Source organism: Rhopalosiphum maidis, chromosome 2 (genome assembly GCF_003676215.2).
Source record: "Rhopalosiphum maidis isolate BTI-1 chromosome 2, ASM367621v3, whole genome shotgun sequence".
NCBI lineage: Eukaryota > Metazoa > Arthropoda > Insecta > Hemiptera > Aphididae > Rhopalosiphum > Rhopalosiphum maidis.
The window spans coordinates 79,368,198-79,440,286 of record NC_040878.1 but is presented as its reverse complement, the minus strand read 5'-3'; the positions used below and the strand labels follow the sequence as shown (position 1 = coordinate 79,440,286).

The 72,089-nt window shown below is 27.3% G+C and overlaps 11 protein-coding genes and 1 pseudogene across 12 annotated transcripts; 6 read left to right on the top strand and 6 right to left on the bottom strand.

Annotated features, from left to right (window-relative positions):
* Nucleotides 1-32,393: 32,393 nt before the first annotated feature.
* Nucleotides 32,394-35,878, bottom strand: LOC113552551 (annotated as a pseudogene).
* Nucleotides 35,879-36,111: 233 nt separating this feature from the next.
* LOC113555111 lies at nt 36,112-39,529 on the top strand. Of its 2 annotated transcripts, none has more exons than XM_026959443.1 (6): nt 36,112-36,156; nt 36,223-36,270; nt 36,455-36,517; nt 38,576-38,632; nt 38,815-38,853; nt 39,066-39,529. In XM_026959443.1, the coding sequence occupies exons 1-6, from the start codon at nt 36,141-36,143 to the stop codon at nt 39,131-39,133; spliced, it is 291 nt and encodes a 96-aa protein (XP_026815244.1). In that variant the 5' UTR covers nt 36,112-36,140; the 3' UTR covers nt 39,134-39,529. The 2 variants fall into 2 exon arrangements, with proteins under 2 accessions (XP_026815244.1, XP_026815243.1); XM_026959442.1 differs by having other exon boundaries at nt 39,054-39,529.
* A 12,491-nt stretch (nt 39,530-52,020) lies between these two features.
* Nucleotides 52,021-52,709, bottom strand: LOC113555099 (histone H1A, sperm-like). The gene has a single exon (XM_026959430.1). It carries the CDS (start codon nt 52,672-52,674, stop codon nt 52,051-52,053), a length of 624 nt encoding a protein of 207 aa, XP_026815231.1. The 5' UTR covers nt 52,675-52,709; the 3' UTR covers nt 52,021-52,050.
* Nucleotides 52,710-54,909: 2,200 nt separating this feature from the next.
* On the bottom strand, nt 54,910-55,493 carry LOC113555103 (histone H3). The gene has a single exon (XM_026959434.1). The coding sequence runs from the start codon at nt 55,469-55,471 to the stop codon at nt 55,061-55,063; it is 411 nt and encodes a 136-aa protein (XP_026815235.1). The 5' UTR covers nt 55,472-55,493; the 3' UTR covers nt 54,910-55,060.
* A 223-nt stretch (nt 55,494-55,716) lies between these two features.
* On the top strand, nt 55,717-56,342 carry LOC113555108 (histone H4). The gene has a single exon (XM_026959438.1). The coding sequence runs from the start codon at nt 55,768-55,770 to the stop codon at nt 56,077-56,079; it is 312 nt and encodes a 103-aa protein (XP_026815239.1). The 5' UTR covers nt 55,717-55,767; the 3' UTR covers nt 56,080-56,342.
* A 608-nt stretch (nt 56,343-56,950) lies between these two features.
* LOC113555101 (histone H2A-like) lies at nt 56,951-57,783 on the bottom strand. Its single transcript, XM_026959432.1, has one exon. The coding sequence runs from the start codon at nt 57,762-57,764 to the stop codon at nt 57,312-57,314; it is 453 nt and encodes a 150-aa protein (XP_026815233.1). The 5' UTR covers nt 57,765-57,783; the 3' UTR covers nt 56,951-57,311.
* A 280-nt stretch (nt 57,784-58,063) lies between these two features.
* On the top strand, nt 58,064-58,525 carry LOC113555105 (histone H2B). Its single transcript, XM_026959436.1, has one exon. The coding sequence runs from the start codon at nt 58,102-58,104 to the stop codon at nt 58,480-58,482; it is 381 nt and encodes a 126-aa protein (XP_026815237.1). The 5' UTR covers nt 58,064-58,101; the 3' UTR covers nt 58,483-58,525.
* A 5,889-nt stretch (nt 58,526-64,414) lies between these two features.
* On the bottom strand, nt 64,415-64,876 carry LOC113555107 (histone H2B). Its single transcript, XM_026959437.1, has one exon. It carries the CDS (start codon nt 64,836-64,838, stop codon nt 64,458-64,460), a length of 381 nt encoding a protein of 126 aa, XP_026815238.1. The 5' UTR covers nt 64,839-64,876; the 3' UTR covers nt 64,415-64,457.
* A 280-nt stretch (nt 64,877-65,156) lies between these two features.
* LOC113555100 (histone H2A-like) lies at nt 65,157-65,989 on the top strand. Its single transcript, XM_026959431.1, has one exon. The coding sequence runs from the start codon at nt 65,176-65,178 to the stop codon at nt 65,626-65,628; it is 453 nt and encodes a 150-aa protein (XP_026815232.1). The 5' UTR covers nt 65,157-65,175; the 3' UTR covers nt 65,629-65,989.
* A 608-nt stretch (nt 65,990-66,597) lies between these two features.
* On the bottom strand, nt 66,598-67,223 carry LOC113555109 (histone H4). The gene has a single exon (XM_026959439.1). The coding sequence runs from the start codon at nt 67,170-67,172 to the stop codon at nt 66,861-66,863; it is 312 nt and encodes a 103-aa protein (XP_026815240.1). The 5' UTR covers nt 67,173-67,223; the 3' UTR covers nt 66,598-66,860.
* Nucleotides 67,224-67,446: 223 nt separating this feature from the next.
* On the top strand, nt 67,447-68,030 carry LOC113555102 (histone H3). Its single transcript, XM_026959433.1, has one exon. The coding sequence runs from the start codon at nt 67,469-67,471 to the stop codon at nt 67,877-67,879; it is 411 nt and encodes a 136-aa protein (XP_026815234.1). The 5' UTR covers nt 67,447-67,468; the 3' UTR covers nt 67,880-68,030.
* Nucleotides 68,031-70,230: 2,200 nt separating this feature from the next.
* Nucleotides 70,231-71,121, top strand: LOC113553929 (histone H1A, sperm-like). The gene has a single exon (XM_026957525.1). It carries the CDS (start codon nt 70,266-70,268, stop codon nt 70,887-70,889), a length of 624 nt encoding a protein of 207 aa, XP_026813326.1. The 5' UTR covers nt 70,231-70,265; the 3' UTR covers nt 70,890-71,121.
* The last annotated feature ends 968 nt before the right edge of the window (nt 71,122-72,089 follow it).

Below are 72,089 nucleotides of genomic sequence, written 5' to 3'. Positions count from 1 at the left end.
TCAAAAAATATTCCAGGTAATTTATTTTTTATACATCACTTAACTAAAGATTGAAGTTTAAAATATATTCCATATATTACCAATAAACATCTTTTCATAATTCATAATATTGAAATAAGACTTATGTAATACAGTAAATTCCCGTTACAATGAATACAACGAAAAATCCCGTAATAACAAAAGTCATACAATTCTCCTGCCGGAAAGCAGAGCTTATTCGAATTTTCGTTAAAACTAAATTTCCGTTATAACGAAAAAAAAATTCGGTCCCTTGGAGTTCGTTGTAACACTTGTAACGGGATTTCACTGTATTTTATAATTTTTTAATTCGGTACTATTCAGTGAGATATTTAGAAAATTTTCAACCTACTGGAGGAAAAATAAATTTCTCCCTTTCATTACAACCACAAAATACATAACTTGACCAAGAATTATATTATATTTAATAATATTTTTGTGTTTATTTAGATATTTTATCAAATTATATGAATAAGAAATAGGAAATTTGTTAAATATATAGACTATGCACACTTTTTATACTTTTCGAAGATTTCATCATAAAATTACACTTTTTTTTTTTTAAGCTTTGATAAAAATCAGCATATATTTACAATAGAATCTCGACCATCATCAATAAATATTTATATTTTTATGTTTTGAAAATAATACTTTTGTTAAACATAATGATTGTGTTTAAATCCATAAATAATTAATATTTTACAATTTTAATTTAAAATAATTAAAATAAAAAACAATTTTGTTTTAGGTGTAACAGCACATTACTAGAATTATCTCCAAAAATGTGTAGATAACTTACGAAAACGTATGTATTGGATTTTTACTAATAATTATTAAAAAAAATAATATTTATTTATTTTCAGTTAATTAATAATAATAAAACGATTCAATATTATTTCAAACTTTTACATAATATCAGTTTCTAATTCCAAGTCATTGGACGGATTTGATAAGAATAATATTACACATAGTCACTGAAAGACTTCGTATCACTCACCATACCGACCAACCTGTATTGTATTATAATATGGTGTATACTAATGTAATGTGGCTCAATGGTTAGAGGTTAAAAACAGGGCAAATATTAGTGTTGGCCAACGATATATTTTTAATAATCGATATCGTTTTCATTTTTCTGATATTATATCGGTATATTGAAAAAATATTGATAACGATTTCAATTGCCATGTATTTAATATTTATAATTGTATGTACCTATATTAATTACTAATTTTTAATAATAATTTAATATTAAATTTATTATAATATATTACCTTAAATGTAAGTAAATGATCTTAATTTCTAATCATGAGGAGAATTTGTTTCAAATATTTCAATTTTCAATATCTTCTTAATTGTGTAATATTGAATTAGAAATAAATCTACTTCATTTTGTATTTTTGATTCAAAATTAATTCATTCAACTCGTTTTCAAGTTGTTTCCAAGCAGTTTCTTTATATTATTTCGATGAAAATTTCGTCTTGAAATTAAGCATCTAATATAGATACTTTTGACAATATAATACCCATAATTTCTCTACGTATGTCTTTTTCACTAACTTTTAACGTATTAAAAATACTTTTAATCAACCTGTGTGCAATTGATGCAGTAATACAAGGTATATTATTAAATAATAATATATAAACAATATAACTTTTCAATTATAATGTTTTACGAATTAAAAGTTACAAAAAAAAAAAAAAATACCAAATATATTGTTATTTTATCAAATGCCGTAAAAAATAATGTGACATTCGATAAACTCTCTTTTATATAGGCAGACAAATATATGAGTAGTCTTGTATTAAATTTATTGTCAATATCATAAATCTAAACGTTTATAAAAAGTATTATAACATATTGCAATTTACTTGAAGCTTTTCAACGATAATACCAGAATTGTTGGTTTTCACATTGATGACAAACCACGACCAAAAGATCGTTCAACACGTCAAAGATTGACGAAAATATTGTTCATTAAATTACATTAGAATAAAAACAAATAAAATGTATTTCCATAAGTATAATAATTCAACATTTATTTCCATACTTTACTTTATTAACATTAATAAAAATATAACTGATAAGGAAATGATTAGATGCATAATGTTATTGGTAAGGTGTCAAATTATTTTGAAATGACAAACATGGATGCATTTTATACGCACGACGAAATGCGTGGAATAACTATAAGTACTACTTTTTATAGTAAAAAACTAATGTTTAATAAAATATTATCAAAATTGCATTGTTTATATAAAGTAAATGCAACTTAATTATAAACACAGTATTATTATTACAATAGTATAATTTATAGTTACGTTTACACAAATATTTTTACTAATTCATTATCATTATCTATTTCAGAGTACCCTAGTAAGCTAATTTCACTTGGTAATGTATATTGGGGCGCATTTAAATTCCACTGATTGCGAACATTTAAAACCTTTTTTCATGTAAATTTCATTGGTTTGTTTTTTTTTACCTGATAAAAATGTAAATTCCACTGGTACGTCATTTTTATGTTCATTTATATATTCGGGATTTGCTCTTTTACATTTCAGATAAATTAATTTATAGTATAGGTATGATATAAAATTATTAAGCTTGCAATAACAATGAAACAATAGTAATCAATAATAGTAATAAGTTACAATAGGTAATAGGTACATAATTGATGTACAGATTTCTTATTTATACATATTATATTTAAAATTTAGATACATATTATAATATAATTTTTTACATTAATTTAAATAATATATAATAATTAATAATAGTCTTTAGCTATAGTAGTTGAAAAAGAATTAAAATTAAATTGTATAGAATTGTAGTTTCGGTTAACGCTTCGTGGTTATGTAACGTTCGTTGAGAAGTTGTTTTTCGATTATTTCCAAAATTAATCATTTTTACAACGGTGGAACACTTTTTGATTTCACAACACCTCTTTTCTTCACCAGACTTTAAAATCATTTGTTTATAAAACTTGAAAATAGGTTTAATCCGTGGATTTTACCATAGGTGATGTTAATATTATATTGTATTCAGGTCAAAATACGTACAGGTGGAATTAATATGTTTTAAATTTAACTCAAAAAATCGACTATCAATAAATCGGTGGAAATTACAATCACTCGTTTATAATAACCTAACCTAATCTAACCTAAAGTACGTGAAATGTATCATTAATTTGTTGAAATAGTATAATAGTATATAATATTGATTATTAGTCTCTAAAACGTTCTTAATACATTTTTAAAATCTAAATAAATGTATGTATCAATATCACATTTATCGCTTAAAGTTAATTGATGGATCTACCCATTACTTATTTTATTTATTTAAATATAATTTTTATCATATAAATATATATGCTTTAAAATATATCCTAAAGAAAATCATACGTTTTATAAAATTCAATACATTCCTAACCAAATCAAAAAATCAAATTTTTTTCATATTTTTCTTGAATCTTAAAGACACCTATTGCTTTAATTTAAATTATTGTTTTTATTATTTTTGTTACTTATTAGATTCATTACTATTCAAATATTTGTATGTTTATAATAAAGTATAATAAATAATTAATTATAATGATATAATAATATATTATACAATCTATTTGCAAAATATGAATAAATAATAAACGCGTACTACATCATTATAAATGAATAAGTTATTGAGCTGCAGTTTTATATTAAATTTAATAACAAAATGTTATTTTTATTGTAAACAGATGAAAATACTATTTATTGAATTCATAATAATTTTGGAAATTTAAATTATACTAATTGATTTTTATTGCTACGTATTATTCATTATAATAAACACGTGTAAGGCTTATTCCTTAAAATTAAAAATTTCAGTAGGTACCCTACGTAAGTGATAAAAGTATAAATGTACAATATACAATAATTACCTATCTTCATAAATTTCACAAATGAACAGAATTTTAATTCCATATTCCAAAGCTGAATAATTTTCTAGGTATTTTGATACATAAAAATCGAATTTAGGGCAAGTAGTTTTGAGTTATACGTATTTAAAGTTTTGACAAACGGAGTAGTGAACAAACATTTTGTGGGGTAACGAAGTGGAATGGCATCTAAACTTTAAATATTTATAACTCATAAACTAGTTTTTAGATTAAAAAAAAGTTAGCCGTTGACTTAAAAAGTCGTATAAATAAAACAAGATTCAACAAATGGTGAGCACTTTTCAATAACGTCCAACAAACCGTTTTAAACAGTATTGCATGGTTTTTGACGGGTTTGTTGTAGTGGTGGCCGTTAATGTGAACTTAGCGGCGGTTTTGGAAAATTGCTCATAATTGTTTAACGACTGTCCAACACATTATAAAAAATTTTCCAACAATGCCCAACAAAGTCTAACAAAGTTGTTGGATAGGTTTAATTAAGTTCTGTTAAATAAGTGCCGCTAAGTTCACAAACATAATTTATCATATTTTGAAGTACGTACAACTAATTAAATATTTTTTGTATACTTCATAATTATTTAAATTTACCTATTCTGAGATATATTCACGATAATCCTCTAAAATATGTTCAATCTGCTGTAAATCTTAATAGTGAACATCGTAATAGTTATGATAAAATAAGAGAACAGTATCACGTATGATAAATGTTATATTTAACTATATTATTTTTTATGGAATAATTCCTTATAAGAATTATTCTATTGTATAATAATATGCTATAATATTATAGACATTAAAATGTGATCAAGGCTATGTAACATATAATATGTCAAGTTAATATTTGATTTGTTTCTGGAGTTAATTGAATTATTTTTAAAGTATAAATAATCAAGTGGTTCTAAACAATGAATCATATTATGCAATAGTTTGAAACATGATTATTAAAAGACAATTTCAAATCAAATTACACACTTAAATTGATGATGGTATTATTATGATTGAACCACAGTTTATAGAATGACTAAAATATAAAGCTATTTTTTTAATTAATAATATATTGTAGAACATTTGTGAATGTAGCATATCTTGTAGCACTGTTGGTAAAAATTATCTAAATCAACTTGAAATTTTTAATATAATCAATTGTTTTTAGTTTGGTGTTAACACAAAGTTATAATAGCATTTAGACTATTTAGAGTGTTTGAAAATGTCATTGATGAAAAAAGAATAGAAATGTTGATAAATGATCTCTTCAATAAAGACCAGATTTGAACCTGTCATTATAGTAATTTTATTTGAGTTTAGATGAAATATAGAATTTTCAATAGTTAATTTATCAAAGTTATTTCAAGTACTCAATGGCTTAAAAATAGCACTTAAAAATATTCTATAATTAAATAGATTATCACTATCAGTTCCAGTTAGTTCATTATATGAAACAAGGGCGTATTTGAGTTGAGTCCATGGGGGGGGGCAAAATTATTTTTTCTTCTATACAAACTAAAAATAATTTACTGTTGATTACCTTTATTTTTCATGTTTGATCTGATGGCGCCGTGGGAACTGCTTTCGCATTACTTATATATATATATTATAGAAAAAAAAATACGAGTGATGGGGAGAGCGAATGCCCCCCCCTTCGCCCCCCTCAAATACTCCTTTGATATGAAAAAGATGATTATAACACAAAATGAAAATACACAAAATATTGAGCATGGACCAATTGTATCTAACACAAAATTTTTTTTTAGGGTCAGTATACCAATTGTGCTCTTTATATATTAGGATAAGTATACCAATTGTGCTTGTACAGCACATACTAAAATGCTTGAAAATTAAAACTTATTTGTTGATCAATTGATTACTGGTTAAAATAACTGGGTATAATACATTTTATCACAGTATCGGGAATTTTATGCAATGAATCATAATGTATTGTAACTGATATTTAATTTTGAATAATATTGACAATCAAAAGATAACTTGTAAAATGCAAAAAAAAAATTATTGATTTATTTCTATTAAATTTTACATTAATACCTACTCACAAAAAAAATCCAGGTTAGAGTTTTCATTTATTATTTAATAATAATTATAAATAACTAATATATTAATTCCTTTAGATATTGTAAAATTTTTTGAGCGCAATTGGTATATAAAAAAGTAATTGTAAGCGCAATTAGTAAACTGCCAAAATATTATATCATTAATAATTAAAATGAAATTCAAAAAAAAATTGAAATGCACAATGATAAATAAAATAGGGGGCGAATATTTTTAATTTTGCCCCGGGCGCCAAATCATTATCAATACATTCATCGTTTCATCGATAATTTAAAAATATAAGAATGTAATAAATATTATTTTCATGTAAAACATACAAACATTCATTATTATATATTGCTGATTAAGTGTATTTCAATTTGTACCTAATAATTTAATAATCTTTAAATATATTTCAACTACTTATCTTATTATACTTATCAATTATTTATTATAAATGTACAGCTAATTAGTAAGTGTCAATAAGTCATAAATATTTTATGTATAGTATATACAATTTATTTTTCTAAAATATTTTGTAATATAATTTTTAATTTGTGTACGAGGTGTCGTATTCGGGTGCATTCAGACTTCACTTCAGCGTCGGACGTCGTGGTACTTTTCTTAATCGGAAAACAATTATGAAGTAGGTCATAATAGTTTTAGAACAACGAGAACCTAACCTAGGATAGTTAATAATAAAAAAAACCACCTTATCCTAAAGTACTGTAATAATGTAAATGATACGAGCAACTTTTGTTTTAAGTCGCACGACGTTTGGTGTGCAAACGAACTTAAGCTCTTCAAATTCCTCGTTATTTCATTCGACGTATCATCATCTGTTATGTATCGAAGTTCTATTCTTAAAAATTATCAATCGTTCAATAGCTGAAACCTACTGATTAGGATCCCAAAGCAAAGTTTGAATGGCCGTTGCACCTTAACTACCGTCTCATTGATTTTCACTAATGCATCGTATGCAAATACGCGGTAAACGACACTTTACTCCGCCATAGTGTCAACTAAATCCTATTATCTGACATATCGCATAAGCTTATCTAGACCCATTCCTACTTACATTTAACGTTGAGAAAACTCCGTCTATTTTCTTTCCTATTCCCCTCCCCACACCTGTGTTATAATTAAATTTTTGTTTTATTTTATATTGGCGATATTTATTCCATGCAATATATTGGTTTCGCGATAATTTGTTGATAATTCATAATTTCATATGTGTTATTATTTATTTTTTTAGGTCTCGAAACAGATATTTTTGTAGTACAGTATTTATAGTATAATGGTTTAAATGTTTACTTAGATGTTAATAACTAAACAAGAAATTTATATTGTACCTATTCAAAAAATATTAGTATTCTATTCATTGTAAAACTAGTTGTATGTTCGTTCGTTATAGTTTTTTTTAACAATACCTAACAATGATTTCTTATAATGTGTTAATAATTTTGGCATTAACTTTGATGTTTATTATACGATATAACATTGCTGAATCTTCTGGTAATATCTACCAATGTTTTAATATTTAAATAATAGTATGAAATTGATATGTATAAAAAAAATTTTATTATATCAATACTAAAATATTATAAAGAGGAAAAATTTGATTGTTTGAATTGAATAGGCTCCGAAACTACTGTACCGAATGAAATTTGGTACATAGGTAGTCTAGACACTAAGAAAGGACATAGATTACTTTTTAATACTAAAAAAAGGACTGTAAGGGGTTGAAATAGGGGATGGTATGTATTATAACAAAATTAATTCAAAAAAATTTAATAAATAAAAAAAAGTAATAAGACAAATTTCTGTATTCTAGCAACTACTTAGAATAAATAACAACCATTATTAAACAATTAAAAATACATATATGTTTGCCGAGTCAGCTATTATTAATATAATGTAAAAAAAATCTCGGTTTTCATCTGGGATGAATTTTAGTCGGGCAATGTCAGGTGGGACAGTTAGTATTAAATAATACCAATAATTTATATTGTTTTTTAAGATATTTAAATACATAAATAGTAAATTGTAATATTTGGTAAGTATTGATTACAAAAACAAATGTATTTTATTGAAGTGAAATAATATAAAATTCACTCGTGAATCATAAAAAAATAAATTGTCAATTTTTAAAGTCTTTTTAGCTAGTAGAGATATTTGACATCAGATAATCATATAGGATATAGTGTACAATATAATTATATTATTAAAAAATACAATCTTAAAGTTATTTGTTCTCAGCTTTTATTACCCGGTAAATCCTTAATGACCGGCTAGAACACCGAGACATACCTTATCATAACTGACCTAATCAAAAATTTATGTTTCGTTAAAATTATAAACAAATAAGATAATAATCTGTATTAATAATCATTTGTAATATTTAAAGTTGATCTCATAATAAAGTAGGTACATAGTTATTTTGAAATACGATGATTACCAATAAACAATAATAACTATAATATTTTTACTTACGGATACATTTATTCAATGACATAAATCACTTTTGAATGTTCTACTTTTATTTATTACTACTATTATTTATTTATTTTTTTAGAATGTGAAAGTAAGACAGTTTGTATTAGTCAACAATATATTTTATGATTGATTTATATAATATAAACTAGGAATTATTTTTTTTTTCATTTATACCTTAAACAATAAACCTACCTACGTAATATTCTTGATTTATCATGTACAAATATTCGGCTGCAAACGAGTTGTCCCAAATACTGAATTGTGTACCTCAGTTTTTTTTGAGTTACACGAATTGTGTATCTCAATTTTTTTCGGGTTATACACAAGTTTAGTGTAACTAATATAAATACAAATAAAAAATAACTACATAAATCATTTTAGTTATATTACGAATTAGGCATTTGAAAGATACCGTTTTTATACATTTTATCGATATTTTATTATTGTGTAAAATATCGTTTTAAATTTATCAACACACAACTTGTGTAAACCATCATAAAACTTTTTAAACACAACTTATGTACGAAAAATTTCGTCGGAACACAACTCGTTAACTGCGAAAATATTCCATTCTATTCGTTCATATCTCAATTATTTTTTTTAGTATCTTTTTTATTTTAAAACACACCTTTGGTATTAGTTACATTACCAAAATTGAAATTAATTTGATCAAATAACATTTTTGTCAAAATAATTTCTTTCAATAAATTTTTGTTCACCAATATTGTATTTCTAATGTTAATGTATGAATAACAGAACAATTAAACAAAATTGGGCTTCTGGGTAAGTAGGTATAAGTTTATGATATGACTAAATTTTGGTTCACCTATTTATTAACTTAAGTTCTACTCGTGACTTTGAATATTATAAATGTGTGATAGTATATTATTATTTGTATAGATAATAATGGAGTATTAAACTACATGTTTGTAATGCAATTTAGTAAGTAATTTAGAGTAGGGTTTCAAAATGTATTGTATATTGCTATAAAATTATTAAATATTAAAAAAAATTAAACAAATTAATTGAAATATAATATATTAATGAACATAATTCAAATTAATAGTAAATAATAAACGTATACTTCTTAAAAGGATTCGATACCGTGATTTTCTGTTTTTGTCTAACGCACGTCGGACATAGGATTTTAGACGGATCCTTTGACAATCATACCAATTGATGAAGCGATAAGAATTCTATAACAGATTTTAATTTGTCGTTGAGTCTACTTGAAATTGACTTTACCAGATTTTTGACTTTTTGATTTTAACTTCTCCAAAAATTGGAATACGGCAATTTTTAATTACTCTTTTTTAATATAATTTTTTTACGAATTTGGAGAAAAATATCAAAGCTGTTTCAAATAGAATTGACGTCAAATTCAAATCTGTTTTCAGAATTATTATCGCTTTGTTGGATCAATTGGTATGATTGGCAAAGGATCCATCTAAAATCCTATGTCGCGCGTGCATTAGACAAAAATAGAAAATCACGGTATTGTATCCCCTTAAGTAAAAAAAAAAAATATGAATATGATTTTTATTTTCATGCTTTTATTGATACCTGTAATTCAATTAATTTTGATGATTATGTTCAATCTCATCGGTATTTAAAATTTCATTTTTTTTAGTATCCAACTTAAAACGAAAAATTAGATAACGTTTGAAAGTACAATAATTTTAAAAATTAACATTTTAAAGAGTTAAAAATTTTAAATATTTGGTAACGTAAATACGATATAATATATTAGTATAAATTGACCGATTTAGAGTGATAATAATCTATAAATAGTAAATACACTGTAAGCCATACGTTATTTTTCAGAGGTCAGAATGATATTTTTAAGAAATTTGAAAATTTGGCAGTTAAATTATTTAAAAAAAAAAATTACATTTAAAAATTAATTAAATACGTTTCATAATAATGGTGGTTATATATTCGATTTTGTTATTTTCTCCATTATCCCATTACCTATCACCAATAATCCCTGTTTACATTATTTGCGAATTTATTCAATAATTTATTATATTTCCGATAGTTTTTGATTCATATTTATAAATTGTGTACGCATATTATAATCAGAAAATATATTTTTCGGAACCATTAGCCAAAAATTATACTGTCTTTACGGTTATACGACTACTGTTCACCAACGTCGTTGCAAATATAGACGATGTCATTGTAAACAGTGGAATACATAGGATTTTACAATGGGGGGGGGGGGTTGAAAATAAATAATTACTCAGTTGTCACAGCCTTGAAAAATAAAATGGTTGTTTTTTTATATCTTATAAATCAAGCATAAAAAAACCAAAAAAATATTGTTCGTTCCTATTGCCAACTTTAACTAACCATTAAGAGTACTGAGAAATATCGTAATCATATTTTGCGGTTGCCATCGTAGTTAAAAAAAAATTATCGTCTTTACAGCTAATGGACGACTATGGACTATTCACCAACGTCGTTGCAAATATAGATGATGTCATTGTAATCAATGTAAACATTGCTCACATTGTTGGCATATTATAGTACAATAAGCATCGTCACAAACACCGTGACAACTGATAATCGTTACCAACAAATATTCAAGCGTTTATGGCGTAGAAAACTAAAGTTCCAAATTTCTTCAATTGCAGTTCTCATAACCTTTTTTAAATAAGAAATGTATATACTTTTGTACATATATGCTAATATAAACATTATTCAAAACTAATAGATATTTTTTCGACTGTAGTTTATACTAATAAAATTCAATTTCCAATGCATTATAGTTTACCGATAATATTACCTGATACTTAATCATCATATCAACGTCTACATATTATTATTATTACAAAAAATATTTTTTATTTATGAATTGTACGGTATTTAACTTTATGATAGTGATTGTAATTAATTATTGCAGACTCTGCAAAAGAACTTCAAATGTATGTAAATGGTTTTAATAAAGCTCAATTTAGAGCAAATGGTAAGATCTTTTATTTATTATCGTGAAATATGTTTTATGTTTAACTATTAGACTATTATGCGTGGTTAATTGAACTTTTAAGTCTTTACGCTATGGCGTAAAAAGTTTAAATACAAAACAATATATGTATATAAATACGTATATGAGAGTGATTTTAATAAAAAATTAACTATTGTAGAAATTGAAGACTTTCAAGTTGAATCTGCAAGTAAACCGAATAAAGTAAAACGTAATTTCTTAGATTTATTATTGTGAAATACGTTTTATATTTAACTAAAATATTAACTAACTATACTTTAATAAAAATTAACTATTGCAGAAAATCAAGATGATATTCAAATAATTTTAGATTTATATACAGATCGTGATATTGCAATAAGTAAGTTTTTAAATTTATTATCGTGAAGTACATTATATACGTATATATACGTTATATACGGTTAACTATTAAACCATTTATTATGAATTAAACTTAATTTCTTTTTCGATATGTTATATAGTTTAAATGCTAAATAAAGTTTAAAAATATCTAATTTACCATGGCAAGAGGCAGATACATAGAAATATTTAGAGATTAAGGAAGTTTGAACAGTAGAATATTATTTATTAGTTGGAAAGGAGATTTATAGAGCAAATAAAGAATTTAATCATAGAAAACTGGTTCGCAGTGACTAATATGTGATTGAACACGACACATGACTCAAATGTGGAGGGAGTACCTACACACCAATCAGTCAAAAGGAAGAAACGTCGGGTGAAAAGTTGTTACCTTCAAAGTAAAACTCTCTTTTCGGGCAGGTATCCCTTCCTCTGCCGATCACTAAACTTTTAGGAAGAACAGGCAAATACATTAATCGTCATGTTATTAAACGAACACTGTAGTGTTTACTCGAAAAGATAATGATTATTATTTAGGAAATATTTATTTTTGTAAACTTTATCGTTATGACGTACATCTAATAATATATTTATATATTTCATAAATATTATATTCATATTAATCAAATCTAATACTTTTAGAAGAGTACGTACAAGAGTTTTTCGACAGTATAAAGAGAAAAGCCATTATTTTTGACAGTAAGCACAATTATTCGATAATCTTTGTTATTATTTTTATAAATTTTAAATTTTAAATATATCACAGTAGTTTTCCAAGTTATAGTATAATACAGTTGTGTTAGTATAATATTATATGTTTTTAACAATTTAAAATTACAGCCCAATAGAATAAAATATATTGTCATTTATTTATAGGAATTAAACCAAAGACTCCAAGTGAATTTTGTGACGACCGCGGTAAATGATAGTAAAAACATAATAATTTACAATTAGAGATTAAATTTAAAATATAAAATAAAATATTGTATTTGTGCCATAAATTATAAGGCCGTGGAAATGTGACATAAAAATTTTAAATTTCTAGATTACGTCTATGATATATAATATATATATACATAGTTTCCATAGCTTTTAGATATGTTATTATATTATTATTATGTTAATATGTTATTCCCTACTTTACCAATTATACACATTATCATTGCATGTTTTAGAAAATTAAAAATGATAACTGATTTAATTACTTCTACTAGTATTAATTATTTTATACTTCAAGATAGGTCAAGTTATATACAATTTATATAAACTATTCAAAATTTTATATCAATTCCTATGAGTTTGGCTTCATCAGAGCGTTAATTTTCTTCGTTACGCGTTACACTGTCTTATAACTGATACTCGATATAGTAAATGTTTGCCAAGAAAAGCAAAGGATTTAGCTCTATTAAATATAGAAAAAAAATAGGAATAACATTTTGATATAATTATTGACCAATTCGATGCACGATCAACAATACGAGAAAGATGATTGCAACTAAAATAATTTTGCTTTCAAAATTATGTTTATTGATACTATTATTATTATTATTATTATTATTATTATTGTTATTTTATCAATATACAACATTCTTATGTAAAAAAAATTGATTTCTATAAACTTTCTTTGTAATTTTTATATACTTATAAATATTAATTATAGTTTAAAAAAAGTAGTAATTTTATTATTGTTTGGAATAAAACTTATAATATATATAAAATATGCGCTTAAAATAAATTAAATGAAAAATTGTTGTAAAAATGATAAAACAGTTTTATTATAAAAATTAAATTTAAAAAAGATTATGAATGTGTAGAGATTCGCAAAAATTATTTTTGTACCCATATGAAAGAAGTTCAAGTTATGCCTATGAGTATTGGTACTTATCCTTTTTTCCAAAACGAGATTATAAAAGAATATATTTACATGACACACAATAAAATTAATATATTTCTCTATAAAAAACAAGACTAAAAAAACGTTATTAAAAAATCAAAGATTAAAATGTTTCATAACGGTTTTAATATTGTAATAGTACTTATTAATTTAAAATTGATTTATAATTTCAGTGAAGAACAGTAAGTCAAAAAGTCCTATTTTAATTTATATTTATAAATAATAGTATATATAAAAAAAAAGTTAGTGTACTTTATTTCTTATTAACACACAACTAAATTTTAGAGTATAGACTATAAAGCTTATACTTCACACAACATACAGTATTTCTATATAATATGTGTTTTATATAATTTAAAATTAACTTAAATTTTAACTTATTAACTCGTTAATGTCCAGGCTTTATATAAATTGCTTAAAATTAGTTAAATGAAAAATGGTTGTAAAAATTATAAAAGAGTTTTATTATAAAAATTAAATTGCATCCACGTGAAAGGAGTTCAAGTTATGCCTATGGGTACTTAACCTTCTTTTCCAAAACAAAATTACAGAAGAATATTTTACATGACACTCAAATAAAATATATTTCTTTATAAAAAAAGACTAAAAAATCGTTATTAAAAAATTAATGATTAAAATGTTACAGTTTTAATATTATAATAGAACCTATTAATTTAAAATTAATTTATAATTTCAGTGAAGACAAGTAAGTCAAAAGTTCCTATTTTAATTTATATTTATAAATATTAGTATAAAAACAAAAATTTTAAATCGAACTTCTTTCTTGTGTTTAAAGAAGTTTGGTGAAATCATATTAAAATTGTATTATTTTAAAGTCAATCGATATATTGTGCACAAAAACTCATTCAATTAATCACGATATACTTTAAATAATAATAATATAAAGAACAGTAAATGACTCGACGTTCCCAGATATTTTTTCTAACGGAAAGAAATTTAAAAAATAAATGAAGATTTGTCTATATATTTTATTTTGTAGTACATTATTATGTTTCGTCATTACATATTACAATTAAGTATTATTATTAAACATATTACTCAAACTAGAAAAAAAAATAAAATAACCCAATTACTATTAGTGAGAGTTTTATACTATTAATAAAAAATTAAAGTATTCGGGGCGTATATATTTTTGTAAATGTATACTCAAATAATTATTGTGTTAAGTGAGTTTATATTATTCGTTTAAATCAATAAAAAAAAAATGGTAGTCAAGAGATTTGGCTTTATTACACATAGAAAAAAAATAGGAATAACATTTTGATATAATTATTGCCTAATTCGATAAGACGATTGCAACTAAAATAATTTTAATTTCAAATTTATGTTTATTTAGACTATTAATAATATTATTTTATCAATATACAATATTATGATGTAAAAAAAAAAGTTGATTTCTATAAAGTTTCTTTGTAATTTTTATGCACTTATAAATATTAATTATAGTTTAAAAAAAAGTTATTTTTTTTTATTTGTTAGGGTACTTTATTTCTTATCAACACACAACTAAATTTTAGAGTATAGACTATAATGCTTATACTTCACACAACATACAGTATTTCTATATAATATGTGTTTTATATAATTTAAAATTAACTTAAATTTTAATTTATTAACTCGTTAATGCCCAGGCTTTATATAAATTGTTTAAAATTAGTTAAATGAAAAATGGTTGTAAAAATTATAAAAGAGTTTTATTATAAACATTAAATTGCATCCACGTGAAAGGAGTTCAAGTTATGTCTATGGGTACTTATCCTCTTTTCCAAAACGATATTACAGAAGAATATTTTACATGACACTCAATAAAATATATTTCTTTATAAAAAAAGACTAAAAAATTGTTATTAAAAAATCAATGATTAAAATGTTTCATAACAGTATTAATATTATAATAGAAACTATTAATTTAAAATTAATTTTTAATTTCAGTAAAGAAAAGTAAGTCAAAAATTCCTATTTTAATTTATATTTATAAATATTAGTATATATAAAAAAAAAAATTAAATCGATCTTCTTTCTTGTGTTTAAAGAAGTTTGGTTAAATCATATTAAAATTGTATTATTTAAAAGTCAATCGATATATTGTGCACAAAAACTCATTCAATTAATCACGATATACTTTAAATAATAATAATATAAAGAACAGTAAATGACTTGAGCGTTCCCAGATATTTTTTCTAACAGGAAGGAATTTAACAAAATAAACAAAAACTTGGCTATACATTTTATTTTATAGTACCTAGTACTTACATCATTATGTTTCGTCATTATCTATTATGATTAGGTATTATTATTAAACATAATACTCAAACTAGAAAAAAAAAATAACCCAATTACTATTAATGAGAGTTTTATACTATTAATAAAAAATTAAAGTATTCGGGGCGTATATATTATAGTAAATGTATACCCAAATAATTATTGTGTTATGTGAGTTTATATTATTCTTTTAAATCAATAACCAGTTGTTTTTATTTAAAAAGAATATTTCTTTTTTTTATTATTGCATTTAATAGAAACTAAATAAACTTTTCATTTGCAATTTTAATATTTATATACTTTCAGTTTTATTTCGAATGTTTCAATACGGTAAGATTAAAAATAATTAGTTTTGAATTACTATATATTTTTAACACAAATTATGGGTATATCATGAGGATTTGTATTAATTTAATCTCTGAAAAAATACATTTCATATATTTTAAACGAATTTATGTATTTATAAAGATAATGCCATAGAGAATGCTTATACTATGAAATGTATATGTTACGGTCCAGGTGGATAATTGGTTATTGTAAAACCTCATTGACTAATGCGGTAATTGTACAAAATATCATCTTCATCTTTTCTAGAGCCAGATGACTAAGTTTTTGCCGCCCATAAGCTTTAATAAATTTATCATCAAAAAAAAAAAAAAAAGTAGAAGCTATTTCGCCCGTTAAAATTTGCCGCCCTTGGCTTTAGCCTATAAACAGCCTAAGCGGTAATACGGCCTTGATCTTCTCTTATATTATAAAACGATAAGGAATTTCTGCAGCGGCACTGGGTGTATCGTAAGCATGTTCAATTAGAAAATTAAATTTTTTTAGCTGCGCCCATCGACTGGTGTTCCGTACCGCGGGCGCATTTAAACTCCGCCACAATTACCTTTTTTTACTGTAAACTCCGCCAGAAAAAAACAGGTAAAATTGGGTTTCTGTAAGCTTGGCCACTGAAAAAAATCAGGTCAAATTGAGTTCATGTAAACTCAGCCAGTTTAGAAAATCAAGTAGTAGTATAAAATTAATAATATGATATATTATTAAAAAAAATTGTAATATATATAATTAATAATATCATATCGCTCACATAATGTATTTGAATCATAGTAAAAAAATAATAATAAATAATCGTTATACCTAATAATTCAAAAATATATAGTTATGTCATGTATGTAAACAAAAATGAAGTGATACAATTTGTAAATATTCTAAGTCTTATATTACTCCATTAGTGTACTTAATTATAGCATACTGTAACGCTGTTATTATTATTCTTTTTTTTTTGATATCGAATTTTTTAGCTTATTTATTTGAGATATGCCATTTAATTTTTTATAAGTGTGGGTTTGAAATTCAATAATACCTTTACTAAAAATATGAACGTTCGGTTGACTTTTATAAAATGAATTTCTTAGATGACTATAAAAGGATTCACAGGCATTTGTAGTTTGATTTAAATTTGCACTTTGATCAGCCCAAAAATGAGGAGGAAACGCTGCGTTGTTGCTTATGTAATTGTCAACAATGTAATCTTAGAACTTATTTATTTGGGAGATAAAAACAATAATCCGAAACATAGAGAAGCCACTTACTTATTTCTGATTCAGTTTTATATTCAACACTCAGTCCAAAGTTTTGTTGCCATCCATCATGATTAACTGACATGAAATCGATATCCTACTAAACTAACATAAGGCCATATTTTTTTTTGCATGCATTATGAACTGCTAATTCGAAATCAACAACTATTTCCGTTGGACTAAAAACTGGCGGAGTTTACATTAGACATTTTTTTACCTTTTTATCTTAACTGGTATTCTGACAATTAGAAATAATCAAATAAACAGCCGTTTCGTTATCTTATCAAAGCAATAACTATAATTTTTATTATTATATATATATATATATATATATTGTTTTTGTTACGTATTAGAATTATGATTATTCTTATTTCCTTTTTTATTTTTATAATTTTAATATTATATTACGTCTGTGATCCGACGTAGTCGGATTGCCTACCTGGGAGGTTTAGTTGCGTTTAAATCGATTTTCCCCGATGATAACTAACATCTTAATTTAATTGTTAACACGTCATTCGTCTTTATTTTTTTTCCTACAATACAACATCAGACTATTGATGTCAGGATATAAGAGGCATGACAATCCACCGTAAGCAGAGGTACCCATTTGCAACCGTTGATAACTGATAGCTAGAAACTCAATTACCAATTTTTAGTTGCATTTATTATTTTTGTATTTAAAAAAATTACCGGGAAATCGTCAACACACACTCTTACACCAAATGTGAAATAAAACTGATAACTTATAACTCACAAACATGGTAAAAGACTTCATCACTTATTATAGTGACCGATTTCAAGACACCTGATTATCATTCTATACCGAATTTCCGGTGAAACGATTATCACTCAATCGCTTTGAAGGCGCCGAAGACAGCTTTTACACACCGAAATCGAGTTACACTGGCAGCTAGTTTATATAAATAATATATAATAAAATATCATATGATATCGTTATTTTACTGTCCAGCATAATAATAATCGTTGTCGTTGTTAAGATTGTTAATAAAATTAGTAAGGTTTAACGATTAGTAATGGTTTTACGATGGGTTTTATCAGCCTGAACGAAGTGATGGTAATATAAATTCAAATAATACAACATTTTTTAAATTTATTTTTTGTATTTATTTCATACCTAGCTACGCGTTATAATATTATAAGAGTGTTAAAAAAGCTATACTCTTGATTCCATTACACAGTTTGTCAAGAAAATTTGTTATCTGTGGAATCTGTTCCAAATGAAATCGTTGTATTAAGATCTACGACAATTGCGGAGTTATTAAGAACTGGTCAGGGTTTCTTTAAAATTTAAGTACACTTGTATCAAAAATGTGATACAAAGCAAAATCTTTGCAGAAAAGAAGAAGTATTATGCAACTTTAAATGTCACAAGAGCCTCGTGTGTGCAAATAAATAATTAATTCAATTTAAAATAAATAAAACATTATAATATATTTTAAATTTTAATGTATTTTATACTTTAACGTATATCTAATAAAATTTGTATAGAATAAATAAATATTCTATGAAGTAACTAGTTAAAGTTTAATTTCCATGTATAACTTTATACTATAACAAATTTATTAACTACCTAGTTATTTCATAAAAAAAAAACTGTAATGCATATCTACTTTAACTGTAACAAGTGTAACATATACAAGACCCAGGTTTTTCAAACCATGTGGATAATTAAATATATCGACAAGACATTGTATACAATAGCCAGACTAATTATGCGAAGTGGAAAAATTGACAGTTATTTGATTAATATTGAACAATTTTTATTTATTTATTAATATTAATTTTTACTTATTTATTTTGACACGTATTGCCATTTTAGCATTTAAAGATGAATATAATAGTTCTAGAAGCTTTTCACTTACATCTCCTTGTTTCGAATTTTTACCACGAGTGCAATGGTTATAGCCTCGACAGCTTAACTACCTAGTGACAACTGAATGTCGGGACATGAACATCACTATTCCTAGCAAATTGTAAACTGATTTCTATTGTAATAATTTTGTAGTTTAACTTATTTTAGTTACACCTAATCTGTAATTTCTGGTTCCACTTTAAACGAAAAGTGGAAAAATATCCAATAACACATAACCAACTTCTTCATCACGGTTATGAAGGGCGTGTGAGTTCACAGATATTTAACCTGCTTATTAAATTATACATCTTTCAATTCAAAACAATAACAATTGTCTCTTACAATAAGGTGCTGAAAAAAAACTTAAACTTTTAGTAGGTACCTACGTGTAATACATAATCACCAGACAACGTAGGAGATAAGTATTAATAATTTACATTGCACAATTATTACGTGTATTGTATACAACGCTTAGTTAGTGTTTACAATGTCCAATTTTTCTACTTGAACCAAAGTATAATATATAAATTGGATATATACAATTTTGAATTAATTTGTTTGGGGTTTATCTAGGTATATATTATAATATTTAATATCAATATTTTATATAATCTTTACTATAAACAATCTAACTATAAACATTATGTAACTACATATTTTATAATAAAAATTATTTATTTTGTATATTATGTACCGCTTATTATAAATTTATAAATTTATAATTTTTCGATATTTAATTAAATCGGTAATTTATATAGATTGCATTTCGCATAGTAAGTCTGTCTACAAAATTTTCTGTTATTATTCTTTTTATTAACTACATATTTTATTTAATGACAATTATTTAACTAACTATAATAGATGTAAGGGTAATGTTTAATAATTAATAAGTATATTGTGAAGTTTAATACCGTATTGTATACTAGGTATTTCGAAATATTTTTTAGATAATCCTAATAATAAATTAATAGTGTTTAATATTCAAATCATTTATTTAATTTGGTTTAACACAATAAAACTCTTCTATTTGTAGGAAATGCTAACATCAACATTTTGTGATAGTTTGAAGTTTACGATTATTCTTTTTTTAAATTAAGTCCACAAAACAACGAAAAACATACAAATGAAAGTTTTGATAGATTTCCATTTAAAAAAAACTGGGAATTTTTATCTTTGAAAAAACTTAACCTCTTAGAAGCACAAACTACGTCTAATTTTTTATCGAAATCCACTCACAAAGTGGAAAATTGAAGCATTTTTTTCGATTACTTATCGCGCATACATTTTCGTGAAAAACACACATTTCATTATAAAATCTATATAGTCAACGCTGTAACCTAACCTAACCTAACCTAACCTAACCTGATACATTTAATGTATGGGCATACAAATCTTCCGTATCAAATAATTTTCGATTAACTATATTTTAAATAATAGTATTTTTATTACTATTTTAATAACTAAATATAAGATAATAATATCACATATCATATTAACTAATAATTAATTATATTAGCAAAGTATTTATGTTTATAAATTTACAGGAGAGTTAAGCAAGTCATATTACATATATTTTATATTCTTATATATACGTACTATTAGAATTCATACCTTCATATTACATAACGTGTGTTATGTATAGTTGTATAAAATATTGTTTTGGTCAAATTCCAGGGACTTTTAATGCTTTTACAATAATATGTTTATGTGTTTGTGTTCAATATTTACATAAAAACATTAATAGTTTACGATTCATAATACTTACTAATAAATCAATCACGTTTATATATTCATAGATACTGAAAGTAAGCTTATAATAGTGTATTATAATATTTTAACTAACTTACATTACATATTTCGATCAGATTAATATTTATTTTGTTTTTTGGTTAATTATAAAAGAACAAATTAAAAGTCTGTTAACGAAAAATAACCAATGACACTGACATTATAAACAATCGGTTCATTCAGCTTCAAGTCGTACCTACTTAAAATATCGTTATTCGTTTATGTGGAAACACCTTCTTATCAAATAATCTTAATATTCTTAATACCTATTTAATATATTAAGATTTTATTTGAATCATTCATTCACAATCTGCCTCAATTTTTGTTATGAAAATTTTGTTCTTCATAGGGCAACGAGACTAATGTTAAATTTCCAAACGATTTGGATTGTCTTTGCAGATTAAATACCAAATAATTGTATTGTTTTAAAGTAGACCAACATTTTAGATTTTATATTAGGAATATACTAAAAACTAGGAATAATTTTGATTTGTATCCTATACTCCAGTCAAATCAAACTTACTTCGGTGGCGTTGTAAAACCGATAACTAGAAACCCAATCACGTCTTTTGCCTACGACGAATAACAGCAAAGATTGCACATAAATCGAGTAATAACACTCAACCCGAATCACCGAGTGACGCAATAAATTTACTTTTATCAAATTTCTAATCAATTCCAAGCCACCTACTAACTAAGTTTCCAATTCAATCTCATGATACACAAACTCTAGAGTATATTGAAAAATAACTTGTAACAATAAAAATTATAAAAAAATAATTATTTACTGCTACTGCAAATATGAGTAAAATGAATTAAAATATTTTGAAATTATTAGTTTAATTTACAATTGTTTGATATCTTTAGAATGTACAAGTAAGAAAACCGATGTTTCATTAAATATTTTTAAGCTAATTCAGCAGTTAATCAAAATAGCTACTATCTAGGTAGCTACTGATGCCATTGAAATTTAGTGAGATTAAAAAAAAATATAAACACTATACAAGAAATACAAATTTATTTAAATATATTTCGAAGTAAAACGCATCTTGACATGTCTAGCTAAATTATTATTAATTACAAACTAAAATAAAATAACGAACAATTCAAAAGAAACAACAAAAATATATATAGTCATATAGTCAGATAACTCATAACGTATTAATAACATTTTGTATACTTCAATAACATCATTCGTCATTTTCTCAGTTTTTAATAATTCCCATTAAAACAATAATGTACGGCAGGGTTGGCAAATACTTCCAATTCATTTTGTACGGTTTGATACTACAAATAGAATACGCAACGATTATAATAGTCGATTTTGTGTTGTATACTATAAACTGAGATCGTCAATCGTCTTTACCTGTTATTATAGACAGCATTGGTATATATATATTATACAAAATTACATTGTATATGACTTTTATGCATTTCTTTAAATAAATAGGACATTGTTCATTGGTCAAAATTTGACCATGGAGTAGAAGACTTTGTGTTTTTAATTTGAATTAATTCTTTGCACTTTTTTCGTTAGGATTTGGCTTGACTAATCTAAGTTGTGATGAAATTAATTTAAACCATAATATATATATATATATATATTATGTACACATTCAAACATACATAACAAAATGGCTGACCTGTTAAGTACCTACTTATTTCGTTGATCGGACGATGGCTTAGTATTGGACGTTTTCGACCATTAATCATCATAATATATAATATGTATTAAGTTTACATAATCATGAATAAAATTTATAAACTATAATATTAAAATACTACTAGAAACATTTTTATATTTAACATTTTATGCATTAATCTTAATAATAACAGTTAATTATTTATTTGTATCAACATTAAAATTGTTAAAAATTATTTTAATAAACAGAAAAAATAACTAATAGATTTCATAGTAAGTATATTATTATTTAAGTAACAAAGTCAAATTTTATACAAATCAAATAAAAGTAAATAGATTAGTAGGAAACTAAGTAGAAAGTAATACTTACATAACTAGTTATTGGGATTGAAGGCATTATTTTTCAAATTTTTTAATAGTGTAATTTAAGAACTAAAAGATTATCCAATGAATTGTTTCATTTTTTCTGTGTTAAAATACACACAAATTAAGATTGTCGGTGTCATGTAAAATATAAGTAAAATATTGTTTATTTTTTATTAAATCAATTTTAATATTTTTAACCAAATAAACACGTTAGTTAAGGAAATGTGTGAATTAAAGATTTAATGAAACTTTTTTTTGAAAAAAAACATTCTAAACCTTAATACAAAGTGCTCACAGTTAAATTTTATTTAAATCAATTTAAAAACGATTATATAAGTTTTGAAATAACTTGCAAAATTAAATATAGGTAATTAATTACATTAGAATAATTGTATTAATACTTTTTTTATTAGCGAAAAATATGTACGGCAATATAATTAAATCATATAAAATTTGTAAGTAAATTATTTAGTGATTATTTTATTTTTTATTGATTAATGAATATTAATTTGGTGTTACATATTAATTACGCTCAGACTTTGATGACAATAAATATTAAAAAGTATTTTAAGTGTGGAAAACGACAGAGAAAATATTTTTGTTTACATGTATGGTATAAATTTATAATACTATTAACGGTAAAAACTATAAACACTCAAAAAAATTAGAAAGAGATCTATGATATAAGTGACAGAGATTAGACTATTCAAGGTTATGTCGTGGAATATAGAATAATCATTTATAATGTTTCTTTTTCCAATTTAATTATATGATTTTGCGCTCAATTGCATGTTTTTTTTTTTGAATGGTTATATTAAAATTTTATTGAAATAATTTATTAAATTATAATTTCTTAATTTTAAGTAATTACAACAGATTTTGCTTTATTATTAAGCATATATACAGTTTAACAGTCACAATCTAAAACTAATTTTAACATTCAAAATGTTTTTCAAATACGTATTATATTTAATAATTAATGTAATTATTTTTTTATGCATTTAATAAAAAACAAAAAGTTTTTAATATCAACAATTTTATATACTTGGGAATGAGATCAAATTTATATAAAAACAATTTTTATCCTAAACCTAAACTATGGAATACTTAGTTATTAAATTTTTCTTGATCCATTAAGCTTGTGATGTACTCACAGATTCCTAAAAACAATAGATATGCCATGTACGTCAAAATCAAAAACAAAAAATAATTTAAAAATTATAAAAAAGTTTAAATTTCTTTTTAGCATTTCACAACGGTAATAAACATATAAAGACAAATGTATAATTTATGTAGAACTTTTTTCCGTCAACAATTATGTTTAAAATAGAATTTTTTAAAAAAATTCATAGTTCTAATAATCAGTCGATTTAATAACGTATTTTTTATGGTGTTATAGAAAACATTTTTCACCCGAAAAGTTTTCCAGGTAATTTATTTTTTGTATACTATTTTTATCAAGATTGAATACTGGTTGAAGTTTAAAACATTATTTATACTATAGATAAAATAGTTTTTTATAGATCTTAATATTTTAATATGACTTATGTTATATTTTTAAAATTTTTAATTCAGTACTTACTATTCAGTAAATATTTAGACTACTTTAGGAATAATAAATTCCCCTCTTCCGTTTCAATCAAAAATTACACTAAATGACACAAAATTATATTTTTATGATTATTTAGACACTATATTAAATTATATTAATAAGACTAGGACATTTATTAGTATATAGACTTTATAAATATTTTTATGCACACATTTTTTTTATACTTTTCGAAGAATTCAACATAAAATCACATTTTTCTTTTTCAACTTTGATAAAAGTTAGTCTATATTAATATTTAATATTAGAATCTCGTTCATAAATATTTATATTTTGATTGCATGTTTTGAAAATAAAACTATTATTGAACATAATGGTTGTTTTAATCCATAAATAATCAATATTTTACAAAATATGTAAGGTCTTGATCTCAAGATTCAATATTGTAATTTAAAATTATTTATATAAAAATAATTTGATTTAGTTATAACAGAATATTATTGGAATTATCTCAAAAAAATTACATATAATATAGAGGAAGGTACGTATTAGTAAATTAATAATTATACGTTTCAATATAATTCTATATTAATCGTAACTTTTATATAATATCATTTTATAATTCAGTCTTTGTACGGGTTATAAATAATATGGATATAAATAATATTGCACTTGATCACTAAAAGACTTTGTATCATACTCCAAACCGATATCAGACCGGCTAGCCTACATAATATTAGTATCATATATATAATATATCATATATGGTGTATACTGATGTAATGTAGCTCAATTGGTAGTAATACCGATTGCCGACAAATTTTCTTTATTGATGACAACACGCATATTTGCATAAAATCGTATAGGTATGTCTATATTAATCACTAATTATTAATAACAATTTAATATTGATTATGTATCACCTTAATGATGTGTAGAATTAAAAATTAAATATAAAATAAATGTAGAAAATCAGTAAATAATCGAAATATGTATTTTTCAGTTTAGTAATTTTCTTGCCACTATACTTAAGTATTTTTTAGCTAATAATGATACAGCTGAGTATTTAGTTTCTTTTTATTTCCAACAATTTAAATTATCTTGATTTTAAAATGTCTGTACTCTTCAAGTTATATGAACGCAATATTTTAAATTACTGAATAATTTTCTTCGTCCTCATCATCGCTATACATAATTAATGATCTTGATTTCTTATCAGGAGGAGAGTATGTTTCAAATATTTCAATATCTTCTTAGTTCTTTATTGTCTAATATTGAATCAGAAATTAATTCTACTTTATTTTCTATTTTTTTGATAGGAAATTAATTCTTTCAACTCATTTTCGAGTTATTTCCAAACAAATTTATTTTTATTTTTCCGATAGTAATTTCAACTCAAAATTAAGCACCTATTACAGATTTTGATAGTATTATACCCATCATTTCTCTGCGTGTGTATTTTTCACTAACTTTTTAGGTTTTTAAAAGACTTTTAATCAACCTATGTGCTATTGACGTAGTTGAGTAGTTTTCTTCGTGACAATTTTATATGGTTTTAGTAATTTTAATAAGTTTTTTATATTTTTAAATCCACCCGAAGTTATAAACCATACTTAGGTTTTTTTCTTTGAGAGATATCATTTATCAAGTTGTAACTTAGTTGAAAGGGTTTCCACCCTCACCCCACTAATCCCAATAACTTAAAATAAATACAAAATATATTACCAAAATTATAATATATAACTTTTTAGTCATATTGTTTTAAGAATTACAACTTATGAGTAGTTTTGTATTAAATATTCAAATCTTAGCTATAAAAAAGAAATTCTTTATGGATTCGAACGATAAACATATGTAACAGTGGTAACACTGTTATTCAGTGACTTGTTATCATTTATATTATATTCGTTTTTATTTTCCGTAAAAACACTATTCTAGTATTTATTATGTTATATAGTGTTTATATTAAATATTAATATTATATTATTTTATTTATATTAGTGAATTATATTATATAAAAGAGTCAAATATCTAATACGTTTTTTTCAAATACCGATTTTCTTTTATTGGTATGTAACGAGTAGTAGTAGTTTTATTATATTATATTTATACCAATAAAGATTTCTTTTATAGTTATTGAAAATCGATCGACTTATTATTATTATTATTCCATCGAACAAATAAAGTTACATATATTAGAATATTTTTAAGATTTTATGTATTTTGTCAATACATAAATAAATATTGTGACATATTGAAATTTACTTGAAATAAACGATAATACTGAAATTTATATACTTTACTATATTAACATTAATAAGAATATAACCGACAAGGAAATGATGAGAGTTTTTTCTTTATACTATTTAATTAAAATAATGAAAATTTTTGAAATTGCCATTATATTATTGGTAAGGTGTCAAATGTTTTTGAAATGACATTAATGACAAATACAGATGCATTTTAAAGCACAACGAAATGCGTGGAATAACTATAAGCACTACTTTTAATTGTAATGTATTAAACTTATGTATAATAAAATATTATCAAAATTGCATTGTTTATATAAATTAAATGCAACTTAATTATAAACACAGTATTATTATTACAATAGTATAATTTATAGTTACGTTTACACAAATATTTTTACTAATTCATTATCATTATCTATTTCAGACTACCCTTGTAAGCTAATTTCACTTAGTAATGTATATTGATAACCTAACCTAATCCAACTTAAGGTACCTATACATCGTTAATTTGTTGAAATAGTTGATTTGGGACTGGGATAGGTAATGGCTCAGATGTTATAACCATAATTAAGCTTATGGTTAATTTTATATCAACAACTATATATTTACATGTGTATTGTGTAGTATTGATTATTAATCTCTAAAACAATCTTTTAAAATCTAAATTAATTATGTATATATTATATATATATAACATTTGTCACTTATAGTTAATTGAACGAATTGCATATTAATACAAACTATTATTTTTATTATCTTTTAAACTTATTAGATTCATTATTATTCACTATCACTTTTATTTCTTTCTTATTATATATTTTTAATTTCGTAAAAGAAAACCTGATTAACGGCTGTATAATTAAAAATTGTTTAATGAATTTTATTTTACATGATATTAGATAAAGAAATAAAAGTGGCTATAAATTAAAAAAAAATTGTTATTATTATTTTTTTTTTTTGTAGATTTACAGAATTTTAGGGTAAGTGTTTGGTGCAAGATGGCTCATAAACAACTATGTTAATGATGAATAAAAGCCTCTAATCAATCTTTTACAATCATGGACAGTTTTCCTTGGATTATTTTTTAAATAAATATATATTGTCAAACTCATTAACCATATACAATGAATGGGTATACGAAATAGTCTTATAGACGCATACATAGTTATAATCATATCATTACGTTATAATCTAAATTTTTTAAATTACTTTATTGTTACTAACAAAAATAAGAAAAAAAAATAATAATTTATAAATATTTTTATGTCTATGTACCTATTTATACATTATTCTTATAATAAACGATTAATAATATATTACTATTAATACATTAACACTGTTATGGTGACTTGTGATGTGCGGCAAATAAGTTGAGTTGTACACAATATTTGTGAGATATGAATAAAAATTAAACGTGTGTTACATTAAGGTTAGGCAATATAAATGAATAAATTATTGAACTTCAGTTTAATATTAAATTTAATAACAAAATGTTGTTTTTATTATAAACGGATGAAAATAGTATTTATTGAATTTATAACTCAGAAATTTAAATTATACTAATTGATTATTATACAATAATATTGTAATAACACAATAATTACCTACCATCACGAACTTCACAAATTATCTAACCAATGAACAGAAAAAAGATATATCAAGTAAGTTTTTAAATTTATTATCATAAAATACGTTTTTGTATACACATAAGCTAAATGTTTATATATATATTTATATATATACCTAATTGTAGCTAATCATTATTTATGAAGTGTAAAATAAATGAAAAATAGTATTAGTAATCATATAGTGTAACATAATCATTTTAAATTTATTTATGATTCCATATTATATTTTATATTGCTAACTGTTTTCCAAAAGTTAGGTTACCTAACCTATGGAAATTTATAAATAAAAATGTTTATGAAAAAAAAAATATTAACTATATGAATAATAAGACGGTCTACGAGTATTTTATACCTACTTTACCAATTATATTTAATCAAAGTGGAATATCGGTCAAAACACTAAAATTAATTATCAAGCTGTTAGAGGATCTTACATATTTCGAGATTGTAACCTTATGAAGTTGATTACGATGGAAATAAAATATTAAAATGCTAATAGGTATTAGAAGGACAGGAGTTTCAACTTCGTAGATGAAAAGGGAAGAAATAAAAAAGTAATAGCATTACCATTCTGAGAGACAAATGCAGGAATAATTATAGTAGTGTGAAGAGTAGGATAGTAATCAGGTGGAAGGAGATTTTAAGAGTAAATGTAGTTTATTATAGAAATCGGTTTTGGAGTAGAAATATTCACGGTGGTCCTTATTTTTGAACTTGTTGATTTTTTACATTTTCATTTTGTTTATTACGATTATAAGAAATTAATTTTCGTTAGATTTGGTCACTATCGCTTAACCCCTTTACGTGCTACAAAGTGGTTGGACAATTCTAAAATAGGATTGATATGTCAATTTTCAAATTTATTTAAAAAATACAATTATAAAATTTGTTATACATCTATTATTTTCTAAGAAAATTTATAAAATAGTAAAGATTTAAATATTATTTATATATTTTAAAATAAGAGTTGATGATAAAACCAACTATTATAAGTAAAAATGATAAAAAAACTTAGTTTTTTAAAATAAGGTAAATTAGTAAAAATTACATTGGATTGACTGTTTTGTTGTAACATTATCTGATATTTTGAATCCAGACCTACCAACTAACATTCAACGTTGAGAAAACCCCGTCTATTTTCTCTACTATTCCCGTGCCCCCCCCATCATGCGATGTATTGTTTTCGCGATAATTTATTGATAATTCATAATTTTCATGTCAGCATTTATTTCTTATATTTCACGGTAGGTTGGCAACCTAGCCATATGTATTATTATTTATTTATATAGGTCTCGAAACAGATAATTTTGTAGTACAGTATTTATAGTATAGTGGTTTAAACGTTTACTTAGATGTTAATAACTAAACAAAAATTTATATTGTAACTATTCAAAAAATATTAATATTCTATTCATTGCTAAACAAGTTGCATGTTCGTTCGTTATAGTTTTTTTTTTTTTAACAATACCAACAATGATTTCTTATAAAGTGTTTAACATTTTGGCATTAACTTTAATGTTTATAATACGATATAGCATTGCTGACACTGCTGGTAATAACTACCGATGTTTTAATATTTAAATAGTATGCAATTGATATGTATATAAGAAAAACTATTGATATTATATTAAATAATAATACCGATAGTTTATATTATTTTTTAAGATATATATTATGTACATAGGCGTGCGCATGGGGCGAGCTGGACAAGCCCCGGCTCTACTGGAATCTTTTTAGGGGCATAGTAAAATTTCAAATTTATGTATATTATATTTGACTTTATCATTATATTCGTGGAGATCATGAAAATTGTATTTGTCGTAATAGTGAAATAAAATAAAAATATTTGTGTACAACCACATAATTTTTATTGATTTATTTATCTGACTAAAAAATTGTGCATTAAATGTCAAAATATGTACCTAGTATGACTGAAGAAGTACTAAAGAGTCTATACTCCATAGTATAGACAATGGCCTATCGCCTATGGGAAATAAGAAAATTAATTTATCAATTATTACATAATTACACATTTTTATATTACCTACTAAGTTTAATGTATTATAATTAGATATAAAAAATGCATTGGTATGTATTAATATAATATATAATTTTATTTTTAACTTAAAAAATATACAAGTACTTATGTCTAGCACATTAATGTCGTATGCACATTACACATACAACTCGATTCTATTTGCATAGATATATACTTGTACACAATTTTAAATTTACAATTATTACAATAATGTTGTAATATATTATATTCTAGTATGTTAATGTATGTTAATGTGTCAAAAAAATTAGGGGCACTGTTCAAGTATTGGGGCATTAATTCTTCCAGGCTGGACTGGAAATTAAAGTCTGCGCACGCCTATGATTATGTATGCAAATTCATAATATTTTATGATTAATATTAGTATATTAATATTAGTAAATTTTACATATACCTATTCTGTAATAGCATTAGTAGTAAGGAATAGCCGATTCAAAAACCACCTCCTACTCCCTGCTCACTACTCCTCGAGCTACTGCCATCGTCCCTACACACTACTCCTTGAGCGGCCGCTGCCGCTGATACCGATGCCGATGCCGCCGCCACCGATCCTACTCCCTACCCACTACCTGTCTACACCCTAAGCCGCCGCCACCTAGTCCCTAGTATAGTTATATGTGCATTGATACATACAATAGAGTCAATAGACTACATTATTCGATTACATTTAAACATAAACAATAAGAACATATAAACAGTCTATAAGAATAGCTGATCTAACACATATTCAAAAATATCATGTAATGTAACATTAATAATCGTACATCCATGACCGACTCTACACTCTACTTCCGCAACAGCTACTGCCGCTAACCCTACTCACTTAATCACAAATTTTATCAAATATGTTGTATCAGGGTGTGGTGCGGCCTTTCCTAGCTGCGAAAGTACGCGGTGAGTGTATTAATATGGCATACGGTTACAATGATTGTACAATCCCTTAGTTCTTGTATGCATGTGCGGTGTACTCAAAGGCTTACGTATTATTGTTCACAGTCTTTATTAATTTTTACGCACTGAGTATTTGCATTAATATGAACAACACATATACAATTAAATAAAATACTGGTGTCAAGTCCGACATTTATATAAACGTTACTATCCATAAAAAAAGTAGTGTTGTCAATAAGTTGATTTGTCATTTTGATAAAATGATACACGTATAAAATGTTACTGCTTGATAAACGGTTTGACGACTGACTTGCCACCTACCCATGTCCTACATTTTAAACACTGCTGCTATACGTTTGTTTATAGTGGTAATGAACTTCCCTCCCATTATATTAAAAAACTTATTATATACAAAAAAAAAAAATTATTTATTTCTTAAATTATAGGTATTTAACAATACATAAATTAAAGAAAATATTTAGAAATATAATTGTTTTGATCTGCCATCTTATTTGTTTCGTCGAATGATATTGGTAATTGTGGTGACGTCAATGGATTGACACAAAATAATCCTAAACACTAATACATTTGAAATTAGGATTTAAATTGATCGTATATATTTTACTTTTAAACCTCTTGTTTCTTCTCCGTCAACCAGGGGCCCATCGTATTCATCTATAATCTAATAACAATAATAATTAAGTATAATTTTTTCTTTTTTATTATTATCTTAATAAAATTACTGTATTATTTGGTTTTTTGCATGTCTAAGGCGTAAAACTCTGCGTAGGTAAATGGTGAAGAGAAGAAATCCTTTGAATCGAAGTTTCCTTTAACTATCTATTATAGATACACTTAGTTTAGTTTAAATAATTAAAAATGTACATTCATACTTTTAATGAATTATCCAGTTTCTCCATCCAATTGTTTGCTAGTTGACTAGTTGCTAGTAATTTTATCTGATTTATAACACTCTGTTTATTCTTCAGTACCCATAGGTTTAGATTTTTAGAGATTAGTTCGATATGAATTTCTTTGATTATCGTAACTATTTCTTTGGGTGTCACATATTTTTCAATATTAAAATTGGTTTAGAAATATTCCGTTAACTGATCGAGTTGTAAAAGAATCATTGGTCGTACAACCATCATTTTTGTTGTTATGGTTTCAAAAATTGTCCACTTTAAATTTTGAAATTCCATAAGATCATTAAGATCTATTCAATAAAATTCTACACCATTCTTGAGTTTTGGATTCAATTACTAGCATAGTCTCTTCTTTATACAGCATACTAGAGAGCGATATAAATTCACTTTCCAGAAAAATAATTCTTTTATATTTAACTGAATTATTGAGTATATATGATAAAATATGTCCCATCAATGAATAAATACATTTCAAGAAGTCCACGGAATTATTTACAAAACGCGATTGAGTAATTATAGGTATTGAAACATTGAATTCTTGTGCAGGATCGATGTTGACGTATAAAAATATATGATTTTCGAAGTCAATTGTATAATTACTACAACCGATGGGCTCTGTCGGAGGTGTAGGCGCAATATATTTGTATTCACGTTCACTTATTAAATCACCCAATTTTATACACTTTGACACAACTTGACACTAAGAAAACTGCGACTGAAATACGTGTTATTGATTAATGATAATAGTTACATTATTTGTAAATGTGTGAAATATAATAACAATATAATTTTAGATAATTAAGTCCGATAAACAATTTTAAAAGCCTAAATAGATAGTAGAATGAAAAAAATAAATAAAAAGTTAATCATACTATTTGGTAAGTATTGATTACAATGACAGAAGTATTTTCATTAAATATTTAAGTGAAATAATATAACTTGTGAGTCATAATATTAAAAATGTGTGTATTTTTGTAAAATTAATTTAACTAGTAGATAGATATTTGACATAAAAAAGTGGACATAATTGTATGAACATATCATATAACAATTTATTATAATTTATTATTGTTGCTATATTTTTAAATTACCAAACCCGGAAAACATCATATTGAATAGTTATTTTTTTTTAGATAATAATGTAATAAGATAATTATATATATAAGGATACAGTTTACAATATAATTATATAATTAAATAATACAATATTAAAATTATTTTCTCTTAGCTTCTATTGCCCGGTAAATCCTTAATGACCGGCTGGGACACGGGGACATACCTCATAATAACTGACCTAATCAAAAGTTAAAATTATAAATTAGATAAGATAATCATTTGTATTAATAACTATTTGTAATATATAAAGTTGATCTCATAATAAAGTAGGTACATAGATATTTTTAACCACGATGATTGTCAATCGACCATATTAATTATAACATTTTTACCTACGTATACATTTATTCAATGACATAAATCACTTTTGAATATTCTACTTTTATTTAATACTACTATTATTTATTTAAAATTTTAGAATGTGAAGGTAAGAGAGTTCGTATTAGTTAACAATATATTTTACGATTAATTTATTCGATATAACCATGATAAATTTAATGCAGTTGACGTGATAGGCATTCATTTGATTTTATTTAAACCTTAAACAATATACTTAATATTCTAGATTTACCATGTAAAAATATTCCAAACTATTCATTTATTTTTATTATTGTCTTTTTCATTTTAAAACACACCTTCGGTATTAGTTATATCACCAGACTTAAATTAATCTTATTTATGATTTAATAACAGTTTTCATAAATCATTTCTTTCAATCAATTTTATGTTCATCGGTATTGTATTTTCTAATATTAAATTATGAATTACAGCTCAATTAAAGAAAATTGGGCTTACGGGTAAGTTGGTATAAGTTTATGATACGAACAAATTTTAGTTTACCTATTTATTAAAATGACGTGTCTGTTTTTCTACTTATTATTTTGAATATTATAAACATGTAATATATAATTATTTATTTAGATAATGAAGGAACATTAAACTTCTTTTATTTAAAGCAATTTAGTAAGTAATTTAAATCAGGATTTCAAATGTATTGTATAATGCTATACATTAAAAAAAAAAAAAAAAAATAATTGAAATACAATATATTAATGAACATGATTTAAAATTAATAACAAATAATAAACGTATATCAATAATGTAAAATAAAAATATGCATAATATACTTTTTATTTTTATGCTTTTATCGATTAATATAATTCAATTATTTTTGTTGATTATGTTTAATCTCATCAGTGTATAAAACTTCATATTTTTTTTTTTAGTATCCAATTTAAAACAAAAAATTGAATAACGTTTGAAAGTTCAATAACATTAAACATTAACATTTTATAGAATTTAAATATTTGGAAACGTAAATACAATATATGTTAGTATAAGTTGACATATTTAGAGTGATAATAATCTATAAATAGTAAGTACACTGTAAGGCATGCATTATTTTTTAGAGGTCAGAAGATATTTTTATATTTTAAAATATTTTTAAGAAATTTGAAAATTTGGCAGTTAAATTATTTTAAATAAAAATTAATAATAAGTTAATACATTTTAAAAGTAATTAAATACTTTTTATAGCAATGATGGTTATATATTATACAAGATTTTGTTATTTTCTCTATTATTCCAATACCCATCACCAATCATCCCTCTTCATATTATTTGCCAATTTATTCAATAATTATATTTCCGATAGTTTTTGGTTCATATTTATAAACTGTGCACGCATATTATAATCAGAACTTTAAAAAAATATTATTTGTTCACATAGCCAACTTTAATTAACCATCAAGATTGTCGAAAAATATCGTAAACATATTTTGCGATTGCCATATTAGTTAAAAAAAATAGGTCATATATACGACGAACATACACCAACATATAAATAAAGATGATGTCATTGTAATAAATGTAAACATTGCTCACATTGTTGTCTTAGTAGGTACAATAAGCACCGTCACAAACACCGTGACGACTGATAATCGCTTACTAACAACGTAAAAATAATTTACTAACTTACGCGTTAACGGCGTTGAAAACTAAAGTACCAAATTTCATCAATTGTTCTCATAACCTTTATTTAAATATGATATGTATATACCTGTGTAGATATATGCTAATATGAACATATATAAAATGTATAGATATTTTTTCGACTGTAGTTTTTTTCCGTAAAATACAATTTCCAATGCATTATAGATTTATTGATGATATCACCTGATATTTAATCATTGTATCAACGTCTAAAAATTATTACAAAAAAAATATTTTTTATTTATGAATTTTACGGTACTTAACTTTATGAGAGTGATTGTAATTAATTATTGCAGAGACTGCAAGAGTACTTCAAAAGTATGTAAACGGTTTAAATAAAGCTGATTTTGAAGGTAAGATCTTATATTTATAATCGTATTATCAATAATCGAGAAATATGTTTTATGTTTAACTATTTAACTATTATGTGTTATTAATTAAAATTTTAAGTTTTTACGCTATGGGCTATAGTTTAAGTATATTTTAATGTATATTTATTAATACGTATGCGAGTGATTTTAATCAAAAATTAATTATTGCAGATTTCGAAGACCTTCTGACACCTGAAAGCCTTTCAGATGAAGTAAAACGTAAGTTCTTAGATTTATTATCGTGAAATATGTTTTATACTTAACTAATAAGCTATTATGCAGTATTAATCAAACATTTTAGTTTTTCACTACCATTTAAAGTTTAAATCCATGCTCGTGTATAATACACATATATATATAAATAATTATGCGATTAATTTTAATAAAAAAATAATTATTGCAGAAAATCAAGATGATGTTCATAATAATTCACAAGATTTAAATACAGATCAAGATATTGTAGTAGGTATGTAATTAAATTTATTATCGTTTAATAGGTTATATGGTTAACTATTTAACCATATGTTATTAATTAAATTTATTCATAGGTTTTTCACTACCTATGGTGTATAGATTAAATACATGCAATAATATAATAATTATACATTTATAAATAATATATGTATATAACATAATTACATTTTTATTATTTATAAATTCATTAATTATTTTTTTCAAATCATACCAAATGCAATTTTATGATATGTACATGCAGTATATAACAAATAGTATTAATATTTAGTAAGATATAGTGTATAAGAGAAAATTAAAAGTCTCCAATCACAAAGACACAAAACAGAAAATATACTTTAAATTTGTTCAATTAAAATATTAAGGTGGTTGAAATACTAAAAATAGCATGACGCTAGTATTTATGTATTTGGAGATTGTTAATATTGCGAAATTGAATATGACCAAATGTAGGTATATAAATGAGTGATTACTTGTAGGGGTCAGCAGAAAAAAAACATGCAGTGATTAGACTGATAGTTAAAAGTCATTATTATTAACCACGTACACTATAGTGTTTAGTCGAAAAGATAATGATTATTATTTAGGAAATATTTTTTTTTATTAACTGTATCGTTATGATGTTTTGTATGTGTTATAATGAAAACCACATATATACATATATATCAACATGATGATTATTATCCGATAAAACTTAAAATATTGTTCCGAACTATGATAAGGTTGGTAAAGAAATAACTCTTATCTTATCAACATCATTTTTAAGGGTTGTAAGACACTTTTTACAGTCACCCAGAAAAAATGAAAACCACGGACAGTTTGTACTATTTCAGAAAGTAATTAAATTTACATGACGGACAGTTTGTACTATTTCAGGTAAAAAAAAAATGTTGAGACATGAAATGTTAGACATAATTTGTTATTTTAAAATATAGATAGTTAAAAATGTTACATACATAAATAATAATAATCAGGGATAGGATTTGTATGTAATAAAAATTGTAAAATATGCATTTTATTTACCAAAATATGCAATAATATGCATTTAAACTGTTATAAGATAAACACAAAAATAAAGTTAAAAAAAAATATGTATTTATTGAAAAACATCAGTGATTTGCTGTTTGTCTTAATATAATATAATTAAGAAATAAAATTTATAATTCACATTCAATAGTGGAAATATTTTTAATTTTATGTTTGACAAAAAAACCAAGTTTTATACTTTAATCAGCAGGGCTAGAATTAAATACGAAATATTAATATTGAATTATAAATATTAATTACGAAATATACTATAAAACATGCATTTTTCGTAATAATATTAATTTTATTCAATATAAGAAAATAATATGCAATTTATCCAAAACATGCAAAAACATGCAAAATTAAAACACCACAATTTACATACCGTACATAACGTCCGCGATCGAATTTCACCAATTTATTATTACCGTACAAAGTGTCCGCGATCGATTTCTATTAATTTTTTATCACCGTACAAAGTGTCCGCGATATGCAACTCAAACAATAGATAGTACTAACTGTCCGTTTATCTTTTTAAGTTGCAGGTGGCTTAAAATAAAATAAAGTCTTTTTAGTTAATTAAAAAAAAGGTACAAAATGACAGAACTAATAGTTAATGGATTAATTATGGGTTGCACTGTTTGGAGTGACTGATATGTGGCCGATTATGAATCAAATATCTATGGAGAGAATAATTTTATATACCAATCAATGTTTAGAATTTCTAAAAGGAAGAAACGTCAGATGTAGTAGTGTCGTCTTCGAGGTCAATCTCACTAGGAAATTTTTTAATTATATTGCTGATCGTCGTTATTCATAATACTTAATAGGTTTTAATCGTACAATTTAAAAATATATATTATTTATTGTATGAGCTTAATTATTTATAAGTTCAATTAGTCAGTTATAATTCATAATAGCTCTATAACATTTTGCGTAACAAATACATTATACCTGGTCTAATAAAATATATATGTATAGATTTTATAAATATTAAACACATATTAATCAAATCTAATAATTTTAGAATATTATGTTCAAAAGTATTTCGATGATATGAAGAGCAAACAAATTTTTTTTTTCAGTAAGTACAATTATTCGGTAATGTTTGTAATTATTTTCATAACTATAAAATGTTAAATAAATCACAGTAGTTATACAAATAAATACAGTTATAATACAGTTGTGTTAGTATAATTATATGTTTTTTTATAGTACAAAAATACATAACCTAACAGAATAAAATATTTTGTCATTTATTTACAGAAATTCCAATGACACCAAATGAATTTTGCTTAGACAACGGTGAGTGATAGTAAAAACATAATAATTTTCAATTGGAATTTAAAATTTAAAATGTCCGATATCATTGTGTATATGTTGCTGTCCCGACATTCAGTTGTCAGAAGGGAGTAGCTAGATTGTTTTACAACATAGGAGGTCGACGTTATAACAACTAAACTTGTGATGAAAATGCGAAACAACCTCGAATTAAATTTTCACAGTTTTTATTACAGATAATCATCTTCTCAGCATTGAGTATTGGCATAGGCGTATCATGGTGGGAGCGAATGGGAGCGACTGAACTATACTATTAATCAAATGCAGGCTGTTCTGAGGCACACGGCACACTTGTATTTAATATTATGTTCATTTCTTACACATATTACAGCTGTTAGTTAAATATAATAGTATATTTATATTTCTTTTGTGGCATAAATTCTAAGGCCGTGGAAATGTGACATAAACATTTAAAATTTCTAGATTACGTCTATAATATATATGTACATAATTTCCATGGCTTGTAGATACCAATACCACAGAATAGATGAAAGATAGATGATTTCATCCACGAGTTTAGGAAAAAAAGCAAGTGAAAAAAAGCGAATGAAAAAAAAGCATATGGAAAAGAAAGCGAAAATCAATTATTATTATTATAGGTATAAATTATCACAAATGGTTTGTAAAAAAAAAAAATCAAAGCAAACTAATTAATTAATTCAATATATTATGTATATAATATTTTAATAAGTCATAAGTGTATAACATTTTATTATAAAAATTGACAAATAATTATTACAAATAGTTAAAAAAATAAAATAAAATCAAACAAATTTATTTATTTAAAAACATATATGATAAGCTACAGAGTTTAAGAAATGTTCGATATAATTATCACGATTGTTATTATTGTATTTTGTACACAGTAAAAATAAGTTTTTTTGCATATTTTCATATATATTATTTTTTTTTCTTTTGGTTGTAAATTACCCATATCAAATTGTGCTATTTTAGTGCTATCTGAATCTATCTATAATCTATTATATTTGGAAACACATTGCTGCCGTAAGCCGTTATCCGAGCTGCAGCAATAACAAGAACATTGACCTATAGATACATCGTACATAATATGCTATAGAATAGGTTATAATTAGAGCGCGGATTTATATGCATTAAAAACCAACCAAATATGCGCTAAAAAAATTGATTAAAATGTTTCATAACGGTTTCAATATTATAATAGAACTTATTAATTTAAAATTAATTTATAATTTCAGTGAAGAAAAGTAAGTCAAAAATTTCTATTTTAATTTATATTTATAAATATTAGTATAAAAAAAAAAAAAATTAAATCGAACTTCTTTCTTGTGTTTAAAGAAGTTCGGTTAAATCATATTAAAATTGTATTATTTAAAAGTCAATCGATATATTATGCACAAAAACTCATTCAATTAATCAAGATATACTTTAAATAATAATAATATAAAGAACAGTAAATGATTTGAGCGTTCCCAGATATTTTTTCTAACGGGAAGGAATTTAAAAAAATAAATGAAAACTTGGCTGTACATTTTATTTTATAGTACCTAGTACTTACATCATTATGTTTCGTCATTACCTATTACAATTAAGTATTATTATTAAACATAATACTCAAACTAGAAAAAAAAATAATCCAATTACTATTAATGAAAGTTTTATACTATTTATAAAAAATTAAAGTATTCGGGGCATATATATTTTTGTAAATATATAGTCAAATAATTATTGTGTTAAGTGAGTTTATATTATTCGTTTAAATCAATAACCAGATTATATTTAAAAAGAATTATTTTATTTTATTATTGCATTACAAGAAACTACCAACATTTCATTTACAATTTAAATATTTTTGTACTTTCAGATAAGAATGGAATACGTTTTTGCAGTCTGATTAAAAGTAATTAGTTTTGAATTACTACATATTTTTAATACAAATAATTATGGGTATATCTTGAGAAATTGTATTAAATTAATCTTTAAAAAAAATACATTTCTCAACAACTTTTAAACGAATGTATAATGTATTTATTTAAATATCTACTGTAATAATTTTTTTAAGCCGTTTACCAATTACGCCTAAAAGTACCATTTTTAGACCAATTGCACTCTATAGTCTATATATTTTAGGATCGATAGACCAGTTGCGCTCTATACATTTTAGAGTTGATAGACCAATTGATCTCAAAACATTTTACATTACCTAAGGAAATTGTATTAGTTAATTAAAACTATTATATAATCAATGAAAACACTAACAGATTTTTTTGTGAGTATTACCTAATACCTAATACATAATAATATTATAATATAAATAAATCATTTTTTTTTTAAATTAATGTTATAAGTTACATTTTTTTACAATAATAATAGTATACTCTAATTTTTTTGCAAATTTTAATAATAATATTATCAATAATAAAGAATTCAATGTTATGAAATGTTACGTTTTCTAGTTTACACGAATGCGACGCACAGCTTAGCGCTTACGTACAGCCTATGCCCTATTATATTATTAAAGTATGCCACATCAAACAGGTTAGGGTTCTGAACCATGGTTATTAAATATATTATACCTAGTCACTTAGCCAGTAATAAATTGATCAATAAATAAGTTTTGATTTTCAAGCATTTTAGTAATTGTTATACAAGCGCAATTGGTATACTGACCCTAATCAAACATTTTATGCTAGGCGTAACTGGTCCTGCCCATTTTGTAGCTTACTTTTATTTGTTCCTAATTGTTCTCATCTGTAATTTCCGGTTTCCACTTAACTAAAAGTGGTAAAAATATCCAATAACCCATAATCAACTTCCTCATCACGGTTATGAAGGGTGTGTAAGTTCAAAAATATTTAACCTGCTTATTAAATTATACTTCTCTCAGTACAAAATGATAAAAATTGTCTCTCACTAAAGGTACTGAAATAAACTTATACTTTTAGTTGTACCTACGTGTTATACACAATGACCAGTCTATACCTACAGGGAATAAATATTTATAATTGACATTTCCCAAATAGTACGTGCATGGTATACAACGCCCGGTTAGTGTTTACAATGTCCAATTTCTCTACTTTGATCGTAATACATAATATAAATATATTATTCAATTTTGAATTCATTTTTTTTTTTTTTTGGTTTTATATTATAATATCAATATTTCGTATAATCTATACCAAACTATAAACATTATGTAATTACACATTTTATAATTTTAATTATTTATTTAGTATATGTATCGCTTATTTTAAATTTTTATAGGTACTTTAATTTTTATATTATATTTGATTAAATGTACATAGGATGCATACCAAATTGTAAGTGTGTCTACAAGTTTTTATGTTATTATTGCTTTTATTATCTACACAATTTAGTTTACTGCTATTTTTTTAACTATAATAGATGTAAGGGTAATGTTTAATAACTAATAAGTATATTGTGAAGTTTAATACAGTATTGTATACTAGGTGTTCCAAAATATTTTTTGATGATGCTAATAACATATTAATATAGTTTTTAATATTGGTTTAATACGATAAGATTCTTCTATTTGTAAGAAATGCTAACATCAACATTTTGTGATAGTTTGAAGTCTACGATTATTCTTTTTTTTTTAATTACACAAAACAAGAAAAACTATTTTTATACAAATGTGTGTTTTTTTAAATTTTTTTGTTAGATTTTCATTTTGAAAAAAAACTAGGAATTCTTAACATTGAAAAAACCTAACCTATTAGAAGTACAAACTAAATCTAATATTTTATTGAAAACCACTCACTAAGTTGAAAATTGAAGCATTTTTTCGACTACTTATGACTTATCGTGCATACATATTCATTAAAAAATCTATATTGTCATCGCCGTGTTAAGAATCTAAACTCTGATACATTTAATGTACAGAGTACAGACACACAAACCTTCCATATTAAATAATTCTCGATTAACTATATTTTAAATAATAGTACTTTTATTACTATTTTAATAACTAAATATAAAATAACAATATCACATATCATATTAACTAATAATTAATTATATTAACAAAGTATTTATGTTTATACATTTTCAGTGAAATTTAGTAAGTCATATTACATATATTTTATATTCTTATATATACGTACTATTAGAATTCATACCTTTATATTACAAAGCGTGTGTTATGTATAGTCGTATAAAATATTGTTTTGGTAAAATTTCAGGGACTTTTAATGCTTTTACAATAATATGTTTATGTGTTTGTGTTCAATATTTACATAAAAACATTAATAGTTTACGATTCATAGTACTTACTATTAAATCAATCACGTTTATATATTCATAGATACTGCAGGTAAGCTTATAATAGTGTATTATAATATTTTAACTAACTTACATTACATATTTCGATCAGATTAATATTTATTTTGTTTCTTGGTTAATTATAAAAGAACAAATTAAAAGTCTGTTAACAAAAAATAACCAATGACCCTGACATTAAAAACAATCAGTTTCATTCAGCTTCAAGTCGTACCAATTTGTAATATCGTTATTCATTTATGTGGCCACACCTTACTATCAAATAATCTCAATATTCTTAACACCTATTAAATATATTAAGATTTGATTTGAATCTTTAATTCAAAATCTGCCTCAATAATTTTTATGAACATTTAACTCTTTCTAGAGCAACAAGACTAATATCAAATTTCCAAACGATTTAGATTGTCCTTGTAGATTATATACTAAATAAATGTATTGTTTTAAAGTAGGCCAACATTTTAGATTTTTGTGATTGGAATATACTAAAAAATTAGTATCACTGTGGTTTGGGTGCAATAGTCCAGTCAAATCAAACTTACATCGGTGGCTTCTGATGATTGATAACTATAGAGGCCCAATCACGTCTTTTGCCTACGACGGATAACAAGATTGTTATATTCTGTGATTGCACATAAATCGAGTAATAACACTCAACCCGAATCACAAAGTGACGTAATAAGTTTACTGTGAACAAATTCTCAATAAAATCCAAGTCATCTACTAACCGACTTTCTAATCTATGCTCATGATACGCAGACTCAAGGGTTTTTTCAAAAATAAATAGTTACAATATAAAAAATAAATAAATATTTTTTCTACTGCTACTGCAAATGTGTGTAAAATGAATTACAATATTCTGAAATTATTAATTTCATTTATAATTATTTGGTATCTTTAGATTGTATAAGTAAGATAACTGATGTTACATTAAATATTTTTTAAGTTTGATATTCATTTAAAATGTCAATAGAAATATTTGAATAAATTTAAAATGTTTAATGAGATTTAGAAAATACTTACAATACAAGAAATACAAATTTATTTAGCTTTATTGCATGTTAAACGCATTATTATATTAGGATCTTTGTCTGGATAACTATAAAAAAAAAATTGTTTTTTTACAATTAATGACCATTAACGATGCAATAATTTATATTTATAATTACGTTTATAATATTATGTAAAATCATTCTAAATTGATATAAATTATTTAGTTTTTTGCTAAACTATTTATCTATTTATAATAATTGTAATAAAATAAACAACTCAATAAATTGGTACTAATACATTTGTACTCAATGTTATTTTATAATTTAATCTTACCATTTGCATTAGTAGAAACATATCTTTATATTATGTATCAATATACGGTACATCTTTATAATGCGCAGTAATTATAAAAGTCGATTTTGTGTTTTATACTATAAACTGAGATCGTTCATCGTCTATACCTGCTATTATAGATAGCATAGGTACATATTATACAAATAATACATTGTATTTTTGTGCTTTTCTTTAAATAAATAGGACATATCGTTCATTGGTCAAAATTTGACCACGGAGTAGAAGACTTTATGTTTTTATTAAGATGATTTGTTGAGATGCCTATACATGTGGAGTGATTCGGGGTATTCATGTCGAAGAACCAAGAATTCAAATGATTATCAATATTCATTTTGAACTTGCGCACATGTATATATTTTTGATTAATGACATAAACCTCATTTTCTATGGTGCTATATATCTGCTTGATATTAAAATTCTACAACCGTAAGAAATGTGATCGATTTACTTTTGAGAAAGAATACTCTTTATGGTGAAACCACTTGCATCTGTCTTGAGGTGTGAACTATGAATTATTGTTGGAATTTCGGATAATTTAATATTTGGAGAGACATCAGCTGTTTCGGAATAAATATTTTAAACGATTGTTGACTAAAATTGTATGGTCTTTTTACAGTAAATTGATAATTGTAATTTTTTGGGCAGTTGGTCACGTCACTCCATGAAATATTCGAGTTTGTGTCTTTTAATTTGAACTAATTCTCTGGCACGTTTTTCTTTATAGGATTTGGCTTGACTCATACGTTATTAGATAACTTGGAATAATTTTATTGATTTATGATATATAGTAGTTTGCAAATGTAAGTTGCCTTCTTGCAAACGATATAATTTGTTCTTAAATAAGACTAGGTTTTCTTTTCATTTCTGTACATAATATTTTATTATACATAATCTAAGATTTGATTAATTTAAACCATAATATTATGTACATTATGTACACATACTATGTACAAACATACACAGCATAATGGCTGACCTGTTAAATATCTACCTATTTCGTTGATATGACAATGATTTAGTGTTAGACGTTTTTGACCATTAATCATCATAATATGTAACATGTGTTAAGGTTACATAATCATGAATTAACTATATTATTAATGTACTACTACATACATTTTTATATTTAACATTTTAAGCATCAATCTTAATAATAACGGTTAACTGATTATTTGCGTCAACATTAAAATTGTTAAAAATTATTTTTATATACAGAAACAATAAATACAAGATTTCATGGCAAGTTTATTATTATTTAAGATACGAAGTCCCGTTTTATACAAACAAAATAAAATTAAATTAATTAATAGGCATCTAAGTAGAAAGTACTACGTACATTACTAGGGATCGGAATTGAAGACATTATTTTCCTAATTGTATAAATATAAGAAAAATATTGTTTATTTTTTATTAAATCAATTTTAATATTTTTAGCAAAATAGATATGCTAATTAAAGAAATGTGGATTAAAGATTTAATGAAACTTTTTTTTGAAAAAAAACAGTCTCGACCTTTATATAAAGTGCTCATATTAAAATTTTATTTGTGTAAATTAAAAAAAGATTATATAAGTTATAAACTAACTCACAAAATACAAATAAGGTAATTAATTATAATAGAATAATTTTATAAATATTTATTTATTAGAAAATAACCAATACGGCAATTTGATTAAATCATATAAAATTAGTAAGTAAATATTATTTAGTGATTATTTTAATTTTTTTATTAGTTTACTTTTTTGAACTTACAATACGTGGTTTGTGGATGATTTGTCCTAAAAACTAAATAGAATGTTAGTTTTTAAATTGTTCTAGTTTTATTAAGCTTTTTATGTACTTACAGGTTCCTAAAAATAATAGCATATACATTAACAAATGTAATTTAAATATTGTAAAAAATATCTGATTTTTTTTTTGTATGACCTAGTTACGGTAATAAGCCGATATAATACAGAAACTAATGTATATCTTATGTAAAATTGTTTCGTTTAATAATTATAATATTTATAAAAGAATTATTTAAAAAAAATATATAATTCTAATAAGCAGTCGATTTAATAACGTAATTTTTATGGTGTTATAGGATCAATAATGACTAGCTTAGAAAAATTTTCAGGTAATTTATTTGTTGTATATCACTTTTCTAAAGATTGAAGCTTAAAATATAATCCATATTATAGATAAAATAGCTTCTTATAGTGTATAATATTTTAATATGATTTATGTAATATCTCCAAAGTTTTTAAAGACAAATAAATTCCTCTTTTCTATTTCAACCACAAATTACACTAACATGACAAAAAAATTATATTTTTTATGTTCATTTAGATAATTTATAAATTTGTAAAACTAGGACATTTATTAGTATATAGACTAGGCACATATTTTAATACTCTCCGCCAGGGACTGGAACCTTTATGATTTTTACGGTGCCAGTTTCGGTTAGGTTCCTAAACAAATTAAAATTTGGGTTTCGGTTTCTTTCGGTTCCTGAAAAATGAAAAATACGTTTCCTGTTTTGGTTTTATACTTCTGTAAAAAAAAAATTGGTTATGTCGATTTTTTAAAAAATATAACATATTAATAGTGTCAATTGGCATCAATTATGACAAATCATTATAAATTTTCAACCAGATATCCTACTAATTGTTAAGGTCATAGGAAAAAACTAAATAAGTAAAATAATTGCTTAACATTATTAATGTTAAGTAAATTAAAGATTAAACATAACTCTTTTTGTTTTTGTTTTAATTTTTATATCTAGTTTATACTTTAATTGTTATGTATAATTTACTAATTACCACTTATTGTATCAATATTTGGTATTTCAAATTTTAAAATATCACCAACTTTTTATTTATTATCACCACATATTATATCTATACTATACTATTTAATCTATTAAAAACCGAAATAAATCATAAGAAACCTTTACAAAAAAGTAACGGTTCCGGTTTTTAAATTAATTTAAATTAGGGTTTCGGTGAGGTTCTGGTTCTCAAAATTCAAAGGGTTCCAGTTCCAAAACCGGTTCTTTTCGGTACGATTCCAGTCCCTGCTCTCCGAAGATTTTATCGTAAGATTACATTTTTCTTTTTAAACTTTGATAAAAATTAGACTATTTTAATATTAGATCCTCGGTCGTAAATATTTATATTTTGATTGCATATTTTGAAAATAAAACTATTATTGAACACAATGGTTGTTTTTAATCCATAAATAATCAATATTTTATAAAATATGTTAGGTCTTGAACTCAAGATTCAATATTTTAATTTAAAATTATTAATATAAACAAATATTTGGTTTAGGTACAATAAAATATTATTGGGAACATCTCCAAGAAATTGCAAATGAAATAGAAAATAGTACGTTTTGTATCCTTATGAATAATAATTAAAAATAAAAATATTTTTTTATTTTCAGTAGATTAATAATAATACAACGATTCAATATAATTCTACAATAATTGTAACTTTTATATAATATCTGTTTTTAATAAATTCAGTTATTGTACAGGCTATAAATAATATAGATATGAATAATATTGCACTTGGTCATTTAAAGACTTTATATCATTCTCCAAACCTACACTACACCAACCAACCAACATATTATAATTGCATATAATAATATATATATATATGGGGCATAATAATGTAATGTAACTCAATTGGTAGTAATAATGATTACCGGCAAATATATTAGTGTTTGCAAACGATATATTTTTAATTATTGATATCGATTTGCATATTTCTATAATTTTATATGCATGTTAACCAGTAATTACTAATAATAATTTAATATTTATTATGTATCACTTTAATAGTTATAATTAGCTAATAATGATACAGCTGAGTATTTACTTTCTTTTTTCTTTTCACCAACTTAAATTATCTTGATCGTTGGGAATTTTGATTTTTAAATTTCTATACTCTTCAAGTTGTATAATTGGAGTACTTTGAGTTACTGAATAATTTTCTTCGTCGACATCGTCGCTATACATCATTAATTATCTTAATTTATTAGCAGGATGAGAGTTTTTTTCAAATATTTCAATATCTTCTTCATTGTCTAACATTGAACCAGAAATTAATTCTACTCATTTTCTATTTTTGGGTAGGAAATTCATTCTTCAACTTATTTTCAAGTTGTTTCCAAATAGTTCCTTTTATTCTTCCGATAAAAATTTTAACTCGATATTAAGCATCTAATACAGATGTTTTTGAATACATTTGCCTTTTTCATTAACTTTTAACTTTTTAGATATGTTGTTTTACGAATTACATCTTACAAATTAAAAAAATATATTAAAAAACGTTTGTTATTTTATTTTTCAATGTCGTAAAACCTTAATGTGATGTTAGATAAACTTTCTTTTATAGACACACAAACTTATGAGTAGTCTTATATTAAATTTTCAAATCTTATTTATAAAAATGACATTTTTTATGAATTCTAACGACAAAATTATTAGAGATAATGTGTCTTTGAAGCTTTTTATCGATAATACCATAGTTCTTGGCAGCGCTCCACTAATGTTTCCTGGTGATAGACATTACCGGTCATTCCATGCGCTATATTTGAGGACAAAATTAACGTATGTTTGAAATGGCACGTGATTTTTTATGAAAAAAAAAAATCACGATCAATGTGCCTTAATCCAACTTTTTGAACGGCAAGTTTTAAGGTCAAGTTATTCTCCTGCTATCAATGATCTCTTCAGTCTCACTTACTCAATTCAGACGTCTGAAATTTCCTATTCGTTTGGCAATAACGCCAATAATTATTAATTAACTATTAATTCATCAAAAGTCCAAAAAATTTTAATTTGTAATCCGTATTTTCTATGGCTATTTATATGTTGCGTGTTCTCACATTGATAATAATCCATCAAAAGCTCGTTTATTTATAATGCACATCAGAGACTGACTAAAACGTTGTTCATTAAATCACATTAAGATAAAATAAAACTTTATTTCTATAAGTATCAATATTCAACATTTATTTACATACTTATTAACAGTAATAAGAATATATCTGACAAGAAAATGATTAGAGTTTTTTCTTTGTTTTCTATTACTTAATCAAAATTAAAATTGTACAATTTTGTATAATATACATACTATTGCTAAGGTGTCACATTTTTCTGAAATGACAATCATGGATTAATTTTAAACGCGTGGCGAAGTGCATGGGAATAACTATACTTTTTTATAGTCATGTACCTATACTGTTGTATAATAAAATATTATTAAAATTGCATTTCTTATATATACTAAATGCAACTTAATTATAAACACAATATTATTATTGCAATAGTATAATTTGTTAATAATAATATTTTTACTAATTCATTATCATTATCTATTTCAGACTACCCTTGTAAGCTAATTTCACTTAGTAATGTATAGGATAACCAACCTAATCTAACCTAATAAGGTACCTATTATACATCATTAATTTGATGAGGTAGTTGATTGGGGATTGGGATGGGTAATGGCTATGATGTTATAACCATAATAATTAAGCTTATGGTGAAATTTTTATCAACTTATTGATTTTATTTAATTACAAAGTAAATAATATATTTACATATGTGTATTGTGTAGTATTGATTATTAATCTCTAAAACGGTCTTGGTATAATTTTAAAATCTAAATTATGATTTAAATTTTTGAAATTGTGATTCTTTTATCATTGTTTTAAAACTTTTTTATACATGGTTATACCTACTTATTTAAAGTTTCGACGAGCGAAGTAGTGGACAAACATCTTGCGGGGTAACCCCGTACCACTCCACTCCGTGCATCAAAACATTAATTACTTATAACTACTCATAAACTACTCGCTCTAAATTCGATTTTTATGTATCAAAATACTCAGAAAATTATTCTGCTTTGGAATATGAAATTAAAAATCTATGTTGTCGTTCAAAAAAAGGAAAAAATTAAAAAAAATATATAAAAATATAATTTTTTAATAAAAACGTTGTCTTTTAACAACTTGAAATCTTTTCAATTACATAAATACTTTTTAAAATAATGAGTGAACAATGATAAAAGAATCACCTTGTATATATAAGATACAACATTTATCACTTACAGTTAATTGTTCGAATTGCCCATTAATACAAATTATTATATTTATTATTTTTGTTACTTTTTAGATTCATTACTATTCACTATTACTTTTATTTCTTTAACATTATATATTTTTAATTTCCTAATCCAAAAACCTGATTAACGGTTGTATAATTAAAAACTGTTTGGTGAATTTTATTTTACTTGACATTAAATAAAGAAAAAAAGTGGCTATGAATTAAAATAACGTTGTTTATTAATTTTTTTTTTTTTGTAGATTTAAATAATTTTGGTGTAATAAAATGGTGTCAGATAGAGGTAAAAAGGAACACCGTAAACTGGGCGTATGTTTATTCCGACGATGATAGGATATCTGCAATGATGAATAAAAGCCCCTAATCAATCTTATACAATCGTTAACAGTTTCTTTGGGCTATTTATTCAACAAATATATATTGTTAAACTCATTAACTACATACAATGTATGGGTATACATAATAGTCTTATGGACGCATACATAATAATTATAATCATATCATCACATTATAATCTATATTTTTTAAATAACGTTAATGTTACTATTAAAAAAATAAAATAAATATTTTATGTTTATGTATCTATGTATATATTATACTTTTAATAAACGATTCATAATATATTATTATGGTGACTATTGTGATTTGCGGCAAATACGTTGAGTTGTACTCTATATTTGCGAGATATGAATGAAAAATAAATGTGTGCTAAATCAATATGAATGAATAAATTATTAAGCTGCAGTTTTATGTTAAATTTGATGAATAAAATGATTTTTATTATAAACATATGAAAATAGTATTTTTTGAATTCATAATTTAGAAATGTATTATTATGAAAAACGCATAAGAATTATCTCTAAAAATTAAAAATATCAATAGGTACCCTAAGCAAGTGATAAAAGTATAAATAATGTACAAATGTAAAATACACAATAAATACCTAAGTTCACAAACTTTATAAGTTATCTAACCGATGTGTAGAAAAACAAATGTATCAAGAAAGTTTTTTAATTTATTATAGTGAAATAGGTTTTCTGTTTTATTCGTGTTAACAATTAATCTTTTTAGAGTATTTTAATTGACTTTTAATGTCCTCGCATGGTTTAGTATAAAAAAATGACAACTCTACATTAAAATATGAAAAAAAATCGATGTAACGTTATTAAAAAACTAACGCTTCCTCAATTCACTCATTATTTAATAAAATTTGTAGCATTCTCCTCTTTAAAAAGTTTTATGACCAAAAATTATAATATAAACTAACAAAAGTCGGTTATAACTATTAAATCATGAATCGACGACGGAGTCTCAAGCGCCGAGAGTAAATAGGTATTTGGTGGTGTCTAAGAAAAAAAATTGGTGGTCCTGAAAAGGACCGTTTTAAGGGGTGAGAGAAGTGAACGATCAAACAATTTACTTCTTTTTGGGAGCTGCTGTTTTTTTGGTTGGAGTCTTCTTCACTTTGGGTTTGACAGCGCCAGCAGGTTTTTTCGCCTTGGCCGGAGATTTCTTCGGTTTGGCAGCCTTAGGTTTTGAGGCTACAGCCTTCTTGACTTTTTTAGCTGTTGGTTCGCCGGACGCGGGCTTAACTTTCTTAGCGGACGTCGATTTCCTCTTTACGGCACCAGGGGCTTTGACTTTTTTGACGACTGGTTTCTTCTTCTTGACTACAGTTGCCTTTTTCGGTTTAACTTCGGCAAGCGGTAATTTGAAGTGACCAGAAGCGCCGGTGCCTTTGGTCTGAACGACTGTTCCGTTGGCGACGGCGGCTTTCAAAAACTTCCTGATGAACGGCGCCAGCTTGGCGGGATCGACTTTGTAGTTGGCAGCCAGGTATTTCTTGATAGCCGGCAAGGACGAACCCTTCTTCTCCTTCAGTTCCTTGATGGCAGACGTCACCATCACGGAAGTGGTCGGATGAGACGCAGCGGGTTTTTTTGCTTTGGCAGCAGCAGTCTTCTTCTTGGCCGGAGACTTTTTCGAGGCTGGCGACGCGGTGACTGGTGCGGGAGCGGCGAGAACGACGGTTTCGGCCATGGTAGAGTTGATGTCGAATTACTGTAGAACACTAGTCGAAATTTCACTGTTGAACGTAACACTTGGAGACGAAGCGGTTTGTAAATATATATGCTGTACCGTACCGACTAGTAAACCGTCGTGATTCGCGTCATCGACATGGCTGCGGTTGTGCAAACATTTTTCGCGATTTCTCGGCGAGAAATAGTTGTAAAAATCTGATTTTGATCTTTTCTAAAAGCCAACTAAATTCCAAAATGTCCCATAAAGCTATCCCGACGCTATTTGGTAACACAAAACCACCACAGATCGTAATTCCCACGCTTCCAACCGGGTTTTCGTAGTCCATGTTTAATGGTATACCGTATGACCGGAACCAAATTTAAATTTACAAAAACTTTTTAGACACATTCTATACGAGTTTATCAAGCCCTGAGTGTTTGAATATTGCAAATAGACCGACATGTCGATGAACAGTGGCTTTTAAAAATTGACGGTTTTAGGTTACTGTTACGGTACTGCGTCATTAACGTTTATACCATTGAAATGTTTACATCAAGGACTTTACCAATAAATCTAATCTTAACGGTATTCACCTTAAATATTTTTAAAAAATAATCATAGTATTACACCATTAAAGGGATTGTGGTCGAAATTCGATTTTAAATAAACAGAATTTAACTTATTTTTACATCATACGTATTGGTGGTCTCGTACCTATCTGATACATTATAAAGTTTGTATGAATGGTAAACCCACTCCGCAGCGTACACCATTATATTTTTCTGTGTTTTTTTTAGCATTGAACCTGTTTTCGCCGAACCTTGATGATGTATTTTATTATTTATTATCCAGGAAGACAAGAAGTGATATTACAGGACGTTGCCGAAACCACCAAAAGCGGGCAAATATCAAATAACGTAACATTATAATAGTTGCATAGGTACTTGGTATAAGAATTGAAGAATTTCCTACAACGATAGATATTCTTCATCTATATTAATATATGGGCCTGGACATGTTGTACGAGCAGTATTATGCTAATCTCCCATGTTACATCATGGATCGTCTTGTAGCTGATAAATGCAAATTCAAAGTTTAATGGTTTGTAAACTTTTACGTAATTAACTTATACAGTATATTTTTTTCTGTTGTAGACAAATGAATTATAGTTTGATGAAATCCAGCTTAAGCTTACCTATAATTTACCATTATTGCGTTGATTAACAGTATAATAAGAAATTGATATTAATTGTAGCTCAATAGTTGGCAATCTAATTCGTGAGTGGCCTAAATTAATGATTAATTGAAACATATTTTGTTAATGTTCATTGTTGTGGGATTGCACACGAGTAATGATTATTAGGTAAAGTGTTAGGATCAGGCTCGTGTACAGGAGGGAGGGGTTATGCGGGCTGAAGTCCCTACCTTAGGCCAAAAGTGAATTATTATTTTACCATTATCAGTAAAAAAAATGTATTTAAAGCCCCCCCTCCCATCGTTTTTAATTTCTAGGTCCGCGCCTTGCTTTCTGGACCGTTTTGATGACTTGCTGGTTGAAGCGTAGCCACATTCTTATAAATCAGCGTTGATAATGTTTAATAACGAAAGTATTATGTAAATTTTAAAGAAAATTCAACTCAATAAATTAAATTTTAATAATAAATTCTGATTTTATAGTATCACAATAAAATAGGTAAATATAAAAATCTATTTTGATACTCGCAATGCCACAGAGCGTATTTTATTCAAACGGGACATTTTTGCGGAGTATAACTTAGGTAGGTATACCAAATATTGTACACGGAATTAGAATCTGTAGGAAAACAATCACTGAAATAAAATATTACGTGTCCCTAATATTTTGACGATAATTTAAAGACTTCAAAATGTTATTGACTTTATATTTTATGACAGCTTTAAATTTTTAATTTAAACGTAGGTACCGACCTAATGAAATATTGTATTATACATAAGTATTGTTTGCAATCTTAAAGTAACTATTGAAGTGGGTCTTTTGTATAACGTAGGAACAAAGTGAATACTCAAACAGGGTATAACTTTTAATAATTAATATTTGAACAATCGATAAAAAAATTACTTTACTTCTATACTTGTAAATTATAATTAAATAATTTTGACGGTTAGTCATAATAGACCTAGTAAATAATAATTTGTATATTATTATGTTTTCGTTAACATAATAACTCAACTCACTCATTGAATTTGCAAAATAGTATATTATAATATGTAGAGGAGAAGCTTGCTTAAATACTACTATGAGACGACTATATATAATTCGATTGTAAATGACATAAATGAGTTGTAGATACACTCTTTAAAACAAGTTTTTTGGCCCTGAAAAGGGCCGTTTTAAAGAGGTGAAATGGGGGACCAAAATGATTGATTATGCGCGTTCACCGCGGATACGACGAGCCAGTTGGATGTCCTTTGGCATGATCGTGACACGTTTGGCGTGGATGGCGCACAAGTTGGTGTCTTCGAACAAACCGACCAAATAGGCTTCGCTGGCTTCCTGCAATGCCATGACGGCGGAGCTCTGGAAACGCAAGTCGGTCTTGAAGTCCTGTGCGATTTCACGCACCAGACGTTGGAACGGCAATTTGCGGATCAACAACTCCGTGCTCTTTTGGTAACGACGGATTTCACGAAGAGCCACTGTACCCGGACGGTAACGATGTGGCTTTTTCACTCCTCCGGTGGCGGGTGCGCTCTTGCGAGCGGCTTTGGTGGCCAACTGCTTCCTGGGAGCCTTTCCTCCGGTAGATTTACGGGCGGTTTGCTTGGTACGAGCCATTGTTAGAATTGGTGAATTACTTGTGACGGCAAAACGTAAAAACACTTATGAACGTCGACACGAAACTCACCAGTATTTATATACAAAACGGATTCGTATCTGCCGTTCTCATTGGTCGACGCGTTGTCGGCAATCGGGGTGTGGGAGAAAACAAATGGAGCATTTCGATTGGCCGTGCGTGCTCCGTGAAACGCATAAATACATTGACAATCGTTGGCCGGGTATCAGTCAACGTTCAGCGTTCGTTCATCGCACCAGCTCGTTAAGTAATCAGCTAGAAACTACATAAAATCAACATGACCGGACGCGGCAAAGGAGGAAAAGGTCTTGGAAAAGGAGGCGCCAAACGTCATCGCAAAGTGTTGCGTGACAACATCCAGGGAATTACCAAGCCCGCCATTCGTCGGTTAGCTCGCCGTGGCGGAGTCAAGCGTATCTCCGGTTTGATTTACGAAGAGACCCGCGGTGTTTTGAAAGTGTTCCTGGAAAACGTGATCCGTGATGCAGTCACCTACACCGAGCACGCCAAGAGGAAAACCGTTACAGCCATGGACGTCGTTTACGCTCTAAAACGTCAAGGACGCACCTTGTACGGTTTCGGAGGTTAAAATGTTTCATCCGCGATCTGTGTACGTAATGTAAAAACACCTATTAAAAAGGCCCTTTTCAGGGCCACCACTACTTTTAATCTACATGCGCGCGCAGTTTGTGTCTGTCTTGTTTGTTTCTACTTCATCAAACTACTATTTTATGGTATGGTGAATGAAATTTTATTAGCACTTTAATTTCATTATTTTTTTTTATTTATATCACTTATCTATCAACTAATTAGATTTAAAACGAAAATGGTTCTTTATAAAATAAACTCGAATATATATATTAAACATACGAAATTGATTTCTGTGTAAACCAAATTGTTGTTAAATACACCACGTATAATTGAAAAAGAATTGCGCGCGTAGATTAAGGGTTAATATCACTGAAATATTTATCACATATTATGGATTGAGACTAAAAAAGATTATATACGGAAAGTATTTTTTCTATCTTATTGATGTAGTTAATGGCAATTGTATTGTTTTGATGTAGTACACTACTTTGTTACAGCTAATGGGTAGATCACTTTGTTGATGTTATAAAAATATAATAATATGTTATGTACGCGGATCTACCTCTTACTATATCGGTATTCCCGACGGAGACAATAAACCTTTCTTTATTTGCAATCTTCTTTATCAATGTTATTGTTTTTTTTCGTGTTACGTTATGATTTAACCCGACGACACATATTACAAGAGTCATATATACAGTATACACTGTACTACCTATTAGTATTTTATACAACTTATAACGATGATGAACGTTCGAAACATTATTCTGTACCAAGATAAAATTTAGCTCAACAATAGTTTGAATACAATTACCACGTTTACATGCAGTAGTTAATGCGCATCGAGTTAGTCTGCCAGTTGGGTGCATAAAACGCATTTATTATATTTTAATGCAAATCGAACCGCTCTTATTCTGGGATTAAAAAATGCACGTAAACGGTGGTTTAATGCGAATTAATATTTTAACGGGAATTTTAAAATGCCAGAATCAAACTAATATAATTATTTTGGTCATGACATCCAAAGTACTCGTGGACTAATATTAACATTCGCATTAACGTCTAAATTTTGATATTTTAGGAACCGCACATGTGTGTGTTTGTTTGTTGATAAAGTCTAATGCAATTGAAAAAAAAGGAAGTAGAAGGGGGATATTTGCTTAACAATAGATTGGTGGCCCTGAAAAGGGCCGTTTTATTAGACGACTAGGTGGTAGGTAGTTAAAGTGATTAAACTTTTTTCTCGGTCTTTTTGGGTAAAAGAACGGCTTGGATGTTGGGCAACACACCGCCTTGTGCGATGGTAACACCGGACAACAATTTGTTCAATTCTTCGTCGTTCCTGATTGCCAATTGCAAATGTCTGGGAATGATACGAGATTTCTTGTTGTCACGGGCAGCGTTACCGGCCAACTCCAACACTTCGGCTGCCAAATATTCCATAACTGCGGCCAGGTATACCGGTGCACCGGCTCCGACGCGCTCGGCGTAATTTCCTTTCCTCAACAGACGATGGATACGACCGACGGGGAACTGGAGTCCGGCACGGGACGACCTGGTCTTGGATTTACCTCCCTTCGATTTGCCTGCTTTGCCTCTTCCGCTCATGATTGTTTGTGTGCTTGACTGCTTTGTTAACGATTCGAACACTGAATGATGATTAAACCCATCGGTAGGCACCATTATATAGCCAAAATTTAGAAAACAGTGCTGCGATTGGACAGTTTGAAACGTCATGACGATATTACTTGACTCCGTTTCATATGCAACTACTACCAAACGATGTGGTTTTCCATAATCATTCTAATAATGTTTTCTCTCGGAAAAGCTACTATTTTTATCAGACACGTAACCGCTGTAGATCCTGTTTGTTTTGTTTTATCTATTAGAATTTGGCCAATGGCTGTCCGACGTGTCTCCTTGGGTTATTAATATATACCGTCGCTTCGTGTACTCCGACATCATTCGAGTTTGAAGTCTATCACCGTCAACGACCTCAGTTCACAGAAAATTATCAGCCATGGCTCCAGGAGGTAAATCCGCAGGAAAGGCGATGAAAAAATCGTCCGGCAAGGCACAAAAGAACATCGCCAAATCCGACAAAAAACGCAAGCCCAAGAGGAAAGAATCATACGCCATCTACATCTACAAAGTATTGAAACAAGTACATCCCGACACCGGTGTTTCCTCTAAGGCAATGAGCATTATGAACAGTTTTGTCAACGATTTGTTCGAGCGTATTGCCGCCGAGTCCAGTCGTCTGGCTCACTACAACAAGCGATCGACCATCACCAGTCGGGAGATTCAAACCGCCGTCCGACTCTTGTTGCCCGGTGAATTGGCCAAGCACGCCGTCAGTGAAGGAACAAAAGCCGTAACCAAGTACACTAGTTCCAAATAATTGACTTATATTATAACACTCTCTTTAAAAAGGCCCTTTTTAGGGCCACCAATTTTTCTATGATATACCACTGTTAATCGATGATTATTTTTAAAATTTAAAAATTGAAATAATGCTTTTTTTGTCGCGTACAAACCTCCTGTGAATAATTATAACAAAAATAATAAATAATTTTATCCCGGTTAAAAACATTTGTTGAACAGTGAACACATAATTATCATCATAATACTTAACTTTATCCATGGGTGACTTACATATTTTAAAGTGCCTCGACGCACTTGAACCACCGCATACATCTTGATTGAGCTTCCTATACCAAGCTTGCCCTAAATCAAATCTATATCCGTATAGATCCAAAGGTGGAAAACAGTGTATAATTGCCAATGTCCTTTTTTTTCAAAATCTGTTGATAAAGAGGTAGGAATCTGTACTTTTATTTCCGTATTCAAGGAGCTTGTCTTTATGAGATTGACTAATATTAGTGGGAGACCATATTTTTCTAGAATAGACATTAAAGATTCACGATGAATGCAGTAGTAGACCTTTTTAAAATCAATAAATATCATGTGCACTTCTTTATTAAATTCCCTCATCTTTTGTAGTATTTGTCTTACTATGAATATTTGGTCAATCGTTGATCTATTTTTCCTAAATCCTACCTGGTAGTCTCCCAGTAATTTCTCTGCCTATGGTCTCACTCTGTCTAAAATACAGTTTGACAATATCTTATACGTGACATTAAGTAGGGCTATGTCTCTGTAATTACACAATTTTCTATCCCCGTTCTTGTAATTAGAACAAATAATTTTTCCAATCTTCGAGAATCACCTCCTTTACCCAAATCTCCTTCACCAACAAATATATGTACTCAGTTAGTTCATTTCCCATGTTTTTAACAGTTATTAGTAATTGAACAAAAAGCTTTGCAGTCGATTTTTGGCCCTTGCATAGATAGCAATACAGGAGAGTGGAGAATCAGACATAATATGGAGATCAGTGAGCTATATCAAAAGTCAAAAATAGTCGACGATATAAGGAAGAGGCGACTCTTATGGGCTGGCCACGCATGAAGAAAAGAAAGAGCCCTTATTACAAGGTACTATGTGGCTCTCCAGAAAGCATAAAATCAGTTGATAGGTCAAGGTTGAGGTAGGAAGACTAAGTGTCAAAAGATGTGGAACAAGTTGAACCAGATACTTTTTGGCGAGTCATAGCGGAGGATAAAAAGAAATGGCATAGCATATGATTATCAGTTTAGTCTTAAAGGTCGTTAACTACGAAGAAGAAGAAAAATAGTATGATTATAAATTTTTTTATGGGTAAGTTTAGCCAGTCGTGACCCATAGGTTGGGAAACACTGCTCTATAGCATTCTTTAAATAAATACATATTATATTTATTTAAAATTGTTTTGATATGTATTTTTTCAGAAATTAAATTAATAAAATTTTTCGTGATAAACCTATAATTTATGTTAAAAATAATTACTTATAATATTACAGGAAGAAAAATATTTAAATCTCCCTGAAAGTATAAAAATATTTAACTTGTGAATGAAATGTTTATAGTTTCTGGTAAATGCAATATTAAAAATAAATATTCTTTTTAAATAAAAACAACTAGTTATAAATTTAAACGAATAATATAAACTCACATAACACAATAATAATTTTTTGGGTATATATTTCAAAAAATATATACCCTGAAAACTTTAATTTTTTATAAATAGTATAAAACTCGCATTAATAATAACTGGATTATTTTATTTTATTGTAGTTTGAGTGTTCTGTATAATAATAATACCTAATTGTAATAGGTTAACGACGAAACATAATAATGAACTATAAAATATTATGTATAAACAAATCTTAATTTATTTATTAAATGCCTTACCTCTAGAAAAATATCTGGGAATGCTCAGGTAATTTCCTGTTCTTAACATTATTATTGTTTAAAGTGTATTCTGATTAAATGAGTGAATTTCCGCATAATGTATCGATTGACTTTTAAGGTTAATTTTGCGCGTACACTATTAAAAAATATGTCTGAAATTCCTACAACAAAAAAAGCAAAAGTAGCTCAATACCTTTTATAATTCCCTAATGAAACTTTTAAGAATGATGGACATGTGTTACTTTGTGTAGCTTGTGGACAATCTGTATCTTGTTTGCAACGTTTTCTAATAACTCAGCATATAAATACATTAAAACATAAAGAAAATTAATTGAGAAAAAATAAATCCTCTTCAGCATCTTTGATTAGTAAGTCAACTTTGAATACCGATTTATGTCAAACATTAATCAAGGCTGACATACCACTAACTAAATTAAAAAATCCAACTTTTAAAATGTTCTTGGAAAAGTACACTGGACAAGCTATTCCTGAAGAAAGCTAATAATAATAATAGCTAATAAGCTTATAAAAATCAGTATAAAAGATATTTTGTTCAAAGATATTTTTGTTTAAAGATATTTTTATCAAAGACGTTATTTCGAAGATATTTTGACCGGTCACCATTTTGAATATTATAAACATGTGATATGTTATTCTTTGTATAGATGATGGTGGACTATTAAATTACTTGTATGTAATGCAGTTTAGTAAGTAATTTAGAGTAAAGTTTCAGCATGTACTATTTAATGCTATAAAGTTTTAAAATATTAAAAAAAATTAAACAAAATAATTGATATATAATATATTTATGAACAAAATTTAAAATGAATACATAATTATTATGTAAAAATAATACACATATGCTTTTTTTGCATGTTTTAATTTTATTTGGTAAATCAATTAATTTTATTGATTATGTTTAATCTTATCGGTGTTTACAATTTCATTTTTATTTTAGTATTCAAATTAAAACGAAAAAATAAGTAACGTTTGAAAGTACAATAACGTTTAACATTAACATTTTATAGCGTTTAAATATTTAAAAACGTAAATACGATATATATTTTTGTAAATTGACTGATTTAGAGTAATAATAATCTATAAATAGTAAATATATTATTAATCAATAATCATATGTTATTTTTACGTTGTTGAAAACTCGTGTACCAAACTACATAAAATATTCTCTTTATGAGAAAATTTTAAAGAATGAATATTAAGTTTAATTATTAAACTATTAAGTTTAATTATTAAACTATTATGTGTTATTAATTAAATTTTTAAGTTTTTTCGCTATGGCCTATAACATAATGGATGCTAATATAGTAATGTATACATATAAATACATATGCGAGTGATTTAAATCAAACATTAACTATTGCAGAAATTGAAGACATCTCAATTGACTCTAGAAAGGTTTCAGTTGAAGTAAACCGTACGTTCTTATTTCTTATTGTTGTGAAATACGTTTTATATTCAACTAATAAACTATCATGTGTTATTAATCAAATATTTTGATTTTTCACTATGACCTAAGTATAGTTTTAATGCGTCCTAATGTATACGTATAAATATGTAAGTGATTGATTTTAATTAAAAATTAATTATCGCAGAAAATAAAGATGATCTTCAAATCAATTCAAAACATTTAAATAAAGGTCAAGTTAAAATAAACCGTAAGTTCTTAGATTTCCTGTAATATTATAAGTAATTATTTTTAACATAAATTATAGGTTTATCATGAAAAATTGTATTAATTTAATTTCTGAAAAAATACATATCAAAACAATTTTAAATAAATATAATATGTATTTATTTAAAGAGTGCTATAGAGCAGTGTTTCCCAACCTATGGGTCACGACTGGTTAAACTTACCCATAAATAAATTTATAATCATACTATTTTTCTTCTTCTCCGTAGTTCACGACTTTTAAGACTACTCGTCCTAAATTCGAAGTAAAAAACTTAAAAAATATAAAGATAAAAATATTGTAAAATAAAATTGTTTAATAAAAACGTTGTTTGTTTAACAACTTGAAACTATGTAAAAAAATATTTTCAAAAACATGAATATTTTTTGAAATATTGAGTGTTTTATGATAAAAGAATCATCATATATATCAGAATTCTGTATCTATATTACATTTTTTTTAATTATTAAAAATTAAAAATATACATATTTTGTTATAAAATATTTCATGATTTTTAATACATATTTTGGCAAAATAACAATATAAATTTTTACATATTTTGACTTTTTTATAAGATAAAAATCCGTGCTCTATTTATCATAGTTTTGAACAATAATTAACGTTTTATCGGATAAATAATCATTTTGTTGATTAATATATTATATTTTTCATGATTTTGCTTACCACCACAAGTAACTACTAATTTATTTACATTACTTTGCAATGTCACAAACTCCAGATACATCAACACTAGCGTCATAATATTTTTAGTATTTCAACCACCACTTTAAAATATGTAAGTCACCCATGGATAAAGTTAAGTATTATGATGATAATTATGTGTTCACTGTTAAAGGTCAAGTTAAAATAAACCGTAAGTTCTTAGATTTCCTGTAATATTATAAGTAATTATTTTTAACATAAATTATAGGTTTATCACGAAAAATTTTATTAATTTAATTTCTGAAAAAATACATATCAAAACAATTTTAAATAAATATAATATGTATTTATTTAAAGAATGCTATAGAGCAGTGTTTCCCAACCTATGGGTCACGACTGGCTAAACTTACCCATAAAAAAATTTATAATCATACTATTTTTCTTCTTCTTCGTAGTTAACGACCTTTAAGACTAAACTGATAATCATATGCTATGCCATTTCTTTTTATCCTCCGCTATGACTCGCCAAAAAGTATCTGGTTCAACTTGTTCCACATCTTTTGACACTTAGTCTTCCTACCTCAACCTTGACCTATCAACTGATTTTATGCTTTCTGGAGAGCCACATAGTACCTTGTAATAAGGGCTCTTTCTTTTCTTCATGCGTGGCCAGCCCATAAGAGTCGCCTCTTCCTTATATCGTCGACTATTTTTGACTTTTGATATAGCTCACTGATCTCCATATTATGTCTGATTCTCCACTCTCCTGTATTGCTATCTATGCAAGGGCCAAAAATCGACTGCAAAGCTTTTTGTTCAATTACTAATAACTGTTAAAAACATGGGAAATGAACTAACTGAGTACATATATTTGTTGGTGAAGGAGATTTGGGTAAAGGAGGTGATTCTCGAAGATTGGAAAAATTATTTGTTCTAATTACAAGAACGGGGATAGAAAATTGTGTAATTACAGAGACATAGCCCTACTTAATGTCACGTATAAGATATTGTCAAACTGTATTTTAGACAGAGTGAGACCATAGGCAGAGAAATTACTGGGAGACTACCAGGTAGGATTTAGGAAAAATAGATCAACGATTGACCAAATATTCATAGTAAGACAAATACTACAAAAGATGAGGGAATTTAATAAAGAAGTGCACATGATATTTATTGATTTTAAAAAGGTCTACTACTGCATTCATCGTGAATCTTTAATGTCTATTCTAGAAAAATATGGTCTCCCACTAATATTAGTCAATCTCATAAAGACAAGCTCCTTGAATACGGAAATAAAAGTACAGATTCCTACCTCTTTATCAACAGATTTTGAAAAAAAAGGACATTGGCAATTATACACTGTTTTCCACCTTTGGATCTATACGGATATAGATTTGATTTAGGGCAAGCTTGGTATAGGAAGCTCAATCAAGATGTATGCGGTGGTTCAAGTGCGTCGAGGCACTTTAAAATATGTAAGTCACCCATGGATAAAGTTAAGTATTATGATGATAATTATGTGTTCACTGTTCAACAAATGTTTTTAACCGGGATAAAATTATTTATTATTTTTGTTATAATTATTCACAGGAGGTTTGTACGCGACAAAAAAAGCATTATTTCAATTTTTAAATTTTAAAAATAATCATCGATTAACAGTGGTATATCATAGAAAAATTGGTGGCCCTAAAAAGGGCCTTTTTAAAGAGAGTGTTATAATATAAGTCAATTATTTGGAACTAGTGTACTTGGTTACGGCTTTTGTTCCTTCACTGACGGCGTGCTTGGCCAATTCACCGGGCAACAAGAGTCGGACGGCGGTTTGAATCTCCCGACTGGTGATGGTCGATCGCTTGTTGTAGTGAGCCAGACGACTGGACTCGGCGGCAATACGCTCGAACAAATCGTTGACAAAACTGTTCATAATGCTCATTGCCTTAGAGGAAACACCGGTGTCGGGATGTACTTGTTTCAATACTTTGTAGATGTAGATGGCGTATGATTCTTTCCTCTTGGGCTTGCGTTTTTTGTCGGATTTGGCGATGTTCTTTTGTGCCTTGCCGGACGATTTTTTCATCGCCTTTCCTGCGGATTTACCTCCTGGAGCCATGGCTGATAATTTTCTGTGAACTGAGGTCGTTGACGGTGATAGACTTCAAACTCGAATGATGTCGGAGTACACGAAGCGACGGTATATATTAATAACCCAAGGAGACACGTCGGACAGCCATTGGCCAAATTCTAATAGATAAAACAAAACAAACAGGATCTACAGCGGTTACGTGTCTGATAAAAATAGTAGCTTTTCCGAGAGAAAACATTATTAGAATGATTATGGAAAACCACATCGTTTGGTAGTAGTTGCATATGAAACGGAGTCAAGTAATATCGTCATGACGTTTCAAACTGTCCAATCGCAGCACTGTTTTCTAAATTTTGGCTATATAATGGTGCCTACCGATGGGTTTAATCATCATTCAGTGTTCGAATCGTTAACAAAGCAGTCAAGCACACAAACAATCATGAGCGGAAGAGGCAAAGCAGGCAAATCGAAGGGAGGTAAATCCAAGACCAGGTCGTCCCGTGCCGGACTCCAGTTCCCCGTCGGTCGTATCCATCGTCTGTTGAGGAAAGGAAATTACGCCGAGCGCGTCGGAGCCGGTGCACCGGTATACCTGGCCGCAGTTATGGAATATTTGGCAGCCGAAGTGTTGGAGTTGGCCGGTAACGCTGCCCGTGACAACAAGAAATCTCGTATCATTCCCAGACATTTGCAATTGGCAATCAGGAACGACGAAGAATTGAACAAATTGTTGTCCGGTGTTACCATCGCACAAGGCGGTGTGTTGCCCAACATCCAAGCCGTTCTTTTACCCAAAAAGACCGAGAAAAAAGTTTAATCACTTTAACTACCTACCACCTAGTCGTCTAATAAAACGGCCCTTTTCAGGGCCACCAATCTATTGTTAAGCAAATATCCCCCTTCTACTTCCTTTTTTTTCAATTGCATTAGACTTTATCAACAAACAAACACACACATGTGCGGTTCCTAAAATATCAAAATTTAGACGTTAATGCGAATGTTAATATTAGTCCACGAGTACTTTGGATGTCATGACCAAAATAATTATATTAGTTTGATTCTGGCATTTTAAAATTCCCGTTAAAATATTAATTCGCATTAAACCACCGTTTACGTGCATTTTTTAATCCCAGAATAAGAGCGGTTCGATTTGCATTAAAATATAATAAATGCGTTTTATGCACCCAACTGGCAGACTAACTCGATGCGCATTAACTACTGCATGTAAACGTGGTAATTGTATTCAAACTATTGTTGAGCTAAATTTTATCTTGGTACAGAATAATGTTTCGAACGTTCATCATCGTTATAAGTTGTATAAAATACTAATAGGTAGTACAGTGTATACTGTATATATGACTCTTGTAATATGTGTCGTCGGGTTAAATCATAACGTAACACGAAAAAAAACAATAACATTGATAAAGAAGATTGCAAATAAAGAAAGGTTTATTGTCTCCGTCGGGAATACCGATATAGTAAGAGGTAGATCCGCGTACATAACATATTATTATATTTTTATAACATCAACAAAGTGATCTACCCATTAGCTGTAACAAAGTAGTGTACTACATCAAAACAATACAATTGCCATTAACTACATCAATAAGATAGAAAAAATACTTTCCGTATATAATCTTTTTTAGTCTCAATCCATAATATGTGATAAATATTTCAGTGATATTAACCCTTAATCTACGCGCGCAATTCTTTTTCAATTATACGTGGTGTATTTAACAACAATTTGGTTTACACAGAAATCAATTTCGTATGTTTAATATATATATTCGAGTTTATTTTATAAAGAACCATTTTCGTTTTAAATCTAATTAGTTGATAGATAAGTGATATAAATAAAAAAAAATAATGAAATTAAAGTGCTAATAAAATTTCATTCACCATACCATAAAATAGTAGTTTGATGAAGTAGAAACAAACAAGACAGACACAAACTGCGCGCGCATGTAGATTAAAAGTAGTGGTGGCCCTGAAAAGGGCCTTTTTAATAGGTGTTTTTACATTACGTACACAGATCGCGGATGAAACATTTTAACCTCCGAAACCGTACAAGGTGCGTCCTTGACGTTTTAGAGCGTAAACGACGTCCATGGCTGTAACGGTTTTCCTCTTGGCGTGCTCGGTGTAGGTGACTGCATCACGGATCACGTTTTCCAGGAACACTTTCAAAACACCGCGGGTCTCTTCGTAAATCAAACCGGAGATACGCTTGACTCCGCCACGGCGAGCTAACCGACGAATGGCGGGCTTGGTAATTCCCTGGATGTTGTCACGCAACACTTTGCGATGACGTTTGGCGCCTCCTTTTCCAAGACCTTTTCCTCCTTTGCCGCGTCCGGTCATGTTGATTTTATGTAGTTTCTAGCTGATTACTTAACGAGCTGGTGCGATGAACGAACGCTGAACGTTGACTGATACCCGGCCAACGATTGTCAATGTATTTATGCGTTTCACGGAGCACGCACGGCCAATCGAAATGCTCCATTTGTTTTCTCCCACACCCCGATTGCCGACAACGCGTCGACCAATGAGAACGGCAGATACGAATCCGTTTTGTATATAAATACTGGTGAGTTTCGTGTCGACGTTCATAAGTGTTTTTACGTTTTGCCGTCACAAGTAATTCACCAATTCTAACAATGGCTCGTACCAAGCAAACCGCCCGTAAATCTACCGGAGGAAAGGCTCCCAGGAAGCAGTTGGCCACCAAAGCCGCTCGCAAGAGCGCACCCGCCACCGGAGGAGTGAAAAAGCCACATCGTTACCGTCCGGGTACAGTGGCTCTTCGTGAAATCCGTCGTTACCAAAAGAGCACGGAGTTGTTGATCCGCAAATTGCCGTTCCAACGTCTGGTGCGTGAAATCGCACAGGACTTCAAGACCGACTTGCGTTTCCAGAGCTCCGCCGTCATGGCATTGCAGGAAGCCAGCGAAGCCTATTTGGTCGGTTTGTTCGAAGACACCAACTTGTGCGCCATCCACGCCAAACGTGTCACGATCATGCCAAAGGACATCCAACTGGCTCGTCGTATCCGCGGTGAACGCGCATAATCAATCATTTTGGTCCCCCATTTCACCTCTTTAAAACGGCCCTTTTCAGGGCCAAAAAACTTGTTTTAAAGAGTGTATCTACAACTCATTTATGTCATTTACAATCGAATTATATATAGTCGTCTCATAGTAGTATTTAAGCAAGCTTCTCCTCTACATATTATAATATACTATTTTGCAAATTCAATGAGTGAGTTGAGTTATTATGTTAACGAAAACATAATAATATACAAATTATTATTTACTAGGTCTATTATGACTAACCGTCAAAATTATTTAATTATAATTTACAAGTATAGAAGTAAAGTAATTTTTTTATCGATTGTTCAAATATTAATTATTAAAAGTTATACCCTGTTTGAGTATTCACTTTGTTCCTACGTTATACAAAAGACCCACTTCAATAGTTACTTTAAGATTGCAAACAATACTTATGTATAATACAATATTTCATTAGGTCGGTACCTACGTTTAAATTAAAAATTTAAAGCTGTCATAAAATATAAAGTCAATAACATTTTGAAGTCTTTAAATTATCGTCAAAATATTAGGGACACGTAATATTTTATTTCAGTGATTGTTTTCCTACAGATTCTAATTCCGTGTACAATATTTGGTATACCTACCTAAGTTATACTCCGCAAAAATGTCCCGTTTGAATAAAATACGCTCTGTGGCATTGCGAGTATCAAAATAGATTTTTATATTTACCTATTTTATTGTGATACTATAAAATCAGAATTTATTATTAAAATTTAATTTATTGAGTTGAATTTTCTTTAAAATTTACATAATACTTTCGTTATTAAACATTATCAACGCTGATTTATAAGAATGTGGCTACGCTTCAACCAGCAAGTCATCAAAACGGTCCAGAAAGCAAGGCGCGGACCTAGAAATTAAAAACGATGGGAGGGGGGGCTTTAAATACATTTTTTTTACTGATAATGGTAAAATAATAATTCACTTTTGGCCTAAGGTAGGGACTTCAGCCCGCATAACCCCTCCCTCCTGTACACGAGCCTGATCCTAACACTTTACCTAATAATCATTACTCGTGTGCAATCCCACAACAATGAACATTAACAAAATATGTTTCAATTAATCATTAATTTAGGCCACTCACGAATTAGATTGCCAACTATTGAGCTACAATTAATATCAATTTCTTATTATACTGTTAATCAACGCAATAATGGTAAATTATAGGTAAGCTTAAGCTGGATTTCATCAAACTATAATTCATTTGTCTACAACAGAAAAAAATATACTGTATAAGTTAATTACGTAAAAGTTTACAAACCATTAAACTTTGAATTTGCATTTATCAGCTACAAGACGATCCATGATGTAACATGGGAGATTAGCATAATACTGCTCGTACAACATGTCCAGGCCCATATATTAATATAGATGAAGAATATCTATCGTTGTAGGAAATTCTTCAATTCTTATACCAAGTACCTATGCAACTATTATAATGTTACGTTATTTGATATTTGCCCGCTTTTGGTGGTTTCGGCAACGTCCTGTAATATCACTTCTTGTCTTCCTGGATAATAAATAATAAAATACATCATCAAGGTTCGGCGAAAACAGGTTCAATGCTAAAAAAAACACAGAAAAATATAATGGTGTACGCTGCGGAGTGGGTTTACCATTCATACAAACTTTATAATGTATCAGATAGGTACGAGACCACCAATACGTATGATGTAAAAATAAGTTAAATTCTGTTTATTTAAAATCGAATTTCGACCACAATCCCTTTAATGGTGTAATACTATGATTATTTTTTAAAAATATTTAAGGTGAATACCGTTAAGATTAGATTTATTGGTAAAGTCCTTGATGTAAACATTTCAATGGTATAAACGTTAATGACGCAGTACCGTAACAGTAACCTAAAACCGTCAATTTTTAAAAGCCACTGTTCATCGACATGTCGGTCTATTTGCAATATTCAAACACTCAGGGCTTGATAAACTCGTATAGAATGTGTCTAAAAAGTTTTTGTAAATTTAAATTTGGTTCCGGTCATACGGTATACCATTAAACATGGACTACGAAAACCCGGTTGGAAGCGTGGGAATTACGATCTGTGGTGGTTTTGTGTTACCAAATAGCGTCGGGATAGCTTTATGGGACATTTTGGAATTTAGTTGGCTTTTAGAAAAGATCAAAATCAGATTTTTACAACTATTTCTCGCCGAGAAATCGCGAAAAATGTTTGCACAACCGCAGCCATGTCGATGACGCGAATCACGACGGTTTACTAGTCGGTACGGTACAGCATATATATTTACAAACCGCTTCGTCTCCAAGTGTTACGTTCAACAGTGAAATTTCGACTAGTGTTCTACAGTAATTCGACATCAACTCTACCATGGCCGAAACCGTCGTTCTCGCCGCTCCCGCACCAGTCACCGCGTCGCCAGCCTCGAAAAAGTCTCCGGCCAAGAAGAAGACTGCTGCTGCCAAAGCAAAAAAACCCGCTGCGTCTCATCCGACCACTTCCGTGATGGTGACGTCTGCCATCAAGGAACTGAAGGAGAAGAAGGGTTCGTCCTTGCCGGCTATCAAGAAATACCTGGCTGCCAACTACAAAGTCGATCCCGCCAAGCTGGCGCCGTTCATCAGGAAGTTTTTGAAAGCCGCCGTCGCCAACGGAACAGTCGTTCAGACCAAAGGCACCGGCGCTTCTGGTCACTTCAAATTACCGCTTGCCGAAGTTAAACCGAAAAAGGCAACTGTAGTCAAGAAGAAGAAACCAGTCGTCAAAAAAGTCAAAGCCCCTGGTGCCGTAAAGAGGAAATCGACGTCCGCTAAGAAAGTTAAGCCCGCGTCCGGCGAACCAACAGCTAAAAAAGTCAAGAAGGCTGTAGCCTCAAAACCTAAGGCTGCCAAACCGAAGAAATCTCCGGCCAAGGCGAAAAAACCTGCTGGCGCTGTCAAACCCAAAGTGAAGAAGACTCCAACCAAAAAAACAGCAGCTCCCAAGAAGAAGTAAATTGTTGATCGTTCACTTCTCTCGCCCCTTAAAACGGTCCTTTTCAGGACCACCAATTTTTTTTCTTAGACACCACCAAATACCTATTTACTCTCGGCGCTTGAGACTCCGTCGTCGATTCATGGTTTAATAGTTGTAACCGACTTTTGGTTAGTTTATATTATAATTTTTGGTCATAAAACTTTTTAAAGAGGAGAATGCTACAAATTTTATTAAATAATGAGTGAATTGAGGAAGCGTTAGTTTTTTATACATCGATTTTTTTTCATATTTTAATGTAGAGTTGTCATATTTTTATTGTTGTATATGCATGCCTGTGTGTATGTATATATGTATGTATGTATGTATGTACTGCGTATATATTTATGTATGTGTGTATGTATATATGTGCCGATGGAGCTTGCATATATATATCGCTCAAATGCGTTGACTCAGGATAAAATACCTGTGTGACCGATTCGGTTCTCACGATGGTCTACGTGACCAAAAAGGCTGGGTCAGCACATACTGAAGACCTCGGACGAACTGTTGCAACGCGCCCCGTCTGTTGGTAGTGAGTCGAGTCTGGTCTAAAGAGAGAGTGACACCCGCGTTACTCAGGAGAGCATCTTATAATTTGTATAGCAGAACCTCGTATAGTTTTAATCAGATCCTCTCGTAATATTAGTATTTAATATTCATTTCTTTAGTGTGTAATTCATTTAAATATTCATTTCTTTAGTGTTTAATTCATATCAATATTGATGTATTCAGTGTTAAGTTCATAAATCAGTAATTATAATATAATATATATACCTATAACCAACACCTGTGTTACTTCATTTGACACTAACAACCAAGATAAACCTCACACGACGGTACCCCACACTTCATTATACTAAACCATGCGAGGACATTAAAAGTCAATTAAAATACTCTAAAAAGATTAATTGTTAACACGAATAAAACAGAAAACCTATTTCACTATAATAAATTAAAAAACTTTCTTGATACATTTGTTTTTCTATACATCGGTAAGATAACTTATAAAGTTTGTGAACTTAGGTAATTTCAATAGCGCCCTGTGGTCATTGCACTATACCGATTCGACCACCGGGACCCTCTCACCATAATTAAACTGCATAATCCCGCTTTCCCGTTGTATAAACTGTATCCACGTTCCTCGATTTCTCCGTTTTTTTCCCTCGTATCACCGCCGCC

Coding starts and splice junctions, on each gene's coding strand:
- LOC113555105 (XM_026959436.1), top strand. CDS start 58,102: ATGGCTCCAGGAGGTAAATCCGCAGGAAAGGCGATGAAAAAATCGTCC.
- LOC113555101 (XM_026959432.1), bottom strand. CDS start 57,764: ATGGTGCCTACCGATGGGTTTAATCATCATTCAGTGTTCGAATCGTTA.
- LOC113555102 (XM_026959433.1), top strand. CDS start 67,469: ATGGCTCGTACCAAGCAAACCGCCCGTAAATCTACCGGAGGAAAGGCT.
- LOC113555099 (XM_026959430.1), bottom strand. CDS start 52,674: ATGGCCGAAACCGTCGTTCTCGCCGCTCCCGCACCAGTCACCGCGTCG.
- LOC113555107 (XM_026959437.1), bottom strand. CDS start 64,838: ATGGCTCCAGGAGGTAAATCCGCAGGAAAGGCGATGAAAAAATCGTCC.
- LOC113555111 (XM_026959442.1), top strand. Junction 38,633..38,814: donor CAAACAAATTTTTTTTTTCA/GTAAGTACAATT, acceptor ATTTATTTACAG/AAATTCCAATGACACCAAAT. Junction 38,854..39,053: donor TGAATTTTGCTTAGACAACG/GTGAGTGATAGT, acceptor AAATTTTCACAG/TTTTTATTACAGATAATCAT.
- LOC113555109 (XM_026959439.1), bottom strand. CDS start 67,172: ATGACCGGACGCGGCAAAGGAGGAAAAGGTCTTGGAAAAGGAGGCGCC.
- LOC113555103 (XM_026959434.1), bottom strand. CDS start 55,471: ATGGCTCGTACCAAGCAAACCGCCCGTAAATCTACCGGAGGAAAGGCT.
- LOC113555100 (XM_026959431.1), top strand. CDS start 65,176: ATGGTGCCTACCGATGGGTTTAATCATCATTCAGTGTTCGAATCGTTA.
- LOC113555108 (XM_026959438.1), top strand. CDS start 55,768: ATGACCGGACGCGGCAAAGGAGGAAAAGGTCTTGGAAAAGGAGGCGCC.
- LOC113553929 (XM_026957525.1), top strand. CDS start 70,266: ATGGCCGAAACCGTCGTTCTCGCCGCTCCCGCACCAGTCACCGCGTCG.